The following is a 71,454-nucleotide window of genomic DNA, read 5'->3' on the forward strand; positions in this document are numbered from 1 at the left end:
AAGCATACGCAAATAAATTAGGCCCAAATTCCATTGCCAGAACTCAAAGAGAAGTTGTTTCTGGGTTAGCCATGCTTCAGCCCCACCACACCAGCAAGGCCAAGGCTTTTCAAGTGTTTAGGAGCTGCTGCTATGTCAGGCTGATGTTTTGCCGTGATACCTCCATGTGAGGGAAGCTCTCCTTCTGTCGGAAGAGGCACAGCGGGGCAGTCTGCTCCAAACCGTGCCTGGACTTGCTGGGGGACAAGAGGAAACTTCCCTTCAGCTGATCTCCCAGTTCCCACATCCATCAAGCGAGCGCTGCCGTTGCCATTTCCTTTGCAAAATGCATCAAGCGGGAAAAAAAAATAGTGTTAGAACAAAGTACGAGAAAACCAGAGTTTTCTTTGGCCCTGTTAAAACTACTATGAGAAAAAGCAGCTATGAAGGAGCATTTAACAAATTACATTCTTTGCAAAACCTCACCTTTTTGTACCAACCAATATTCATTTTCCACCCTCTGCTAATGGCAACTCACAGACACCCTCGTTACCACCACTGGCACATTAGCATGGTCCTTAGCCCAAACCAAGCACCTTTCCTTTGGGTGAAGGCTCCTGGGGGTACGGGGACAATGCCACACTCTTACACTGAGGCCGTTTTGGGGTCCAGGTTGGCATCTGAGGGTATGGGGGCAATGCCACACTCTTGCACTAAGGCCTTTTTGGGGTCTGGGTTGGCATCCCTGCGCTCTGCCATCCTGTGCTGTGCTGACATAACTCTGCATCACGCTCCATAGGTGAACCCCCAGAGATCAGACCTTTCCTCCCCTGTGATTTTCAGGATGCCAAACATTTCGGCGGACGCTCAAGCGTCCTGGTTTCATTCAGGTCTGGAGGAAGCTGTGTTGTCCTCGCACAAAAGAAGCACCAGGGCATGGATTAAACCCTCTCGAGAGACGGGAGTTTTCCAAACTGCCTCGTAAAGGGAGCAAGGCGTTGTGAGAAGAGAAAGCTCCTTTGTCTTGGATAGCAGCTGTAATCTCCACATCAAGCACATGTTGGAATTCGTAAGTGGCCATTTAGCCATATTCTGACAGCAGAACGAGCAACCTCGGGGCGGCAGCCAGGACTATTTATAGAGAGGAGGTTTGAGGCAATATCCTTACCTTGGATGCACTGTCTCCACTTAAGAGCCCAGCTTATGAGAGAAAGTGATGCCAGACAGGCAGACGGCGAGGAAGGAAAAGAGTCACAGCTCACTCTGCCTGGCTTGCTTTGCATCAGAGTAAATTAAGTTTTACAACAACAATAGAAACCTCTGAAAACTCAGTTTCTTCCCAAGTCTAACAAGAAAAAGAACGGCAGAAGATAAATAGCCGTAGAGGTTCCTCAGGCCAAACCTGCAGAAGCATATGAAGTTAATGTGTCACTGTTGCCGCAGTACGAGAGCATTGGGAAATCGTGATCTACCCAGGAGGTCAGAGCTTAGCCCACAAAGTTTGCTGACCTTTTTGTTGACGTTACTGATGACACTCAATGGCTTAGAAGAGCTCTTGGACACTCGTTGAGTGTTATCATGAATCGGAGGCTGTCACCCCGTATTGCGTCAAATGTCGATGCTTTGAGTCTGCTAAGGCCAAGGGATTTGGTAAAACTCAAGCAGTGTCATCTTAGGTGTCTTATATAGATGGGCTGGGATCCAAGTCCAGCTGAAATCAGAGGGGTTTGGAGCTGGTCTGGAACACCTGAGAAATGTGGATTTTTCCAAAATAAACAGGAGTTGGGACCCCATGGAGAGCATGAGAAGTGGGGAGGACATCAAGGTGGTGGTGAGACCCCTTCGGTTAGCAGAGTTCTTTGAAGGGTTGTACTCAGAATAACAGGGTGTCTTGACCATGGCCTGTAGAGACGATAGTCCAAGGGTAAACTGTGGTTTGGAACAAGGCGTGGTGGGATGAGATTTATCTCACAGCCAAAAAAATCTAAATTTAGCCATTTCATTTAAATTTATTGTCTACACTACACGTAGGTCAGCTCTAATTGCCACCTTGAGAGGGATTACATTGGCCTAACATGGGTGGTTACCTTCAGGTATGTTGAACAGATAAGGTCTTTATTCTAGAGCTTGGTTGAATAGCCCCAGGCTGGTGCCTTCACCAGAAGGTCCCTTCCTCTTGCTGTAAGGAAGAGGGACTATGTATGACTGCTCCTGGATGGCCCAAGCCAAGAAGTAAGAGCACTCAGAGTGCTTTTAACAGCAGCTGAAGGTTAGGGTTCAGAGCAGGGCTTTTCATCATCTTGGCTCACTCATCCTTCTCAGAGAGGACCTCATACTGCTTCTGTTTTTTGGCTAGTACAGCTGGCTTCATAATCTGTGTACCAAAATCTGCGTACCAAAATCTGCTTAGCACCAAGAACCATGAGACACATCTCAGGTACCATATGGACCAGAGGAGACACTCATGCACGCAACCTAAGAGCCCCACGCTGGCCACCCCAACACTGATTCTTCCAAAGGAAAGCTGTTCCCTTACACCAAATGTTGATTTGGGTTTACCTCTTGGGTGTGAGAAACCATGCCAATGCACCCCGAGCCTTTAGATCATACCTATAATTAACCTGGTCGTCTTCTGAAGTTCCTCCTCCATGCTCTTTGAGTTAGAGGACAAGTATTTTATTTGTCAGGTAAGAAAAGGAGTACTTACAGGAATCTCACTTCTAACACTGAAGCTGTTTTGAGAAGCTTCCCCATAGTTCCCACCGGCGTATGGGAGTGGGGGAAATACCTCTCTGAGATACCTCTGAGCAGTTCTCCTCTTCTCCGAGTTAAAGTTGCTACCGCTGTTGCTGCAGGGACAGCTGAAAGAATCCTGGTGCGGGAGGGAAGGAGAAGCTGGCAGGTATCCAGCATCAGCTTCTGCCGTGGGGGGAGAGTCCTGCTTTCCAACAGATGCTTGGCTTTTACAGGTCCCGAAGCCCCGTTCCCTTATCTTCCAAAGACATCTCTAGCTACTTCTTTACCGACCGAATTAAACAGAAGCAGGGATTGAACTGGGAATATGTGTATTTTCTAATATGCACACAAAAATCAGCAGATTGAGACAAAAATCTCTATGTATGTACACATACACATGTACACATATGGCATGGATGTTGAGCTGCTTAAAACAACCAGTGTCCTAAGGCTGATATCAGCTACAAGACAAAAAAGTTGAAAGAAGTAATTTGAGTAAAAATATAACTGATAATTGCAAATTTGGTGGAGCATATTTTGCTCTTGCCCCAAAACCCCACAGCTGCGGCAGTGACCCAGGCTGAGGAGTGAACGTGCACTTACCTATAGGGTAACCTATAGGGTGTCCATGCAGAGTCAAAGATGACACCTTCAGAGGAAAGAGAAAGCTGATTTTAGCAATAAGTATAAATGAGAAGTCAGAAATTGCAGGATATTGATAAGGGAAGCAAAAGGACAGAGGGAAGAATTGTTCGGGAAATATCTCTGTACTGTATTGGTGAAAACCCGCCGTGATAGAGTTTGATTATGTGTTGAAAATTAAATACCTCCGCTCCGCTAATACTTGTGGTGGTCATTAAGCAGCGAGTGACTAAAGCTAAATGGATAACTCGAACCCCAGGATTTTCACCAAGCCGCCCCAGGGCTATTAGTATTGAATTTCATTATTTCCAGGGTGTCTGTGAGTTAGGGTTGGAGTCCGTATCAATCCTGGCACAATAATAAACCGCCGATAATTACATCAGTTCAAATTTACTAGATTAATAAAGACACTAATGTAGTCAATACCAATCAGCACCGGCTCACGGAAAGAAGATCCTGTCAAAGTAAACTTACCTTTTCGCTGTTGATAGGGACAACAGTGTTAATAGAGTTGGCACTTTATAAAGGTATCGGTAGCACAAGGTATTTTAAGCTGATTAAATCCACTTGGCATACGTGAAATCTGTTAAGAACTGGACATTTGATAGATCTCAAACCCTAATTGCAACAGGAGACAGTTCATTGAGCTCCTGTGCTTCTAGTGGTACTTTGCAGAGCTCAGTATTTGGCCTTGCACTTTAACCTTTTTTACCAATATTCGGGAGAGATACACATCACTGATGTTTGCAAATGACGGGGAAAGCTGGGAACTGCCAAAGAAAGACGAGGTCGGGGTAGCGGCTACCCTTGACTGCTTGCTATGTTCGTTGCAGGCAAACTGTATTCAATATATATTGTACGTTTATCCTCAAAGAATGAAGACTTTCTCTGCACATTTGCTGTGTAGGACAGTGCCCCAGGAAGCGGGGACTTTGGAGAACATCTTCCAGGGGTTTAGAGGGATCCTGAAGGTAAAAACCAGACCACTGTGCAGAAGCTTCTGGCACAGATCTGACAGGTGCAAGATTTGACTCAGTTGTGTTTCTGCATTTGAAGAAATATTAATAAATTGGAGTGAGTCACAGGACTTATAAAGGGATTTGAATATATATGGCCTACACTGAAAGTCTAAAGTGCCCTCAAAATGGCTAGAAAAGCAAGGAAACAGCTAAGGAGTGACTTTCCTCTATTCTGCTTACCTGATATGGGCATCATAAAATCAGACATTGAAAAATCTAAGCTGGAAAAGTTCATATTAGAAACAAGATATGTGTTTTTCAGCAATGAGAACATCAGGAACCATTTTCCGAAGTTTGTATTTGATTTTCCACCCGTGGATATTTTTTTAAAAACAGATGGCTTTTTTTTTCTAAAACATATACATTTGAATGATAAAAACAAGAATAACTTCTTCCAGGCCTTGCAATTAATAAATCTAAATAAAACATAAATCTATTAGCTTTATATTTTTCCAGGATCTTGGAGACACCTAAAGGACCATGAAGCAACCTCCTCTGCCTCCTAGACTTGGGACAGAAGGCGGGATCAAAGCAATCAGCTGCTTGATAATTCACAGCTAAATCAGTTTTTCTCCAGGTCAGTCTTTATTTTCCAGGTCATGGAAATTGTCTCCACTGTGTTTTGTTATTTTGCCTTTCAGGTTCCTGCTGGAATCAGCCGGATTCTGTGCTGTGCCCGAATCCCCAGATGGGCTCATCCAAACGGAATAGTTAAAAAGAACAGAGAAAATAAATCTGGAGTAATTCTGTGGTGTCCTCTCATCTGGCTCTTCTGAATCATCATTTAATGACATACTTAATCACATTAATGTTTTCTCTAGTCCTGATGAGACTTGCTTGTGTGCTTAACTTTATACCTTACTATGTTGACCCACTATTTAATGTAAACCAGGTATACACGAACTTCCCACTGAGCTCAGATAAATTTATCTACCAATGCGCTAATGGTTACTGTGTCACAAGCGAGAGTAGAAACTGATAGCTAGATTTTTTTAATTAATTAGTCTGTCAAGCTTATTTTAAAAAGGAGAAACTTGAGCCTAAGTTTGCTTGTCCAGCAAAAAAATACTATGGCGAGATAGATTTTCCAAAGCATGAAATTCAAGAGGAGTTAGGTTTCCCTTTGTGCCTTTGAAGAGCTCTCCCTCGTGTCCAAGTGCTTCATCTTGGCTGAGGTGCGCTAGGTACTTACCCACAGCCGGTCCTGGGACATTTTGCTCTGTTTCCAGGAGGCACTGTACCCGAAGGACTCCTGTGCTGCCAAAAAGGCACCGGCCAGCCAGTGGTAAATGCAGCATCTCTAAGGTTCATCCCCCTCCCCCTTTTTTTCACGTATTTAAAGACTCAGTCACAAAAATGCCTTTGGCTGCGCACTGAAAATCAGACCACAGCGTGATGGCTCTGACCTATTTCTCTATCGCGGCACACATGCCCAGTTGACAGCGCTTTCTGAAAAGCCCTGGAGTTTTCCAGCCAGCTGGGTTCAGAGCAAGGAGGGTGGATATCCGACGGTGGACCTGCCTTTCCAGACTCTTCAGTCAGGCCCAAGCAAGCTTTGAATATGAGCTGCTGTGTTTTTGATTAGGTAAGCAGGACCTAGGTGGGTTGCACGTGATATCTGTGTAAAATACCTTATTTTCTCATTCTCAACACTGATTCCAACGGAGCTGCTTTGCTTTGGAAGAAAAAGGAAATTCTCCATGTCACTAGGCCATTGCAGGATGCAAAGAAGGAGGGGGAAACCTCTTGTAACGCAATCCCAGGTGTTTTTGTAGTGGATTTCAGCTGAATGGAAGAAAATTTAGATATTTGGATTTATTGGTAAAATGAACTTTGTTAAATGGGTGGCTGACTGTGGGCAAATCATGGAAGCAAACTTATGTGAAAATGTTAAATCAAAGTCTGGAAGCATCTTGTAAGAGACTTGTACTTCACCTTTCTTAGTTTTAGGTTCTTCTACTGGGGAGGACTCTTATTTGCTTTGCAATCTCAATAAGTTTTGCCTTGTATACGTGTCTTAAAACCTTCAATGTCCTTCTGCAAGGACGTTTCCAATGTGAGTCCTCCTTATACAGTGAGAGTTAACCTTCAAAACAGCCTGTGCCTACAAGATGAATCCAGATCCTCATCAAGTAGCACATCCTCCCTGATGTGCCCACCCTTAACGTTTCTTCTCCCTTTTCCTAGCATCCTTTCCCTACCATCCTTTCTCCTTATGAAAATTGAAGTGCAGAATCACTGCAGAAGCCTTGAAGACAGGAACCACTTTTTGCCATCTTGCTTAAATTAAATCGCCTTTCCCTCTGCAGAGAGCCCAGCCAGCTTCAACGGAGCCATGTGAGGACCAAGACATACCCACAGCCTGGGCCTTCCAGAGCATCCTTCAAATATTAAGGACTCAGGGGCACAGTCCATGTCCTAAGGAGTTTCTAGCCAGGACAGAGAGAGAGCAAGAAGTGAGATGGAGTGCAGCAAAGGCTAACACGTTCAGTGAACACTGATGCATCATGCATATTTTATTATTCCCGCTTTGTAGGATCCTCACAGGATTTCCTGGGGAAAAACAAAAATGCAGTACATGAATATCCTGGGCTTGTCAGACTTCTGAAAATGTGCTATATGGATGGGCTGAGCACATGGAACAGATGTGCCTGGGGCAGGCTGAAGTCCCAGGCAAATGTCTGCTGTCCCAAACTCACATAGCCATGATCTCCACTCAGAGACGCAAGGGCTGGCTGAGTAAAACCTGGGGAAATATTAACCTCTCCCATTTCTCTCTCTTTTTTTTTTTTTTTTCCTTAGCTTGAGTTTTTATAGGGAACCACGACATTGGTACGAAGAAGGACTTTCTTTTAGGTGAGGAAAGGAGTTTGATGTGACTGGCCATAGTTCAAGGAAGGCTCTAGGCATTAGGAGCTATATCTAAACATGATGGTTACCATTTAGCTGCCCATTTTCCTTTTAATATGGCTCTTTAATGCTTAGGGGTCATCTCTGACTCCAGTCAGAGGGCTTGGCAGCCCATCCTGGCTTGGCTGCAGCAGCAAATGAAGCAGGTCCAGCTTGCCCTTGCCTTTTTTCTGCCCCTAAGGATGAGTAGCAGGACATGGCTCATACCCATAAGGTTACCCACCACACAGCTCATATCCATACGGTTACCTCCTTCCTGCCCCCTTCCGCAAACCTCACATAGTGGTCCTGCCTATACGGTCACATACCCTGGCCCATGCAATGCCCCCGAACCGTGCCCAGGTGGGAGCCTGGTAGTTTGCACGGGCCAAAAATCATACCAGGGAACGAGCCAACTGCTTGGTGAACATGGGAGAGTGTTTGATCCAGTGCCCAGGTTCTGGTTAGTTATTAGAGCATTCAGACCACCTACTACCGAGCCTAATTCAAGTGTTGCCATCACCTTCCTCCACGGGGTCTACGAGGAAGCAGGAACCAGTCTGCCAGCCCGGGGTAGCAGGCAGCCGCTTTGATCTCTGCAGCAAAGGTGCCCCAGTGATGATACGTGTAGGCAGCCTGAATGTGACCCGAGTTCATCTACCGCCAACCTCTCCTGATAAGCCGTGTCTGGGACAGGGAAGTGTTCTTGCCTTGTTTATGCCAGACGGGGATCACAGGGGAAGGCGGGCAAAGCCATCCCACACGTCTCTCCAGCTCCCTACCACCCTTGTGCTGCACCAGGTCGGTTCAGTCCCTCTCTGCTCCTCTTTGCAGTTTAATCTGGGGTTGCACATCAGTGACTTTTCCCTGCCAAGATGATGGAAATACTCTGCTTTGAGGCTCAGCCGACTATTTCTTCATTATTTTTTCGAGTGAGAATATTTATTAATACGCCACCACTGTCTCTATTGTCTTTTGGAGCGGGGAGACGGATGTTGTGTTTTAATTTTAAGTTAGACATGAAGAATCAGCATGAAAAGCTTCAAACTTCTTGTCTTTGATGTCAGAGGAGCATGGAGGGGTGTTTTTCAGAGCCAGGCTGGCTAGGGAGCCTTGGGAATATATGAAGTTATTTCGCTCCTCAGCCAAGCAACTTTCAGATATTAAAGAGAATTTCTTCACCAGATCTTAAACTGTGTTTTCCATCTGACCTCTACCTCTCAAGAAAACCGCACCTTTTATTTTTAGTAGGTACGTGCAGTGTAGAAACAGCTCGCACAGCTTCTAATATGCCAGTGCTATATGCTGTGTTTTAGGGGCCTTCTTTTATTTCACGACAAAAGAGGGGTTCCAGCTGCAGCTGCAGTCACACTTACTGCGCTCATTTGCACCCTGCTACAGCAGCAGAGTGTGGTGGCTGATCTGTTAACGTGGTACCGGCAATTTGGGGGATTTCTGTGCTTTTATTGCTTTTTTTGTGCTTCCCGAGGTCCTGGGAACTTTATGTTTTATTGATGATTTTTTTGCCTTTCTGGCTGTGGAGGAAAGCTCACTAACCTAGCAGGGAGCGATCTGCCGACTCAAAAACCAGAAGGCAAGAGGAGAACTTAAAAGTGGATTATTCTCCTTGCAAGCCTTGTGATTCTTAAGTCAATCTTTTCCTTTCCAGCTCAGGAGGCTGAGGTCTGACACAATCGCAGGTGGATTTTGCTTTCAGCGAAGATATAAAGCATAAACTGAGTCCCTGCAAAGGGGTGATCTGCTCCCAGGTCTCCCAGCCACGCTGCCGGGGAGAGGGACAGGATAACTCCCAGTTCTGGCTCATTATGGACTTGATGGTATCTCCCTTGTAAGTTACTAAACCCATTTTGTTCAGTTTGCAACACATCAATTTTATGGCTGAGGTTGAAGTATTTACTCGTCCTTGGGGTTTGCAGTTGTTGAGATACAGGGTGGAAAAGCTTGCATGTAAAATGTGGCTGAACTCCGCTATCCATTCAACGGAGAGTCAATAGTTCAGGAGTTAATTCATGAGAAGAAGGGAGTAAAAACACACTAAGGTCAGGATCTCATGACCCACAGTCTGTCTATAACTCTATCCGAAAGACCTTGTAATAGATAGGTATGTGGCTTGGAAAACGCATAATATTGTGGTTAAGCGAGGCATTTCACAAGTTTTGTAACATCACACCACTGGCAAACTTTCTTGAGTGCGTATCATATTCAGATCAGAGTTCTCTGTGGGATGGAAAACGTTAGGGTGATGAAGGTTTTAAATCTCACGACACACAAATTGATATGCCAAAAAAATATTTACAAGCTGGTGAGCGTCCCATAAACTCCCTCCAAAGATTTTTCTCTTCAGGCACCACAGGAGCTGTGCTGATTTACACCAGAGCTCTGGTCCTCTCCATACCATCTCCCAGCCAAAGGAGCTGTGCTGATTTACACCAGAGCTCTGGTCCTCTCCACACCATCTCCCAGCAGCCAGGAAATGCCAAGCCCGGGTAGTCTCTCCCCATTACCCACTTGCTGTTCCTCCTCACAACACCATGAGATTTGTGTAGTGTCAGCGCTGACAGCCAATTTCCTGGCTTTCCGACAGTTCAGCGCTGGTGCGATGCAGATAAGATTCAGGTTTCCAGCTCTGCAAATCTCCGGGTGTGGGAGGCCCACCTTGAAGTATGATTTCAAGGCATCCTCCTTTTGGCTTCGCCTCTAAAATGCCAAACCGCCCAGCCCCAGAAGAAAGGCTGAAGAAAGCCACCACCTCTCTAGTGAAACATGGATCTGGTGAGGCATGAGAGCAAAGCTAAGCTCGTGAGGGCTCACGGGCTGCGTGCTTTCCATCCGTCCAGCTGACCCTGGTGACCAGAGCTTGGGATCCCACACACCGACCTTGCTCCAGGCCACCGCATGAGGGCTGAAAGGGGCTTGACATGGTCTAGGAGCTGGAGAACCTTTGCAGCCTTGCAGCTTTGCAGTGTGGACAGTGGGTTTGATCTTTAAAGGCTGTGGTGATGGCATCCAAGGGGTTGGTGGCATGGTGGCACTCGGCCAGATGCTCTCTATCTGCACCAAAGCCATTCTCCTAAGTGAAGCCATGACATGAGCCAGCTTGAAAAAAAGAAAGGGAGGGGAAGAGATATGGGTTTTCCTAAACCTGGACAAGGTGCCTGAGAAAGATGGTAGGACAGGCTGCTGTGGCGGGGAACAGGGAGGATGGGGCAGAGGGCTGCTCTCAGCCACCGCTGCCTCAAGCACTTGTCTCATGATTCCTGAGGCTGCTGCCAGCTTCTTGTGCGAACTGGGGTAAAATCACAGACTTTCTCTTCCTCATCTGCAAAGCGAGACTCTTTATACTTCCCCTCTGACCTGTCCTCTTTGTTTACGGCGTGGGACGGTTGTGACGGAGCGTGTCTCTTGTTGGGTGCAAGCGCGCAGCTCCGAGCGCTGCAAGCTGATCAACTCAGCGGCATATTTGCACCCCAACCCTCAAGGTAGCCTTTGCCCATGGAGGGCCACCCCTCCTCTTTCACTTGCAGGTTTTTCTTGCAGCAATTTGAAAAATAAGGGGCAGGAGGAGGGAGGGAGAAAGCATTAATGGAACAAATGCTCCAAACACAGTTCCAAAAACATTTCCATCTTCCGGCAGAATCGCAGCTGCGGCATGTCCAACGCTGTGTTCGGCGTAATGGTCACCAGCTGCGAGGAACCGCTTTTTTATTGACCAGAGCATTTCCTCGGGGCTGCAATAGATACCGAACACCTCCAGCTCCAAGTTTCGCAGGTGCCCGGAGCTGGCTGTGCCTCCAACCGATGGCTTTGCCGTGGAAATCCTGAGGCTGAATTTCCCCCACGCCAGCCCTCTCCCCGCGCTGCCCTCCAGCCTCCGAACAGCAGCAACCTCGCTCGGGACGGGGGAGTCGGCGCTCAGCTCTCCTTGCCCAATGCTCCTTCGAGCCCTGTGCACACCAGTCCTAAAGCCACGGTAATTAAAGGACATTTGAAGAGGTAATAGCAAAAAAAAATCACGTAGCAAGAATGATTAAAAAAATAATAAAAGCTAAGACTTTTATTTCAGGAAGATCTTTTGAGGAGGGGGGCTGGATATAATCTTTTTGAGTGCTCTATTATAAGCTCTGAGTTATAAATAAATCCATATTTTAACATCTGGGATTCATAACATCTTGCTGACAGTCAAATCTCATAAAAGATGTGGTGAGTTCTACAGATGTGGGAAACCTCATTCAATGAGCTGCATAACAAAGGAAATCTAGTTCTTTTTCATTATTTATTGTTAACTCCGTGTCTCTCTTGGCGACCGGTAAAAGTGGCTGGTTACGGTGAGCCTGGCTCCAGAGAGGGAGCAGAGCTGCAGGGTCACCCGTGCCTAAACGCACCCTTGCTCGGAAACCCACAGCAGCATCATTGCCTTAAAAGAGGGGTGAAATGAGTACTCTGTACATCGCGGGCTGCCTGGCAGAGTACGGGATTTTGATCCCTCCTTGATGCTCAAGGCTGGATGTTCATGCGATAACAAGCAGTCCCTGCCGGGGAAAGCTTACAAATAGCGGGGGACGAGAAGGAAAGCACCGCCCGGGGCATAAAGAAGACTCAGGGCTAAGGGATGTGCCTAAGCTTTGCGTGACTCTCCCTTCAATCCCAGCACGGCATTTTAGCAAGGTGAAACAGGGGGAAGGCGGGGAAGAGAAAGGGCAGGGCACCCTATCTCCTCATCTCACAAACCCTCTTGAGCCTCCACCGTTCCTCCCACGAGGATGTAGCTAATCGAGGCTACAGCCCCTACTAACATTATACAATTAGCAGTTTTGCTTTCCCAAAGGAAGGAGGGGAAAGTATTGAAGTACTTTCTAGCAAAACTTAATAACAGCGACCATATTACCGCAAACTAGACCCAACACTTGTCCTGTCGCAGGCGTTACAGCAAACTGGAATCTCCTTTCGACTGGGTAAACCCAAGGAAAGTAAACAGTTTATTATGGTTGCGTTTAATTTGGGCTTATACAAAGTTGGAGCACTGAAGCCTGTGTTTAATGCGTTTGTGGTGGTTTGGGATTTTTTTTCCTCCCCAAATAGCTTACCATTGATTTTCCCCTTAACAAGTGCTCTTGTTCTGACAGTCCGTCTCACTCTCCGTGTTCGGACTAAGAGGTTGTAATCTTCCCGTCGGTGATATCTGAATCCTCTAGCCGTGGGCATGGTTATGTTTTCGCTAAAAGAGGATTATGACCTATTAATCAATAAAGGTGAAGTGGGCTAGTAGAGCCGTGACAAAGACGTGGTTATTTTGCACAGCCCTGGAGAAACAGGCAGGTGCAACTGCATGAAAGAAAACAGCATCTCAGCGGCGTTGTCCTCAGCCATGGGTTTTCTGTGTCCAACAGAAACGGGCGGTGTAGACAAAGGTCACACAAAGAGCTGCTGTCGCCCCTTGAACGATCAGTCTGCTGTTTCGTCGGGACCTGTGCAGGAGGGATGCTGAGCCACACGAGAGAGGAGACCAAAATGCTCCTCTGGTCCTCACAGCGCCGAATGTCAAAGCGCTTTATGGCAGAGGACAGAATTGCCTGCATTTGACAAAGGGGGAAACTGAGGCACGCAAAGGCGTTGGGATTTGTTAATGAGCCTGCAGGAAATGGGAGCCAGGGCTGGATGACAGAAAATAGGCTTCGCGAATTTAGCGAGTCCAGCCCAGCTGGCTGCATTGCGTGACTTACACTAAGAGGCTGGCAGGACTCTAGAGCTGAGCTAAAGCACTGGAACTATGAATTTCCAAGCTTTCAAATATTTGGATAGCCTATAAATATAATTTTAAGCTCCTAATCCCTCCCTGTCAAACGGTGTAATTTTTATTTTTTTTTCTTCTTTTTGGTTTCGACCTTCCTTCGTTTTTGGTTTTGCTAAAGCAGCCTCACCTCTGACGTCAACTGAGAATTTCATTTAACAAAATGTTTTGAATCATTTGCGCCGGTACATTTGACTCTGCCAATGGAAACAGCCCCTGCAGCAAGTGCGATTTTAAACCTTGAATCTGCATTTTTTTTTTCCCCCTCCTGTAGTTACATTCAGAGTAAATCTCTTCCCTTGACTCCTGGCCAACCGTCCCAGAGGAAAGGGTCACTCGGGGATGCCAGGAGAACATGGCTTGGACAACCATGGAGAGTCCATCTGGAGACAGAGCAGCTTCCTCACGTGTACCTGTCCCCCATCAGCCCCCCCGGGTGGGTAAGAAGAGGAGGAGGATGAGCTGAGGGACTGTTGCACACCTGGGGCTCGGAACCTGGTGCAGTGGCTGCGTCACCAAAGCGATGGTGAAACTCACCCACTGGTAAAGGGAGAGGACACCGTTGGGGATAAAAACTGTGACCAAACCACACTTGACACTTACCAACATATTTTTTTATTATATGACAGTGTTTGCACCTACTGCTACCCAACACTGCTCTGGAAATTGATGTCCTTGTATCAGGGTCTCATTTACCCTCGTTTTAATGGTTGCATGGAAGAAGGAACATCATGTCCTGAAGCCAAACAAGGCAGAGACACAAGGATCACAGCCCTTGAAGTCCCATTTAATACTCAGCAGCCTTCAGCTATCAAAACCGAGCAAACAAACAAGGTGGCCCTCAGATACCACCGATGCACTACTGCCAGATGTCCTCCTTGTCACGATGTGCAAGCACATGGATAACAGTAGCCAGTGTTTGAGGTTGCCTTTAAGAAGCAGGAATGTCCTTTGCAAATCCTTGACCCTCAGCGATGTGTCTCTGACCTACCAAACCCCAAAGACATGCATTAAGAACCTCTTCATAAGGGTCAGGACTGGGGAAATGAAGTTATAGGCTATATCCAAACAAAACGCTCCCTGAGTTGCACTGCACATCAGAACCAGCCCATGAAACCACACTGAGACACCTCTCTTCCAACAGCAAAAGAGACTCCAAAATGGGAAGCATGAGATTTTATGGCACTATTATGGCTGTATTGATACTCTTTGAAGCAAACGCAAACACACTGAGGCTTATAATAAGAGGGTGTAGTAGATAGTAAGTGCAAATGAGTCATTCACCCAGATTTTCCAGGATTAGACGGCAGCAGAAGGGCAACGGCTGTGTAAAATGGACTTTAAAAAATAATCTTCTAATAAGATTTTAATAAACCTGTTAGTAAATTATAATGCTTGACTTCAAGAACTATTTCTCCCCTGCAGTGATTTTCTGTGGAGTTAGAGCTGTGATGCTCTCCAACGTGCATGATACAACCTCGACCGCACCGTGGGCAGAGCCGGGCAGGGAAGGGATTCCTCAGGTTGATGGCTGAGCAGAAAATCACACCTGTGGGGAGCAGTTGAGTTCTAAAAAGCTGTTTCAGGCCTCCTGCAATATTCACATTCTGAATTAAACTCAACCTCCTCTTTTATACTATTCATGCCGGGTTTTTTTCTTTCTGTTTTCTTGAGTAGATTAATTTCAAAAATAAAATAAATGATGGGGGGTTTTTTTTGAAACAAAAAGCCTCCTCTTTTCATTGCCCTCCAGACTGCATGTAGCAAATGCTGGCTTACCACAGCCTTCCCCTAAATCCCATGTCTGGACACGCATGTGCATATTGCCGATGCAGGGAAACTGCCACATTTTTGGTACTTTTCTTAGAAGCCTGTCTCCTTGGGGTCAAGTCATTACATGGTAATCTTGGCTTTCTTTTGGAGGAGAGAACTCATTTTTGCAGCTGCCACAGTTGAGGAGAAAAGCTTGCACGTGTAAATGTTTAGGAGCTCAGAAACCAGAATGGAAACCAAAAGGACGCAGGTTTATTGCCTTTCCTGAATCCTCTCTGAACTGCAGCACGGTTGTGTTTAAGCTGGAACTGGCCAAGCTGCTCTTATTTCCTCTGAGTTTGTGGGCATTTCGGCCCCATCAGGACAATGTTCGTCTCCCTTTTTCCCTCTCTGCCTCTTGTTAAATGGGGTTATTTATCAGTGTTGTCTTATAGATGTTTCTCCCACCCACAGATGTCACCACCATCTATATATTACGTTATTATGTATATCTGTAAGTGTATATTTCATATCTCTTACATTTTCCTTTTCACTCTTTGGGGAAAGTAAAGGGGCAAAAGCACAAATGCAGCCCCTCGGTTTTACCGGATGATTGGGGAAAATAACCTTCAGATGGGGTGAGATACATCAAAGCCCAAATCACTCTCCCTGGGTAAGCCGGGGGAGGGGTTATTTGCAGGGCTGTCTGGATCCCTGACACCTTTGCACAGTTAATAGGGCGCTGTGTGAGTCAGAAGGTTTTGTCCTCCGGACCCGTTAGTACTGCAGACTTTAGGAGACACATACTTTTAACGGTGAGCGTCCCAGAAAAGCAAGATGTCCCCTCATGCAGGAACAGGAGGGCAGATCAGCACACCATTGCTCCCCAGACCATGCCTGAGCCACGCTGCCGCCACCACGTTCATTAAGATTTCCCATTATTTTTAATGTATAGCGAGGAGGTTATGGCTCAGAGCAGCCCCCAGCGAGGCAGGAGGTCTGCCTCTGCCCCAACCTCTGCCCTTCCCAGCCCACACGAGGTGGGGTGGGTGCCAAGATGGTGTGGGCACAGTCTCCGTCCGTGATGACTCTGCAGCAGGAATGGCCTCCCGCAGACTCCGAAGCAGACAGCCGAGGGCTGCGTAACCTTTTTAAAGGACGGCAGCTCCATGAACAGGAGCATTTCGGGATGAGCGCGGCACGCTGGGGCGCCAGCGGCTGCAGGGAAGGCGAGGAGGAAAAGCCCAGAGGGGTCACACGTTACCTGAGCAAAACCTGGTGCGCTTGGCTCCTCGCTGTAGATCGTAGGAGAGGTGGACGCTCCCAGGTCCTCTGGGGTCAGGCCTCCAATTTTGGGAGGCCACCTCTTTTGGCTGGCAAAGAAATGACCGAAGGATCAATATTTTGCCACAAATTACTAAATGGTAGTTTTTCCATGCCACTTCCACCGTGCGGGGTAGCGCTTGCCCCGCCAAAGGACGTGTGTTCAGTAGGTGCCTGCACTGAGGGTTTAGGATTCCTGTAGAAACACCCGAGCTCCTGGGGAGTTGGACTAGATGATCTCTAGAGGTCCCTTCCAACTCTGATGATTCTGTGATTCTGTGATTCTGTGATTCACGGGGTAACTCAGAGTCCCCTTTGTGGGAGCTTTCCCACTGCACCAACGCCAGAGGAGGTTTTGAGGCTCAGCCTCAAAATCTCCTGCCCTGTGCCCATCCTCCTCCAAAAGGACAGCCCCAGCTTGGTGCCTCAGTTTCCCACTGGTCAAACTGGGGGCAAGAGCCAGGTGCTGCTCCCCAGGGCACAACCGAGGGTGGCACAGTCACCCTGGGGAGCACCGAGACGCCCGGACACGGCAGCTATGTCGGCGGCCTTGCTGGGACCTAAACAGCTTTACAGCAGACATGAATTTGGCTCGGAAGCCCCAGCGTCGATCACAAGCACTACAGGAGCGTGACCTGTCACCAAGCCCATAAAGCACCAGCAAAGACAAATAATAATTAACTCTCCATACCTAATTCCACACGCTTACCCTTTTCAGAGCAAATCTTCCGCGCCGCCAGAATCTGACGCTAAAACCCGGTGGCCCCGGACACCCTGCAAGTGTCAGAAGGATAGTGACGGCTCGCAGATGGAGACCTGATGCCCTTTTCCCTAACTTCCATTTTTAAACAAGCGCCGTTATCTGGAGCTCTGGCACCGAGAAGAAAGCACTGAAGTGTCACCCGCGGCTGCCGTGGCCACCAAATGCTGCTTCAGCTCTTGGTGACACCGGAGCAGTATGTTTTGCTGTGAGATTTGCTGTCAGTCTAGTTAAATACATAGAGATGCGCATACATCCGCTAGTATATATATAATTTACGCGCGGATTTTACTGCTGTTTCCATCCAGCTCAAGTATCATAAAAGCTGCCCAGGGGAAGCAATGCCCCTGCCCCATACTGTGGGGTTGCGAAAACCTTCTTTAGGGGAGAAAATTGAGCTTTAGCCATATCGTTATTTTTAATGGCTTTGGATCCTGGCTTCTCTGCTCCGAAACGACCACTTGCAGTGACTTTAAGGAGACGCCGCAGCCCTCCAGGACGCCACCAGCCCTCTCCCGGGCTGGAGCCTTCGCCCCTGGCAGTCGCGGGGACCAGGTGTGCAGCGCCCCAGATGTTCCCGTTCCCAGTCCAGCCCATTTGCTCAAAATTTGCATCAAAATAGGTTCGTGCCGAGGTGCCGGAGTCTGAACTGATCGGCCTGTGCTGGAGGCAGGGGGGCAGTAAGTTTTTCAGACAGCTCAGGTATTTCCTCCAGAGCTCGTCTGTCACGTCACTGCAAATACATTTGCTCCGGATGGTGTTTCGCTGGTTAAGAAGAAGGTGAGATGAAGGCTTTAGGATGCTTCTTGCGAGGAGGGCAGGAGCTGGCGGGGGCCCTGCAGGCAAAGCCCCGTCCCCAGCCTGCAGCCAGGCAAAGCAAGCGAGACCGGAGGTGTGATGTCCCCAGCGTGAGCCACCAGAGTGACAGGGCAGTGGCTTTCCAAAGCTCACAGGGAGAGACGGTGGCACGGGCAGGGAAGGAACCCCGAGCGGTGCCTGGCCAAACCCACCGCCCTACCCAGGTCCGGGTCGAGAGCGGCTTCACTGCAAAGTGACAAACAGGCAACAAAAATTGCTTTTTCCTCTCTAAAAGCTGCCACCAGCCAACCCCACGGAAGGGAAACAACCCTCTCCCCCAGTATCCCTCGTAGTTTGCGATAAAGAGCCTTTTGTTACATTTTCGTTTGCAAACCTTCTCTTCTGCCGTTCTCATGTACCACCGTTCCGGAGACTCACGTAATTATTTTTACAAGAAACGCTTTACAGACAAATAAGTCTGGGGAGGTTTGTAATTTCTATTACCTCATGGCGACTCTATTGACAGACAGCAGCACACCTTGGGAGAATTAGAGAGCGTAAAGTAATGGAGGTTTTTGTCCGCTCAAGACAGAGCTGCGAGCGCTGCCTGGCTCCCGGCCAACACCACCAATTACCGACCTGGAGCAGGAGACAGGTCCTCGCGCTGAAAAATGACCATTTTCCAACGAGCCTGGTAATGATGGAGCTGCACTGTAAGCTACCATTTCCTTCAGGGCCCGTCAGGCATCCAGGGCTGCGACGCTATTTTGGGCCGCCTCGGTGGTCAGGGACAGTTGTTGTCCCTACTTGGGGGGAAGGATGGAGTTTGCATCGCTGCTTCTTGCCTTTGCTGCCGCTCACAACTCTTCCCCGGCTTCTTTATTTTTCCGGAAGCTCTTTCTGCCGGGAGACAGAACGGTCGAGCATAAAAAGCAACTTTGGAGGCACTGTTGTTGGCAATTACGCTTAAAAGCCAGGGATTTAATTATTGTGTGAGAGCGATACCCTTGAAAGAGAAATTGCAACGGTCCCATCACTTGAGACGTTTCAGCGCTAAAACAGACGACTCACGAAATGTCAAGGAGCGAAAAACACAGCACTCGTGTACTTCCCACCTCCAAATCCGGGTGCGAGGGTTTCTGTTGACACCAAAATTAACTATTAGCTGGGTTAATTGAGGACACAGGTGCCCCACTTGAATTCAGCTGTCTGGATAACACGTTGGTTTTTTTTGTTACACTTGCTTTCCTTGCCGCTAACCACTGCTAGCGAGTGGCTGAAACCACACGGCACTTTCACAATTCCCATTTCGCGCCTGCATTTTAAATTAACGCTTATTGGCTCAGGTTGATGATTTTTGCGTGTTTGTTGGGAACCTAACAATTATATCAGCGCTCCCCAGCAAACAGGTCATGTTCTCCATCTCTCTCAGGCGTACAGGGTGCCTGTACAGTAGGGGAGCACCGTGTCACGGCGTCCCTACCTCTATCAAGGATTGACAGCATAGCAAAATGCATGAAGAAAGCTCGTTTCAGTAAATACATAAATAATTACCCAGCAGGTATACAACAGCACAGCATATAGGGCCTTAAATGCCATAGAGCCAACTGCATTCCAGCATCAGCTCAAAGCAGGAGCAGCTTCCAGAAGCTGATGGAGTTGTGCGGGTGTAAAATCAATGAGGAAGCCACAGGCCACCTTCTATCGCATCTTCATGGCCAGGCTCACTCGCCCAAGGCTGGCCCAGCACAGCCGCATCCCTCCCACAGTTCCCAGTGCCGGTGAATTGCCCAGAGCGCGGCTGATGCAAAGTCTTTGATTTGCCACTTTCATATCCATCTTTCAAGGGAAAAAAAAAAAAAAAAACAACCAAAAACCAAAACCAAAACCCAAAACAACTCAATGCCTTTGTTCACCTTGTGTTTCAGATAGGTGGGGTGGGAAGGTGCCCCGGCACCAAGACAGGCAGCCGCGGCTGTTCACCGCGATTGCACAACGCGTTGTAGAATCGACACGTTCGTTTCATCTGAATGCGAAACAGACCGAGTCAGGGCCACGGGGGTGGCTGGGGGTGACGCTGGACATGTGATTGCTCAAGTGGGGTTGGTTCAGCGGTGGTTTCTCTTCCCATGTCCCCCTATCTTCATTCTCAGATGGGATGCTATAGTACCCAGCAACACATCCACAGCCAGAAACAGCCGATAAGCTCTTCCGGAACCGCGCTCAGGATGTGCACGTAAAAGTAGGAAAATTCGTATCTCCAAGCCCATATATTCCTGAGTTATCCATCCCTAAGGACCAAGAGGCTTTTAACCCCAGGGAAAGCGCTTCTCCCGCTGCAGGGCCGGCAGAAAGCAGCCAGCAAGGAGCTTGACATCCAGAGCTTGTCCAGCTCGCACCTCTTATCTCACTGCCCCGTGTATCACGCAAGCATCCTCCTCCGGTCCTTTCCCGCCGGGCTCCCCGCTCCCCGCGCTTGGCCTGCGGCTGCTGCTCTCTGCCAGACCACTTATCCCTGCCGCAGCCGGTCAGCAGGGAATTTCCTCCCGCCGGAGCAGCGCTCGCATGGCGCCCGGCCAGGGAAACCAGCTCCGGGCCGGTGCTGCCAGCAGCCTTTGCCAAGGGAGCGAGGGCTTTCCTGGGCGCGGGGAGAGGAGGATGCTCCCGGGGAGGTGAAAAAGCCGCATTAAAAAAATCAAACCAACCTGGCTCAGGTTTAAAGAGAAACGAATTTATCTTTTTTTTTTTTCTTTTCTTTTTTTTTCTTCTCTCAAATTCATTTGTTGGGGGAAGGAGGCTCAGAGACGCGACAACAAAATACATGTTGAGTCAGACTGAGATACTTCTTTCAACCTACACAGGAAAACGTCTTATGTTGGTTGAGGGGTATTTATCCTTCCGTGTAAGCCTCCACTTATTTATGTAGCGGTGGTTTTAGGTTGATTTTAAAACACACCCAAAAAAAATAAAATAAAATGCTGCTTCAAAAAGAAGAGCCAGAAAGTTTTGTTTCAAACCTCCCCTTCTCTATCACATGCACAAATTTGGGCAGTTTGTCCATCGCCTGATTGAATCGCTAAATAGTTTCTGCCCTACGTGGGGACTCCATCGCACAGTGGCTTTAACGTTTGTTAAAACTAATAAAAGCAAGAGAGAAAATGTGTAACCCGGAGGTCGCCGGCAGCTTTTCCGAGCGTTTTTCAGGATATCCCCTTTCCCCCGTTCCCTGGGTTTCACGCCAAACTCAACTCAGGGATGGTGACAAATGACCCCCCTCTTCACCTCACAGACACGGTATATAGATAGGCGATATTATGTCCCTGTCCCATCATATCGAAGCTCTCCAGGTCCCCAGGGGCTGTGCGGTGAGACCTCACCAGCGCCGGGACCCGTTTTGGGCTCAGCGATGGGCGGCTGGCGTCTGCTGGGCTGGGGGGGACGGCAGGGGCTGGCCAGGGTGTAGTCTCCGAGGTGGAGGAAGTGAGGAGCCAGCGTACAACCTGAACTTGGTCACCCTCGACCCAAACCCTGAAGAGGAAAGCCTGCACGCATGACGTCTTCCTGTTAGGAAATATTAATCACGGCCATGTCCAAACATGGTAAAAGAAACCTCAGGAAAACCGCCTCTTTGGCGATGGAGCGCTGTACGCCGGCATATTCAGGAAGGCCCTCGTGCCTCAAAGACAGGACCCACCCGTCATCAGGGCACCATCTAGAATTACGTATTGCCTCCACGACATTTGCATATTTGAAGCAAAATCTCAACTCATCCCTCCCGTGCTTCCGTACGGCTGGGATCTGTCACCGTCGTTTCATGGGCTGGGGACAGAGAGAGACACAGCGACGCGAGGAAGGTACTGGGCCAAAGCGCCTGGAGATGAGAAGTGTGGGGCAACCACGGGGTTATGGGGTTACACCAAGTACAGCAGCAAAATCGGCTTGAGGATGTTCTCAATCCACCCTGGCTGCTCACCCTCACGCACCGCTACGGTTTGCTGCCCTTCCAGTCGTGCCATTATGGTGACTGGTGGGGCTGCCCAGTCCATGGGAACCACTGACACACACGGGGTAAGACCAGAAGCAACAATCCTGGTGGCACCATTTCACATGGTGGTATCAAACATGCTGTGACTTTGGTGCTAGGGAGGACCTTTTTCAGCATCAGATTTATTTTTTTTTTCCCAACATTTTAGCCTGAGAGTTCAAAAGCTTTCACTGGTGAAAGGACTAAGGGTGAGACTTTCACAGCGGTCTGCTCTAAAAGAGCCATACCGCATTGAAGATCTCACCTTGTCTCTACTCTTCATGGTCAGACCAGGCACCTTCCAAATGAGACACCTGTGTTGCAAAAAAAAAAAAAAAGAAAAAGAGGTTTACAAGTAAAATATTCCTGGAAAGAGGTGCCAGCACCCCAGCTCGCAGTAATGTGTGGGAACCATCTTGGAGCTAAGGGGCTCACAATGGAGCACAGAGGTACATGTGCTTGAGGAAATCACCCCACACCCCAATCCAACCTCGTCCACCTTCTTGGTCAAGGCAAATCCAACCCTACTCCACCTGATTTTGAGTTGAAGCTATAGCAAGCAAAGGATCAAAGTGGGACCTTGGCATAGGAGTGGAGTGACCAGCCCCTTAAAGGGGTGGAGGTGGAGTTGAGGAGACCCTGGTATGGCCATCTTGCAGGCTCCTCCGCGGAGCTGGAGGAGACAAGTCCTCCCACTTCTATGGACTTGGTCCTACACAGGAACTCCAGCAGTGTGGCTGTACCCAAACCCCATGGGGCACAGCTGGGCTACATTTTAAAGAGCTGTGCTGAGAGCAGGCAGCTTCATAGCCTGGGGACACCAGCCAAGTGACAAAACCAGGCAATGCTGGGTCAGTCTGCACCTCCCCTACTGCTGCAAGGGGTTTCATCTCAGCCGTGAAGCTCTCTGAAAGCTCCTGGTGCTCAATGGGAAGCATGTGGAGATCCTCAGCTGAACGCTGCAGGGGCCAGAGCTGGGTGGTGACCAGGTGCAGGCTTGCGGACGTCCCTCCAATCGCAGCTGTTTTGGGAAATGAACTCCCCAAAACGTCGTGTCTCTTGCCTGTGGGGCCTTAAATCCCTCTGGGGACCAAGCCTGGCTCATAGGGCCAAAGTCTCTTTCAGAGACCCTCCCTAGGTGGGACAACTTTTGCTCGTGGGGCTCAAACCCATTATGGTGGTCAACTCTTGCCCATGGGGCCCAAGTTCTTTTGGGGTGTTCAAATCCCCTTGAGGGATCAACGTGTAGGGCCCAAACACCTTTTGGGGATCAAGTGCCTGTGGGTCCAAAATTCCCTCCAGGGGCCAGGCCTCGCTGCTATGCCCCAAGCATCTTCAAGTGTGCCCAAATCCCTTCAAGAGGACAAACCTTGCTTGTGCATCCCAAAAGCCTCATAGGACCAAAACCCTTTTTGGGGTCCAAGCCTTACTTGTGGGGCCCAAAACCCTTATGGAGCCCAAATCCCTTTTGGGGACCAAGCTTTTTGTGTAGGTGCCAAATCCCCATGGGAGTCCAGAAACCCTTCTGAAGGCCAAACCTTGCTTCTGGATCCTGACAACCTTTTGGGGCCAAAACTCCCTTGGGGGCCAAATCTTGCTTGTGGATCCCAAATCCCTGTGGCCCAAACTCCCCATGTGCCCAAATCTGTTTCAGGGTCCAAGCTTTGCCTGTGGGTCACCAACCCCTCGTGGGATTTGAATGCCTTGAAGCACTCAACACCCTTTTGGGGTCCATGTTTGCTTGGAGGTCACCAACCCCCTGTGGTACCCAAATCTGTTTTGGGGTCCAAACCTTCCCTGTGGTTCCCCAGCCCCTTGTGGGACACAAACCCCCTGTGCGACACAAATCCATTTTGCCTGTGGGTCCCCAACCCCTTGTGAGTCCCAAACCCCCCGTGGGACCCACATCTATTTTGGGGCACAAGCCTGCTTGTGGGTCCCTAAGTCCTCGTGGGGTCCAAATACCCTGAGGCACCCACATCCATTCTGGGGTCAAAGTTGTGCCTGGGGTTCCCAAACCCCATGTAGGGACCTAAACCCTTTGCGGGGTCCAAATCCCTTACAGAGGCCAAGCCTACTTGTGGGTCCCCAACCCCTTGTGAGCTCTGAACCCCTTGAAGCACCCAAACGCCTTTTGGGGTCCACACCTGCTTGTGGGTCTCCAACCCCGTGTGATACTCAAACCCATTTGGGGATCCAAGCTGTACCTGTGGGGTCCCCAACCCCCTGTGGGACACAAAACCCCCTGCGGGACCCACATCCATTTTGAGGTCCATGGTCTGCCTGTGGGTTCCCAAACCCTCATGGGCTCCAAACCCCTTGAAGCACCCAAACTCCTTTCAGGGTCCCCACCTGTTCAGGGTTCCCCTACCTCTTGTGATACCCATACCTGTTTTGGGGTCCAAGCCTTGCCTGTGGGTCCCAAACCCCTTATGGATCCCCAACCCCTTGTGCGACCCACATCCATTTTGGGGTCCAAGCCTTGCTGTGGGGTCCCCAAAACATGTGGGTCCCAACCCCCCCTGTGGGACCCACATCCATTTTGGGGTCCAATCCTTGCCTGTGGATTCCCCACACCCCTGTGGGTCCCAAACCCCCCATGGGACACACATCCATTTGGGGGTCTGTGCCTGTATGTTGGTCCCCATCCCCTTGTGGGACACAAACTCCCCCTGTGGGACCCACAGCCATTTTGGGATCCAGGCTCTGCCTGTGGGGTCCCAAACTCCTCGTGGGACCCACATCCATTTTGGGTCCATGCCTGCTTGTTGGTCCCCAACCTCCTGTGGGACATAAACCCCCCGTGGGACCCACATCTATTTTGGGGTCCCATCCTTGCCTTTGGGGTCCCCAACTCCCGGTGGTTCCCCACCCTCTCCGGTGGGATCCCCCATCCATTTTGGAGTCCACGCCTTTCCCGTGGGGTCCCCAACCTGCTGTGAGTCCCAAACCACTTGTGGGACACACATCCAATTTGGGGTCCATGCCTGCTTGTTGGTCCCCAACCCCCTGTGGGACACAACCTCCCCCTGTAGGACCCACAGCCATTTTGGGGTCCGGGCTGTGCCTGTGGGGTCCCAAACCCCCGTAAGGCCCCAAACCCCTGTGGGACCCACATCCATTTTGGGGTCCATGCCTGCTTGTTGGTCTCCAACCCCCTGTAGGTTCCAAGCACCCCATGGGACCCACATCCATTTTGGGGTCTGGGCTGTGCCTGTGAGGTCCCAAACCCCTTGAGTGACACAAATCCTCCCGTGGGACCCACATTGATTTTGGGGTCCAAGCTGTGCCTGTGGGGTCCCAAACCCCCATGGGCCCCAAACTCCCTGCGGGACTCACATACATTTTGGGGTCCCATCCTTGCCTTTGGAGTCCCCAACTCCCGGTGGTTCCCCACCCTCTCCAGTGGGATCCCCATCCATTTTGGAGTCCACACCTTTCCCATGGGGTCCCCAATCTGCTGTGAGTCCCAAACCGCTCATGGGACCCACATCTATTTTGGGGTCTGTGCCTGCTTGTTGGTCTCCAACCCCCTGTAGGTCCCAAACACCCCGTGTGACCCCCATCCATTTTGGGGTCCACCCCTTTCCCGTGGGGTCCCCAACCTGCCGTGGGTCCCAAACTGCTCGTGGCACCCCCATCCATTTTGGGGTCCGTGCCTGCTTGTTGATCCACAACCCCTCGGTGGGACCCCCCCCTCGATGGGACCCCCATCCATTTTGGGGTCCACCCCTTTCCCGTGAGACCCCCCCCCACCTCTCCCCGTGTCTCCCCCCACGCCCTCCCCGCTGTGTCCCGATCCCTTTCCACGTTCCCGGTCTCACCGCGGGGGGGGGGGGGGGGGGGGGGGGGCGGAGCGTCCCGCCGTTCCTGACTCAGCGCCCCGCCCGTGACGTTGGGGGGGGGCGGGGGGGAGGGGGGGAAGGGGGCAGGAAACCGGGCGGGCCGGGCGCGCGCCGGCCCCGCGCCTGTCACCGCCTGCGTCAGAGCCCGGAGTTTTCCACTGACGAAAAAGGGCAGCGCGCGGCGCGGCGCAGCCCCGGCAGCGGCAGAGCGGGAGGCGCCGCCACAGGCACCGCCGCCGCCGCCGGACCCGCCGCCGTCACCTCAGGTAAGGGGGCTCCGCCGGCGCCGGTATGGGCGGGACACACACCCACACACCCCCCGAAGGACGGGGCACATACACCGCCTCGCTGCTCCGCCGCCCGCCACTGCGGCTGGAGGGGTCCGCTGCAGCGTCCGGCGCGGTGCTCGGGGGTCCGGTTGAAGAGCCAGCTCGGTGCTCGCCCATCGCGGGGTGCGGCGCGGTGCTGGGCCGTCGCGGGGGAGGGAGGGAGGGAGGGAGGGGGGGTTGACCCGTTCGGAACCCGTCGTGGTGCCCAGTCGTCGGGGGAGGGGGGTCCCGCTCGGAGCCCGTCCGGGGGGTCCCGCTCGGAGCCCGTCGTGGTCCCTCGGGCTGTGTGTGTGGGGGGGGTCCGTCTGGGTTCGCCGCCGTCCGGAGCCGGGCGGGCGCGGCGCAGCGGCGCCGTCTGGCCGGTCCGGTCCTCCCCCCCCCCCCCCCCCGGGGGGGGCGAGGGGAGCGCGGCGGGAGGCTGCGGGGACACCCCGTCCCCGGGGGGCAGCGGTGGGGTCGGGGGGTGGTGTTGGCGCTGGGGGGGGGGGAGGGTGTCTACTCCCCCGATCTTTCCCGTCGCTGTGCTATACATACATACAGACACTTATATATGAATTTGGAGTGGGGCTGAGTTTTCCCCCCATGGAGGCTCTGCTCCGTCTTGACGGTTCTAATTTTCTGATGTTGAAAGAAAAAGCGGGGGGGGGGGTGGGGGTGGGAGCTTTGCCGGCTGGCGCTTCCCCGAATCAGCCGGGCCGGGGATGCTTTTCCCGTCGCTACAGCAACACCTACCGACGGCCGCACGGAGGGACCGGCGGGGCCCCCCCCACCCCGACCGACCGCCACCTCGCGAAATAAAAACTCGGGGCTTATCCTGCACACCTGAGAAAAAGAAACAAAAAGGAATAAAAAAAAAAAAAAGAAAAAAAAAAAACAGAAAAAAAACCAAAACCACTAAGTTTTCTCAGTGTGGGGTTTGGGTTTTTTTGTTTTTTTTTTTTTTTGGGCCCCTGGCATCCTCCAAAGTGTCTGTCACCTCCGAGTTACATAACGTCGCTGTAGGAAGAGGGTGGCACACAGGGGACAGCCGTTTCCTAAAGCAGATCCCAGCCTTACCAACCCCTGTGCTGACATCGCCTCGGTGGGATGGAGAGAACCCCCCCTCCCCCCCGGCCATTTACTACCCTCAAAGTCTTGTCATTTGTTACAGCGAACTCATCAGCATTTGTTATTATTTTATTTTATTATTCTTTTTTTCCCTGCTATATTATTTTTTATTTTTCCTCCGCCTCCCAGTTTGCAGTTGAGGCGCGTCGGGAGGGGGTGGTGTGTGTGTGTGGGGGTGTGTGTGTGTGTGTGTGTGTGCGTGTTATTTTTTGGGATGAGGCGTTTGTGTTCTCTGTGGAGAGACTCTGCAGCTCCCGGCAAGGCTTTAATAATTCAGCGCAGGAAACGCGTGCGTATATATAGCAGGCAAGGTAATGCACAGCCTGTACCTACAGGAGGACAAATATGGAAACCTGGTGTGAATTATTCATGAGGTGTAATCAAATAGAGGATTTTCCTAGACAAAGCGCACTTCGCTGTTTTCATATTTATTACAGCACAATCTGCGCTGAGTACATTTGAACCTCGTTGCATTCGGGCCGGGTCAGATAACCTTTAATGTGTTTGCTAATGTTTCTTATTTACTTTTCAAGCTGTCAGAGAGAAATAAGGGCTGGATAGAAAAATCTGAAACGCCTTTTTTCTTTGTGGCCTTCTGAAAATTAGTAGATGGAGTAAATGCTTCTGATGCTCTTCCCGGGGAAGGCGTTTTGGCCGTTCAGTCTCTGGCAGGAGAATAAACTCGCGGTGCTACAAATGGGTTTGTGCTCCTGCTCCGCAGCGCGGGGTGCTTTGGGTTTTGCTGTTGCATAGTAGGCAGAGGCTATTTTTAACCGGAGCAAGGTTATGAAACCTTAGACCCAGCTGGGTGAAAATAATCTGGTCTGAACTGGAAAGCACAGCTTGCCTGGCTGGGAACACGCACGGGACCGTCCCCCAGATAGTCCCGATGGGATGATCCCGCTCGCCTTGGCCCTGCTCAGCCCCGAAATTGGGAAGTGCTGTCATCGTGGAGGCTGTCACAGCGGCGCTGGGGAAACCACTTAAGTAAATATGCAAAGAATTAAAATAGTTAAATGAACAAGCAATGAATCAGTGTTGATAGTGCGGCGATTATTAAGTGACCCAGAGGCGTTACTGGGATCACTGCTGCTGTTCAGCATCAGATATCTGGGATAGATAAATGGGAAGCTCAGCTCCATACCAGTTTTTGGCCATACTTGCACCAAAGTTGCCTGACCCGCAAGAAACAGCGGCGTGCAAATAAACGTTGACCCCGAAAACTCCCCCAGGTTTCCTCTGCCAGTCGCCTTCTGAGCCGTACCTGGCTAAAATATGCAGTGGTGTTTTTTAAACTAATATTTACTCCTGCTAGACCTGCACAGCCACTGCGGCTCTGGGGGAGGGAGCGGGAGCTGCTCTGACTCACGGCTCGGCACAGTTGTTAACCGGCTCCCAGCACACCGGGACGAGTCCACCTTGGCTTCCCGGGCTGCAGGCAGACGGCTCTGCTTGTAAAGTCACCAAACTGGCTCAAAAAGTCACTGGAAAATAAATACCTTTAGCGCATTGCACTGAGGTTTGGGGTTGGTTGTTTGTTGTTTGGTTTTTTGTTTTTTTTTTTTTTTTTTTTTTGCTTTTACCCAAATTGCTTTGCAGAAGAAGAAAGTTTGCTTTCAACAGCTCACGCACAGATTTAGGATCCTTCCATTCTTTAGGATGCTCCACTGACGGAACCCCCAAAATTTAAAATACCCTTGCTCGTCAGTGCTCTGCGCTCCCATGGGAGCTGTGGCCTGAGCAAACACAGCCGCTGGACTCGCTGGGAGAAGTTCCCTTTGCCTCGCCTGCGCTGCTGCGGTCGCCTGCCTGGCGTAAAGCACATACACATGCCCAAAATCGTAGCGCCGGAACATCTTCTCCGCATACTTCTGCACAAAGCCAGGATGCCTCTTTGTGCGGTCTCTCATAACTAGACTGACTGGACACTGGTTAGGGGTTTTAGTTGCCTTCCTCTGCGCTTGGCTAAACAAATGCCAAACCTTCTTAAATCTAAATTACTCGAAATATTTACTGTTGAGACGTCGTCCAAGAGGAGGATAGTTAAAACATTAATTCCTCGCATTCCAGTGTATTAAGGCTTTACCCTGCGACTTGCTGAGCACCAGAAATGGGACTTTGCAGATTCGATTCCCTTCCCCCCGAGGCAGCCACCCCACTGCCCCCACCCAAACTTTAATGCTTTTTTTTTTTTTAAAAAAAAAAAAAAAAAAAAGGAGGGAGAGAAAAAGAAAGGAATGCACATCTGGGCTAAATATTTGTTAGAAAGTATTCCCAGGATAGTGGGAGTTCTGGTGCCAGAGAGGAATTCCTGCGGGTTTGATCCATTGCATTATGTACTTGTTCCAAAAGCTGTTTTCAGTAAAATAGATGAGTAAGAAGTCTTAGCCAAGAACAGAATGTCTTTTTTGGCAACTAAAAGGAAGATAGGATTATTTTATTTCAGGTTATGTAAAAAAAAAAAAAAAAAAAGAGAGAGAAGAAGAAGGTGGCAAAATCCTGCACTTGGTGCTGGCTGCAGTGATTTGCAATGGCAAGCACCATATATATGTGCATATATAGTGCTGCTGTGCACATTTTTGGGACTTCTTTGTAAGACATCAATGTGGATATAAGATGGCTTGTGGAATTACTGCAATTAAAATATTCTCACTGTGTCTGAATTGGCCTCTGGGGTTTTTTTGGCTGAGTGGCCAGTGATTTCGGCAACATGGCTTTCAAGGCAGTGTCCAAATCGCTGGTGTGAATTCTGCTCCCAGGTGCCAGGGCAAAGAGGGGAGGAGAGGACCGTCTCTGCTCTGACAGTGAAACCCTCTCCTGGAGGATTTTTTGGGGGTGGATACAAGTAGACGCTGATGGGCGCAGCCCCGCTACATTGCATATAGCTCCTGCGAAGGATTTGGAAACTTGACCTGGAAAACATCGCAGCCATAAATCGGCAAAAGAGGGGGAAGGTGTTACAGGGGAAAATTAATGTGTTTTGGCTGGTGGGCAACAGGTTCACCAGCTTTTTCCCATTAATTGAAAATCCGGTTTGCATGACACCTACTTTGCATTAGCAAAAAAATAGGTGTTTTGAATAAGACAGCATGCCAGAGGTGTCTTTTTTTCTATGCATTTGGCTTATTCTCATAGATGGGAGATGCACACACCTCCCTTCATCCTTCTGCCAGACATGGCTAATCAGCAATGATAGTATTTAAAAAAAAAAAAAAAAAAAAAATAATCAAACTGCACCATCTTATTACACAGCTTGCCTTGGCTCTGGCTTGGTGTTTGTGTTAATTCAGTTAGCTCGCTTGAGGAAAACGTTTTGGGTTTTTTCTTCTTGCTGTGTGGTTTGGGGTGAGGCGGCGCGGCTCGTGATGGGCGCCACTGGGTTTGCAGGCGACCTGAGCCTCAGGGCTGCATTGCTCTGCTGCATCGGGATGTCCACCTTCTCGCTTCTCTGGGAGTCCTGCAGACCAGGTAAATCCCAGTAGAAATGAATGCCACCTATGTTGGGTTTTTTTTTTGGTCCGGACCGGGGAGTTATCCCTGTTTCAGCGGTGTGATCTTGGCTGCTCCACCACCCTCTGGTGTCTCCCACGAAGCTTAGATGTGGTCAGCATCGCATCGTGTTCCCTACGGGGCTTTTCGGGGAGCTTGTTTCTTCCTCCCTTGGCTGGACATTGGCATCCTTCACCGGCAACATCAGAGGTGTCCTTTGGAGCAGTGAGAGGTTGTTCTGTGGCATGAACGGATGCTCTTTCAAGCCCTGTGCGGGATTTTTTTTGCAAAGGTTTTGGCCGCTCCGGGTGGACGATGGGGGGTCAATTAGGATGAGCAAACCTCTGGCTGCAGCCCAGGCTTTGGTTCGGACCCCTGCCATAGATTTGGAGGGTTTCTTTGCTCCTAGTCATTTCTTAAAGCAGGTGTGAAAGAACAGAAGGCACAGGAAAAATAAATAAATAAATAAAAGGTTTGTAAATGCAGCCAGGTAGCTGGTTTGGAGGTCGTGGCTGCCTGCGAGCTTCCTTTTGCCGGGGCGCAGGCAGGGAAGGGGTTAATCCAGGTGTCAGGTAGGACATGTGCTGCTGGGGCTGGAGGGTGGCCAAATCCACCTTCTCCCCATCTGTTCTGGGTTAAGGCCAAAAGAACCAACAAGCCCCTCCCTGGCAAAACCACCTGCGGCTCTGGGGCTGCCGAGGAAGAGGAGGATGGATGGGGGGGATGACCTCGCCCTGGGGCACGCGTTGCAGTGAATGATTTTCTTCAGGCCGAGGACCTGCTTCATCCAGGGATTATTTTTTTTTTTTTTTTTGACCTTTTAGGGGACCGTTGTCTCCTGGGAAGCTGTTGGTAAACATAATTAACAAGGGCAGGCGCAGGGCTTTGAAGGCCCCGCATGTGCTCCTGTCCTGGTACGCGTTACTGTGCGGCGCTGTCGAGATACTGAAAACCCCATCGTCAGGGGGTTCTGAAGGCACTGTGGTTTCTGTGCCACCTGCTCAGGGCTGTCAGGAGGGTGGGTTTAGTGGTTTGTTTCTTTTCTTTTTCAGATGCTTAAATTAACTTCAGACATGCAAAAGAAGGTGGGAAAGTGCTACGGTTACCAAGAACACATTTGGCTGGTGGAGGAGTTTCAGCTGGTGGGAGGGGATGGGGACCGGGCGTCTGGCACCCCACGTACCTGCGCTGTCACCGTCCAGGGGCTGTATGTGTCTGTCCCAGCGTCACATGAGTTTTAGGGCTGCTTTAGGTTTTGCGTATTCCCTCTGGGGTGGCTGGTGGCATCCCCCCATGGCTGCGGCTCTCCCCTCCTTGCTGGAGGGAGTTTCTGGGCTGGGGCTGCATCTCCCACTCCCCCGGCCGCAGCCTGGTTCTCAGCTCTGGGTATGGCCCACTGGCTTCAGGATAAGCTGGCAGTGACTTCTGCAGGAGTGGTGTCACCAACATCTAAGAGGAGAAACAGTCTATCATCTCTGCAAGAGCATCCCAGGTTAGGTGGGCTAGGGTACCCGTTAGCCTGTTGTAGGCGGTGTGTAGCTTTAGTCCACTTCCAGGAGACAAAACCCCCCCAAACTTTATAAAAGCAAAGGTTAAAAGATGCAACAAAGTTATTTCTGTGGGGTTTTTTGTTTTTTTTTTTTTTTTTTTTCTCCTCTCTTTTCTTTAAGATGAGCAGGGGTAAAGCATGCAGGAAATTTAGGAATGTAGGCAAGTACAGAGCTCCTTTGTTTTTAATTAGCTGCGTTGTTTTTAATTGCTACTATGCTTGATACATAACCCAGCCTAAACAAGAATAGCTTATTGAATGGGGGACTGACTATGAAAGGCACCGTGAGGAGAAGGGCTGTTCTTCACAGTTGATATATTTGTATTTCAGTGCTTCATTTAATAAGTCTGTTTCCCCAGGGGGCTGTAGCAAGTAAATCATGCCAACAGATTGTTCTCTGCAAACTGGCTTATTTTTGTAATTAGCAAGACGTTAAAGCTGTAACTGCATAGAAAGCGATCTGGGGAAGGAGTTAACATAAAAGAATTAGTAAGCAAAATGTAATACTTATTGTTTGATAACATTTGTGTTGATTGAATTGGTTTTTGGACAGTTTGTTGTCTGCAATAGTTGTTTTTTTCTGCAGCATCATAAAACGGGAGAGAAACTCAGCAGGTGTGCACAGTAAGGGTAGTAAGGTGTGTGTTTTTGGGGGGAGCAGCGCTTTTTGGGAATCACATCTGCATGGCCAGGTGGACCTGATGGAGAAGTCTTGCTGGGACTAAAGCCATCCTGCTCATCACCAGAAACTGCCAGTATTTCCCTTGCTTTATTTTGCTTTTCTCCTTTGTTTTCCAGTTATATGAAAATTACGGCGTCACCATGAGCGGAGTATTGAAAAGGAAGTACGAAGAGCTGGGGGATGACTGTACCTACTGCTCCTCCTCCTCCTGCTCCCCCCTCTCCTCCTCGGCATCCTCGGGCTGGGAGTCGGACGAGGAGAGCTCCCACGGAGATCCCAAGCCCAGCTCTGCCTTAACGCCCAGCTTCACCCGTGAGTATCTCTGGCAGCCCCTTTCCCGGGATCAGACATGTCTCTGTGTGGTTTTTTTGTAGCATGGTGGTGGGGCACGACCTTGCAGAGACCCCCTCGGAGCACACCTTTACAGGTGGAAGCGACCGTAATGTCAGCTCCCTGTCATTATACCAATTTATCTTGTTTTTATAATTGGCCAGCGTCTTCAGGGTAGTCTTCCTCAGCCCTTCCTTCCAGAATTTATCATTTCTTTATAAGGATTTTGCCGAAGTCAAAAGAAACCCAAAGACCTGTGTTTGCAGAGGCATGCAGGTCCCTCCAAACCAGTGCTGTAGGACCATCCCACCATCCCTCATTGCCCTATCAAGTTATTCCATAGGCAAAAACTAAACAGGCAGCAAAGGCCCATAGCACTGGTTTTTAAAAATGATTAACCAGTAGCGTAATTACCATTTCAGAACTCATTTCCTACGTAAGTTGGGTGCTTTGCCAAAGAACATGACACGTTTGACATTGCCTCCGCTGTTGGTAACGATAAATGCTGTTTTGTTTTCTGCAGCAATATCAGTTTTGAGAGCTTTTAGGAAAACATATAGAAGACAAGGCTGTAAAATCCTTTATCTGCCATGCGAAGGGAGAAATAAAAAATACAATAGGGGAGCATCTTCGCGGAGGAGAAATAGTCCAACCTAGTAAATTATACTGAACACCCACTGTATATAGCAGTTAAGGTCCACTTAGCAGACATACACAAACACGCAGCGGTCTGAAAAGGCTTTAGAAGTCTTGTAATAATAAAGAGTCTCATTCTTGCTTGTCTTCCCAGGTTTTGTGACAAAACAATGAACTTTTTGTATTCTCTGGCTCAATTGGAAAAGGGTCAGGAATGGGAAAACAATTTCAGAGGGGGGGAGGAGGGGTGCAGGGAGGGAGAAGCAAATGCCAAAGTGCAGCAGCTCAGCCCATAGATGAGCGCGGTGGTTAACTTGCCTTTTGATAAAGAGCTAATGTTTTAGAAGACTGAGTCAAGGTTATTATGAAAACGTGACGCGCAGTGCAAAGATATCATCAAAGCGACTGCAGAGCCCGGTGTGAAACCCTCAGCTATTTAGCAGAAGCTGCTGACACAGCTGGGTGAACCCTTTTCTTTTCTTTTTTTTTTTTTTTTTTTTTTTTTTCCATGTGAAACTGAAATGCTATATTTTGGCAAGTGAAACGTGGGTGCAGCTGACCCACGTCTTGCACTTTCCCAGCCGAACCAGCCGAGCCCCTCGGGTTTTCGGCACTCCTAGCGGTGGGCTCCCCGCGGCCGGGCTGCATGCAGCTCTGCCGTCCGACGAGCGGGGCTCAGACCTCAGCTCTGCCGGAGTCACCCATCCTTTCTGGGTTGGTTTTTTTTTTTTTTTTTTCCCCCCCATGTTCTCCATGGTGTGGCAACCAAGACATCCACGCACCAGCTGAGAATGGGACCAAAAATACCGCCACCACCGAATCTGTGCGTAGCTGACTCTCGTTGCTGACACGCTCACGCAGCAGAAAAAGCAGCTCTGTAACCCATCACCGCTGCGTCGCGCTTTGCTTTCTGTGGCCAGAGACGTTCGTGGAAACTCGTTGACTCTGAAACTGCCCTGGCTAATTAGGCTACCTCCGTCTGCTTCATTTGCACGTGCAAATGTGCAGAACCAGGTATCTCTGGAGAGGCTCCACTCTAAGTGGTGTGTAGCGTGGTTCAGCAGCTTAAGATAAACCGGAGTCATGTTATTGCCATGTTTACCCTGGGATCACCTGCGTAAAGATTAACATCTTTGCAGCTGCTCTCAAACGAGTCTCTTGAGAATAAACTTATAGATTCATAGTTCCTCCCAGTGGATGGTGAAAGGAAGTACCAGAAAAACAGCCGTTTTGGTTATTTTCTGCCCTGCCACAAAAGCTGGAGGCCACATAGCGCTGGAGTGTCGGTGCTGTGGCATCCCAGGAGTGGGCCACGAGCTCCTGAACGTGGGGCAGGGTGCTTGGGTTTAGAGCAAGACAGGCTTGTAGGATGGTTTGTCGCTTGTTCGTTATGCTCTGCTGCACGTGAAGGGTAAGCAAATGTATGTTTCCTCGAGGAAGTCAGGCAGGAAGGAGAAGCAGCAGCTTTTCTTTGGGTGAATTTGATCAGTGACTCCGACGCGTCGGGTCTTGGCTTAGTTCCCTCGCCATCCTCATCCCACCTTTCCAGCGTTGGATCCTAAAACACCAGAAGCCATCAAGCGATGTTGTAACCTTGTCCCACCATGTCCCCGTTGAGAGAGTAATTGCAAGTCCTGCCTGTTTGTAATATTTACAGTGTGTTTGCAATGTTTCTATCCTGCCTGCAGGATGGCAGTACTGACTTTGTGCTTTTTTCTTCTTTCTTCCCCCCCCCGTTTTTAGCCACGTCTATCCTGAAGAAATCCAAGCGACTAAAGAAGAACAATGTGGAGTTTGACCGGGTCACTGTGTTTTACTTCCCACGCTGCCAGGGGTTCACGAGCGTGCCTAGTCGCGGGGGCTGTACCCTGGGGATGGTGAGCAAACACAGCTCCTCCCGGCAGTTCACGCTAGCGGAGTTTTCAAAGGAGCAGGAAAACGTTCGTCGGGAGAAACTCGAAGAGAAATTAAAAGAGGAGAAGTTGGAAGCGCTGAAATGGAAAGTGAGTAGGAGCGTGGGGTGGTGAGGAGCTGGTGGATGTCCATAGTTAACAGTCAGTTTTTAGTAGGAGCCTCTGTGAGACCTGGGGGGCATCATTCCGTAACCCTGTTTGGATCTCCAGAAAACACAAGCTCTGCTGCGGGATTTTCAGCTCAGTTCTCCACTTTTGAGAGGTGGTGGAAAAGATGCTGAATTCTACATGTTGGGTGTCTGTCAAGTGTTTGGGGGCTTTGACGTAGATTTTGGTCCTGGGGTTGGCCACCGTGGGGAAGAGATCTATCTTTTCTTCTTCATCCTGACCCGGAGGTGCTGATGGCTCTGTGTCCCCAACAGTTCCCTAATTCTTTACCCATTTTTTTTTTTGCCCTCAGCTGACCATGAATGGCACTAAGGAGTCAGAGGAGGCCAACCAGCTCACTATTGAAGACATCTCCGATGACGACATCGACGTCAGCAACATGGACCTGGAGGACGGCTTCTTCCTCCAGCCCTACCCCGCTAAGAAGAGACGCGCGCTGCTGAAAGCCGTGGGGGTGAAGAAGATCGACAAGGAGGAGAAGCGGGAGCTGCACAACATCCGCCTGTCCCGGGAGGACTGCGGCTGCGACTGCCGGGAGGTCTGCGACCCGGAGACATGCAGCTGCAGCTTGGCAGGCATTAAATGTCAGGTACTGCCCTCGCCTCTGCGCACGGGGGAAAAGCCATCCCTCTGGCTGATGTGTACGTTAAAGCGGGGGGGGGTTTGAGCAAACAGGACAGAGCAGCCTGCAAAACGCATCTATTCCCACCTGCGATGGGAGTAAAGCAGGCGAGAAAAGCTCTTGGAGAAGATCCCCAGGCTGCGAGGCAGGCAGACGCTGCTGGAAAGCCTCCGCTTCCCAAATCCCACCTGCAGCCGTCCCTGCGCTGCTGCTGCAGCCGTGGGGACGTGCCTGCGCTCGCAGCGGGAAGGCGCCCACCCCCTCCGTCCCTGCCAGACTCACACCCGCTTGGTGCGGCAGGCGGAGGGAGATGGGCCGCGTGGGGGTGTCTTGGCCAACAAAGGCTTTGTGCTCCTCGCGCGAGGCTGTGATTTCTCCTCCTTCCTCTGATTTTATTTTTTTTTTTTTTTTTTTTTTTCCCCTTGGTGTGTATCACAACTCCCACCACGCTCAGGCGAAGGTGGGAGTGTCAGCTGAGCGTCAGCCCACAGCCAGCTCTGCAGACCACCTGCAAAGTGGGATAATCCCTCGGTATTCAATTAGCGTGCTATAGTTTTCATTTTATTTTTCACGGGTGCCTGCCCAGCTGTGTTTGGGGAGCCATATTCCCTATTTGAGGTGCCGCTGGCGCCCTCCATGCCGTGGTTGCAGGCTGGGGGTGTTGTAGGGTGGGTGTGCACAGACGGACGGGCGCACACAAGCGGACGGGTGCTCCGTGTGCCTGTCACATCCCCCCCTTCGAGCAGCTGCTGCTAAGAGGGACATAAAGGTGCCGCAGGTGCCCGTTGAGCAACTCATCCTTATCTTGGCGAGGGGCAGAAGCTCACGATGTGGATCAGGTATTAAACATCCTGATGCAACATGTGAAAACTCACGTTTGCCCCCTTGTGTCTCCTTTTTGGGGCATATTTTCGTTCTTTTGGAACCTTTTTAACTTTCTTCGGTTGTACTGAAATCCAACTTTTTTATCACAACCCTTCAAAAGAGCAGGGTGTCTTTTATTATTTTCTTTTTTCTTTTTTTTAAGTGTGCTTTTAAACCCTTCAGCTGTTACTTGGTTTCTGGGGGCGGGTGAGTCGCGGGCGGTTTCAATTTTTGCGCCGCCAGCTTCGGTCCTAACCCTCTGCCTCTGCTTCTCGCCGTGCCAGATGGATCACACCTCCTTCCCCTGCGGCTGCACCAAGGACGGCTGCGGCAACACCGAGGGCAGGATCGAGTTCAACCAGGCCCGTGTGCAGACCCACTTTATCCACACCATCATGAAGCTGGAGCTGGAGAAGCAGCAGCAGAGCAACGAGAAGGCGGCAGAGGCCGAGCCCCCTTTTCGGGAGCGGCTCCCACCGTTGGGATGCGCGGCGGGGAAGGGCTCCTTGGAGGAGCGTGCGGTGCCACTGGCACCCGCCTTCCAGTTCAGCCCCGACCTCGAGGCCCTGGGGGAAAACAGCTGCAGCAGCGACATGACGGACTCCTCCATCTCCTCCCACCCCAGCGAGGACCTGGAGGAGCCCTACGAGAGCCTCCCCTCCGACAAATCCCAGTCAGACGTGGACGACGACGGCTTGGCACGCATCCTCCACTTCAACGACTCGGATGCCGAGGAAGAGAGTGGCCGTGGCCAAGATGACCTGAGCTGTTTCCACCCCGCTGACTTCTTCATCGAGGACCACGGCAGCGAGGCCAAGCCTGTCCCCGGCCACTTGTCCCACCTCTCCGAGTGCCTGGACGAGAATGCCAACCAGGATGGCGGGGGTTTGCTGGAGGATGCTGCCCACGCGCGGTGCGATGGGCTGTCCTGCTGCGCCTCATCCCCGGCCGAGCCCTGCTCCAAGAGCTACGCCGACCTCAGCCTTTCCTCTGACTCCTTGGATTTCTTCCAGTCCTTCTCGGACTATAACTTGGGACCTCTTTACAACTCCTTAAAGGAGTACGAGAACCTCGATAACTTCTCAGCGTTACAGTTTCAGTTGCCTAATTTCCCTGGCTTCCCGCAAGCCGGAGATCAGGGCTCCTGTTTATTGGAGTCCCTCATCGGTTTGTCCGAATCTGTCCCCGAAACCCCGGCCCCTTTCACAGACAATCAACTTTTGGAGGATGCCATCAAATCATCGCTGATGGAGACGGTGAAAGTGTGAAATGCCCGTTTGGCTCGGGCGGCAAGGACCAGCTCTGAAAGGAAAACCGAAGAACTGTTGGACGGGCAAACTTTCACCAAAAGGATGATGTGCTACTCAAAGATAAGGAGGAAAAAACAAAAAACCCCCAACTTTCTAAGCAAACAAACTATTTTTGGTCTTTATAGAACGTGGACGTTTTGACATACTGCACCTACAATCAGTTCTCTTGCTGTTTGTGCAAAAATTTCTAAACTTTCATGGTGGGGTGGGGAGGGGAGGGAGGGAAAAAGACTTTCACGCGTGAATTTCCTTGTGTTTTGTATGAAAAGACCTGTCAAGAAGTACTCCTCGCTAACGTTGCCAGTCGTACACACAGCCCCTTCTAGAAACGTTTCCGTGTTGCAGGAACTTTTTATGACAACTTTTTGAAGCTGTATTTATTGTGAAAATTTGTGGTTTGCGTAAGAGTTAGCCCAACACACTCTTATGTTTAAATCGGACAAGGTTTACAGAAGAGATCCGTACACTATATACATAATCATTCTTCATCTATTTATTGCAAATTCCAGAATTTAACTAGCCACCGAAGCTTGAACTAGCATGAAACCTTATTTAAATTGGTAATACCTCAGATGTATTATGTGTACAATCATTATTATTTTTTTTTTGCATAATATATCTGTATTTATTTATTTGCTACCTGTAGTACATGAATAGCACTGTGGTTTATCGATGACCTGGAAGGGCAATAAGGTCTTCAGCAGCACCCATCCTAAAGATGCCTCTGGTTTCTCTGAGTCTGAAAGGTGGTGGCTTGTTTGGCCATCACTTTGCATTTCTAGAAGAGCCGAATTGCAAGCGGGTGGGAGGGGAGGGACGGGGGGGGCTGTTGGTGCAACATCCTTTGGTCGCTGCCAGCCCTCTAGTAGACACGATGGTGGTGTCTCATCTCCGTGATACTGCTGAAGAGAGGAAAACAAGCAAAGCCCTCAACTATTCATGAAATAACACGAACTAGCTCTATTTAAACAACAAAAAAACCCAACCCAACCCCTTTTCATAAGTTATTTTGTAATTTATTTAATTTCCTAAGGATTTGGCCATGAGATCTTTGACGATCAATTATGGTGCCTGACTATGCAGAGGAACCGGTGGCGGGGGGAGCCTGTAATGGGAAGGATCTTTGCAGCCCTTGGGGGGGGCTTTGGGAGAGCAAACGCTGTGCTCACACTCCCCATCGAGCGCTCCTCAGGGCTCCCCGATGTCAAGGGTATCGCAGCTCCAAAATCTAGTGGGTCAGACTGTTTATACTTTTTTTTTTTTTTTTTAAAATATACGTAAATCAGGTGAATCTAGTAAAACAGATGGATATGAAGGTTATTAGGTTATTTATCCTTTGAGTACAGTTTTAGAGGGAAGAAAAGGTAACACCTGAAAACAAAGCTGAAAAACTTGAAGCCTTTTTGTTTTCTAAAATGAGAGAAATCATTGTGTTTAGGGAGGATATTGGGGGCCTTCTTGGCCTGTTCCTATTTAAATCAGTCTGAGAACATGACACTATTTGGCCACGCGATGTAACTGGACATCAAATCTGTATGTCAGTGATACACTAAGTGCCTATGCCAGCGGTATGAAGGAAAAAAATAATATATATTAAAAAAAAAAAAAAGGACTTTAAAACCTACCAGCTTTAAATTCCCCCTTGGAAAATGTGAGATTTGGTGATAGGAGTGATTCCTGGCATTGCTGGCACTGGGGGGAGGCTGTGGGAGCTCCCAAGGGGTGCAGAGACACCCGGATGGGGGGGGGGGGGGAATACCCCAAAATGTGGATTTGAGGATTCTTCCGTTGGCTGAACTGTTTACATCCCCCATGATACGGACGGTGCTCTTTGGTACCTGCTGTCCCACAGGCGCCTCGTGCAAACCTGCTGGCAATTTAGGAAACTTCTGGCGTACGAATATGGCAAAGTCTGGGTTTTTGATTGGTTGGTTTGTTTTTTTTTTTTAGTCATTATTGTTACTATTTAATTGTACGTCTTCTCTCGTATTGAGCCGGTCAACTTAGAAGCGGAGCTGACCTGCCGCGGCCGTGAGCGGGTGCTCGCCCCGCGCTCGCCGCCGCATCCTCCCGCAAAGCATCATCCTGGGGTCCTCCCCGCCGGGCAGGAGGGCGACTGGAGGAATACTACTGGCAGATGGAGGATTTCCTGGATTTTTATATATATATATATATATATTTTATTTTTTTTTTATTGTTGTCCTCGTTTCTTTAGACTGAAAAATCCCCTTCAGTTATTTCCTAGGTGGTAGTTTCTATCCTTCAGACTGCATCAAAAATACTGACAGTTGGAAGTCTGGTACTGTTCTGTATTTATTGGCACTAATATATTTTATAACATTCCTAGGTGTCTCTGCATATATATATTTATATATATAAAATATATACTTATATTTTATATATATACACACTTTTTTTTAATGAATGACGGGGATGGACTCCTGCCTTTGTGGATTTTTTTTTCTATAATTTATTCTTATTTGTGTTGGTGCCAAAAAAAAAAAAAAAGATTTTTTCTCTTTTTTTTTTTTTTCCCCAGGGCACTGAATTGTAAATATATAATTTTTTTTCTTCTTGGTATCTGTGTAAAAAGTTGCCTGTTAAACAGTTTAAAAACTGGGTATTTATTGACACAATCTGTAATTATCTAATGTATTGATTGAAACACTTTGGTTTCAACATAGCTTTATTTTAGCTTTCTTTGTGTATATATTGTGATTATGTTGCTTAAAGGTACAAGTTAAAAAAATGCTTTATTTTTACCTTATCCATTTGCATTTGTTTATAAAAAAGCATATTTGTCTACAGCTGCTGTCTCTCATTTCATCAAAGCAATATGAAGAAATTTCCATTACACTTTCAATAAAAGAATTTTGTTTGAATTCGGCAGTGCCTTTGCCCTGTTTGTCCTTTACCGTGGCTCAAAAATTTGGATGATAGTTGTGCACGCTGCATTGTATATCCTAGCTGTCCTTTTGTTTGTTTGGTTTTGGCTTTTTTGACCCCTTTTTGAAGCTAATGGGTGCCCTGGGTTCCCACCCCAAGTGTTAAGATGGGAGCATCCTACCAGGGCAGCCCTTGTCCCAGCCTGGTGTCCTCCAAGAGGCTTCTCCTGAGCTTGGGAACCCTCATTGCTTTTCTCCCCACTCCCAAAAGCAGCTCAGGGAAGAGCATCCCCGTGCCTTCGTGTGGGGGAAAGGCATGGAGGGACCCTGGGGGACTGAGCACCAGCATGGGGCTGGTCCCATAGTAGGAAACCAGCCACAGTGTCAGTCCCCAGAGTGAAGGGGACATCCGGAGTAGACATGAACCTGAGGCAGCTTGTCCATCCCTGCAAAGCCCTCCTCCGTGCGTGGCAGCTGGGTATGCCAAGAGGGGGGGACTTCCCAAAATAGCCTCCAAGGCGTCCCCAGGTCCATCACAGCCTCAGTGTCACCTGAACACTGAAACGAAGTGAGGAACACTACCAAAGCCTTGGGACGTCACATGGGAGAAGCTCTTGGGGCAGCTGGAGATGCACGAGGGGTGCCCCAAAGTCCTTCTGAGTTCATCCAGGGATGGGTCTCCTCGCAGAAGGGCACCCAGTGGCAGCCCCTGCTTTCAAATTTTAAGCTAAACCAACATGTTTTAGCTGGGAGAGAGTCTGGGCTGGCAAGAGCAGGTTCTCCCAGGGCTGGGACTAGAAGGGACCTTCATGGCAATTTGCTTAATTAATTTGAGGGCAGAAGTGTGATGCAACCTCCTGCTTAGCAGAACAAGACCCGCGTCCTAGAGAGCATCTCCTGAGCCTCCCAAGGTGTCTCCAGCCACTCAGCCATGCTATTGCAATGTCCCCGGCGCATCGCCTTGTGGTGCCATGTGACAATCGTCCTCTTCACGTTGCTTCCTTCTCCTCCAGTGTCACTCTGTGCCAAAGTGCTATATTTTTGTTGTTGTTTTCCTTAAAAAATGTGCATGGGGCTGGGACACAGCTGGTGTTTCCCAAGCTGCTTTGCCTTGCGGATGGTGGCTGCGCCTCTCCACAGGACGATGGGAAAGACAGTGGTGGGGGCAGCATCCCCATCAACAGGAAGCATTTAGGAGAAATGGAAAACCCTCAGGAATCTCTGGAAAACCCTTTTCCCCACGGGCTACAAACCATTTCTCATCGCCCGGCGGCACCCCTGGGACCTGGAAGGGTGCAGCCACAAAGAAGCATCGCCACGATCCTGCGCCCCAGGGGGAAAGCAGAGAAAATACTCTCGGTCTTGGCAACAGCAGGGAAATCAGAAAGGGGGGAGAGGCTGCGAGCCGGCCCACGGGGCAAGGGAAAAGCTGATTAAATCCCAGAAACCTGCATGGGGAAACACACACCTACCTCACGGGCTGGTGCACGGCCGCGCGGGCGTAAATCTCAGCGTTGACCTGAGATCAAGGGGAATGGGCCCAGGAATGCCATTGTCCAGTTTTCCGTGGGGAGCCCATCTCTGAAGGTCACCCTCTGCCCCCCAGAGCAGAGAAGCTCAATTAATTGAATAAACTATTTGTTACTAATTATTTGCTTGGCTGCAAAAGCAGCAATATTGAATAGAGGCCCATTTTTTTGTTTGTTCGTTTTATTTTATAGGGTTTATGGCTATAATTCCCTCTTATGTTAGTTACTCTCTGACTGAGAGGAGAAGACCCCCCCAGCACATGGCTCCAGCTGCCACACTGGTGGCTTTTCAGCTCATGGCAATGGCTTTGTGCCATGCCCTGGCGAAGGGCATCACTGCCGGGGGTCCTGCCACCCCCCCAAAGAGACAGTGCCGAAACTGCCCCGAGGTGTCGCATCCCATCGGGCATGCCTGCGGGGAAAGCGGCAGAGTTTCTAACAGCCTCTTTGTGCCAAGAGGAGTTCATGTTTGCCTTGAAGAGTGAGGCAGGAGACGCCCTGGAGGAGCTTCCCTGGCTGGTTGGGGACTGTCCCTCTGCAAGGCGCTGATGTTCAGCCCACGGCCACTCCGCTTTTTTTACAGGGCTGCATCTTCAAAGGGGTGACACCAGCTGCCACCCCCAATTTGCACCCTGGCCATGGAAGGGTTGAGGCCAGCTGATTTTCCGCACGCACGGGGATGGACATGCCCCAACCCGGTGACACAGAGCCGCAACTCACACCCCGTTTGACAGCGGGCGGTGGTGCTCCTTCCCATTCCTGGGAATCGGTGATCCAATGACCCCAATTAAACCCGTCTGTGCACTCCCCACCTTGTTTAGGTCTTCATCACCCTCTTTATTTTCATTTATTTTCTTTTTTTCCCTCCATAAGGCCACCCTGTACGCCTCGCCTGTAACACCCAGAGGCACACAGTTACTCATCGCCTGCTTTCGTTTCATTTTTAGGTGCCTACAGGAGTTGAACCGTGCGTGTAGCCACCAGACTAGAAAGCATTTCTCCCCGGGTGGCGGAGCAGCCTCCGGTAAAGGGATGAGTCATTTGGTGACCGGCGACCGGCGGGGACAGGGACGAGCTGAGACACGAGACTTGGCTCCTCCAGACCTGGCGCCACACGGGAATAAGACACCCGAGGACATTTCTTGGCAGGAACAGCTATAAAATGACGGGTAGAATGGACTTTTATCTCCAGCAGGGAAAAAAAAAAACGACCTAGGAGCTCCAGGGCAAGGTGAGGGCAGGGGTGGTGGCTCTGCGGCACTGGGGACATTTCTGTAGGGTCAGATCCTGCACGCAAAGGGCTTGTGTCCACTTGGGAGGTGGGAGCGTTGGGAAAAAAAAACACCTTTTCTCATAATTTTTCCAGCTGAGAGAGGAAAAAGGCAGGTTTGCAGCGCACGGCTGAGCAGGAGGTTGCCGCAGGACTTCTGCAAAGGCAATAAAAAGTGACCTCGGTGGTGCCTCTGCGTCCCCGCTGGCCCCAAGACCTCTGTCACTGCAAACAGACGCTTTTTCCGCTCCTGCGCGGGCATCTTCCACGGGGCTGAGCAGACGTCTGTGGGTGCTGAGGTTCTAACTCGGACCTGGCGATCGGCTTGGCTTTCCTGTAAAAAAAAAAATCGGCAATCGTTGACGCGTTCCTGCGGACTGTTTGAGTTTATTCTGTCAATGCTATGGGATGGGGGAGAAAGAAGTTCCGCTGTCATTCCTCATTCTTCGGGGTAATGGTGTTCAACATCACAGAAAACCTCATCACGCTGTAAAGAAGTGTCCTCTCCGCCAAATCGAGCCAAATTACCCATCAAGATAAAAGCGGTTTGACTTCTGCACCGTGTGAGGGCCCCTCTGCGGTCACCCACCTCTGGAGGAGCTGTGAGTCCTCAGCGTCTGGGGAAACGGGGGGTGCTAAATGTACCGAATAAATGTCAGTATTCCAGTTTCAGTGTTGTCCTTCCATAAACCAGCAAAAAATTCCTGTTTTGCCAGGGCCATGGCTAAAGTGAGGATTCAGATAAGTAGTTAATAGAGAGAACCGAGTTTTCTCCTTCACAGCTATGACCATGAGGAGTTTTCAATGCTGCTTAATCCCCTCATTGCCACCAGCTTGTTTCGTACCTCCAAGCTGGCTGCCGAGTGGCAGTATTGCCACCTACCGGCATTTTGCCTCAGTCGGCTAAGTTGCTCTTGGGCAACGCTTGTCCTCCTCCGTGGGACCAGAGACGCCATGTATCTCACTGAGATATCATATAGACACAAAATAAAATAAGGCTTAAATGGCCCGCTGGGGTCTGGAAGAGAGGTGGGGATGTCTTGGGGCTTGGCTGCGTTTCCATGCCTGGCTGGAGGAAACCATCTCCAGAAGGTAAATGGTCAAAAAAAACCCCCATGGATGCACCAACATTTTGGCCAGGGAAGCTGAGTGAGGGACCAAACCACCTCTGGCAGGACATGCCCTGACTCCATCACATCCGTAGGTGCATGAAACCCACCAATGGGGCAATATCTGTGAACAGCAGTGCTGAAATATTTGGGCATGAGCGCGGAGGCTGTGAAGACTTTCAGGTCAGTCCAACCGAGGAGGCTGAAAGGGTCAAGATGCAGTGGGGACCCAATTCCTTGGGTTCCACATGAGCCACACACCAGGGTAAAACTTTCCAGGAGAACCCTGTCACCAGGATGAATAACATAAAAAGATCTCCCTCCAACATAAACCTGCTCCGCTGAGATACCCAGTGTAGGAAACTATTATCTATTACACTTCCCTGGAAATAAATACTTGGATACTACTTTGGAGTAAATAGAGATGAGAACTTAATGGTCCTTAAGTGCTTTTCATAGCCAAAGCATCCCAAAGTGCTTTCCGGTAATTAAGGCTGAATAACTGTCAGGAGGAGAGGGAGCCTGTTGTAGTCATACTCCCAAATACCCATCATTTTTGCCTTCAAGTGAGTGAGCAAGGGAACGGTTGGCTGAAGGAGTGGTACAAATTCGACTAGAGATTTTGGGGGTTATTCTGATAAAGAGAAGCAACCCCAGGGTAGGATTCGGATGAGGAGATGTCCATAACCAGAACATCTCTATTCAGCTGTGGTGTGATTGAGGGTCCCATCACTGAGCGTATCCCTGTGTGACTCTCACGCTCCCCAGCTCTGTTGTGTTTTGGGCCAGCTGAGATGCTCAGGTGTATAAAGACATCCCCATGGGGCTAGTGGAGATGACATGGGACCTCAGGAGAGCTGTTTGAAGCAGCAGCAGGACGGAATGGGATATCCTCAGATATCCCTGATGGCACTGGCCACTGTGTTTGATCCTTATACCCCCAAAACTGTGTTTCTCAGCATCTGCAGCCTTACCTCCCTCACGTAGCTCAAGGTGTTGTGGCCAGTCGTACACCTTATCGGAGCACCCTACTCCTGGTGGGACCAGCCCCAGGAGATAAGGCTCCTGTTGCCACCGTTGTCTCCTTTTTCTGCTCCCCATAAAGACATGAGGAGCACCAGTTTTCCAAAATCTACATTTTTCCCTGGTTTAGCTGCATCCCCACCACCCAGCTTCGGAGAAAAGGACGGGAACACGGGAACATTATATATGAGCATCACAGTGCTGTGCCCAGCTGTGTTCTCCCAATACGGTTGGATATTATATCGCCGTGACACCTATTATCTTCACACAGTAACACCGGCGTGCGGCACTGCGTTTTCCGTGGGCTTCCCGAGGTGTGCTCCTGGGAGCACAGCTTTGCCCGGCGGCGCCGGGGAACAAGTAGCTGTGGAAAGGCTCTCGGATAGCGAGAGGCAAACGAGGCTCAGGGGGAGCGCACGCACCCTGTCCGTGTGCTGCCAGGCTATCGCCTTCCTCTCATCCTACGCAATAAATCACGGCTGAGCAGCACAAGCTGTTCCTGTCATCGAAACACGGAAAGAAACGCTCCTTCTTGGCACCGAGGAGGTGATAATGACCCTGAATTAGAGCTGTACGTCTCCAGCACCTGATTCTCCTGCTCCTGCGGGCGCAGCCTGATGTTCCTCCTCCTGGCTGTTGCAGGAACGGGTCCAGGTCTTGCTCACGCAGAGGGAGGATTTAAAGGAGCCATGTCCAGCCTGGCTTTCGGAGCAGCGTGGGACAAGAGGTTTCGAGCACCCGATGGCCACGGCTGCCCCGTGGAGACCAGGGGCAGCTGCAGAGCCGCGGGCAGAAGCAGGGACAGCCTGTCACCATGTCAGGGGACGAACAGGGGATGGCTGTGGCATTTTGGGTGGTGGCAAGGCACGTGCGTACTTGTGTAAATTGCTAACGCGGTCCTGGGAGTGCTTTTGGCCCAGGGAACAGCAACGTCCCCGACGGTTCCCAGCTCTGCTCAGCCCAGGCCAGGGATGGAGGCTGATGAGTTTGGGACGGGGTGTGACATCCTCAAATCCCCCCACGACCCATGCACTGAGCACACAGGGTTTGACCCCCCCAGCCCAGCCAGCAGGCACCGCAACGCCACCAGCCGCCCTAACACTGCTCTTCGCAGCAGCTGAGTAGTGTTTGGGAGTGGTGCTGGGGGGGTCCCTTTAAAAATCTCATTTCCCAAAGCCTTTGATGTGTGTCTTTTTAATTCCTTTTGAAACTCAAAGGGAAACGCTTGAATACAGTCTGGCCAAGATCTCAGGTGCCAGCGTGCTCCTGCCACTTGGCTCCTAAGGGGACCTTTTAGGGGCGTCACTCCATCGCTGAGCCGAACAGATCCAGGCTCCTCCACGTGAAGTTAAATATTTGAACTTGATGTTGCAGCAGAAACCACATGTGCTGTCTTAAAAGGAGCAAGAACCATTCAGTAATATTACAGGGCAGGAAAGCTGAGATGTGGGGGGGTTTAACTTGTCAGGAAAGGAGAATTGCCAAACTACAGAGCGCCCAGGAGACATCACCAAGTGCGGTCCCGTACAGCAGAGAGCTAAAAATACAGCTGGGGCTCCTCCACTCCTTTACAAACCTTAAAGAAAGCGCCACTGGTTTTGTTTTCGTTTGTGCTTGCCGTAATAAGGAAGATTTATGTGTGTGCAAATCGGACTTCTGGATAAGGGCGGCGAAAAGCATCTCCTGTGTGTCATTGCTTATCTGTGTGCCTGCAAGCAACCACGAAGGACAGAGTGCAAGGCTGCGTGCGAGCCATTTTAACACTCACCGCCCACAAAACTCCTTTAGCAGTGGGTGATAACTGTGTCGGATATTCCTTCGGTTTGGCAATGCCCTCTAGTGGCTTTTGGAGAGAAGAAACGTGCGTTTGCCCCTCCCAAAAAAGAAGATTTTGCAAAAATACTGCTGTGCTCTCGGTGTGTGGTGAGGAGAGATGGGACATAGGTAGTTTAAAATGGAAAAAGAGCTAAATCAAAATCCTTCACTCATAAATGCTCACCCAGCGAAAGGGAAGAGGGAAGGCTGTGAGATTCCTCACGTGTTCCTTGAAGATGGCATTGTAGTTCATCAAAAGAGATCTCGCTTTATTGTGCACGTACATCTCCCTGTCTTCCTCCTTTCCTCCTTCCCTCCCTTTACTGACCCCGCTGTGTGTCTAACAGGAACATGGCTTTTATTTGGAAATATGTGCTGCAGATCGGCTTGCCCAGCTGGCTACACTAGGGGCTCCGGCGTGTCCAACAGCGCAGGGGATTGTTTTACACTGAATTTATTCTTCCTCAGTAGGAAAGCACCCTCCAGAAATACCTTTTTCTATGCACTGAGTCTTAGAAAATGAATTAAAAAAATACTCATCCTGCACAGAGAGAGTTTAAGAATAAGTTAGATGGATCATGGTTTCTATGGGTTGAGTTTGCCAACACACCTGAGGCAGATATCCTCTGTATGAGCAGCGATGTATTGAAGCTGTTTGTTTAGGAATATAAAGAGAACCCAGTTCTGCAAGCAAAACCTCTGCTGGTTGATGTGAATAGGATAGGATAGGATAGGATAGGATAGGATAGGATAGGATAGGATAGGATAGGATAGATGAGAACAGCATAGAACAGAACAAAACAGTTGGAAGGGACCTACAACAATCACTTAGTCCAACTGCCTGACCAATTCAGGGCTGACCAAAAGTTAAAGCGTGTTATTAAGGGCATTGTCCAAATGTCTCTTAAACACTGACAGGCTTGGGGCATTGACCACCTCTCCAGGAAGCCTATTCCAGTGTTTGACCACCCTCTTGATATAGAAGTGCTTCCCAATGTCCACTCTAAACCCCCCGATGCATCTTTGAACCATTTCCATGTGTCATAAAATCACAGAATCACAGAATCGTTTAAGTTGGAAAAGACCTGTAAGATCATTGAGTCCAACCATGAACCTAGTGCTGCCAAGTCCACCACAAAACCACGTCCCTCAGCACCACATCTACCTGTATTTTAAAAACCTCCAGGGACGGTGACTCCACCACTTCCCTGGGCATCCTGTTCTAGTGCTTGACAACCCTTTCTGTGAAGAAATTTTTCCTAATACCCATCCTAAATCTTCGCTGGTGCAACTTGAGGCCATTTCCTCTTGTCCTGTCGCCTGTTACTTAGGAGAAGAGATTGACCCCCACCTCTCTACAACCTCCTTGCAGGGAGCTGTAGAGAGTGATAAGGTCTCCCCTCAGCCTCCTTTTCTCCAAACAGGACAAGCCCAAAGTCCTCAGCTGCTCCTCACAGGACATTCTTCCCAGCCCCGTCACCAGCTTTGTTACCCTCCTTGGGACACATTCAAGGACCTGAACATCCTTAAATTGTGGGGCCCAGAACTGCACACAGCACTCTAGCTGAGGCTGCACCAACGCTGAACACAGCGGGATGATCGCCTCTCTTGACGGGCTGGTCATGCCGTGTTTGATGCACCCCGGGATGCGGTTTGCCCTCTTGGCTGCCAGGGCCCTCTGCTGACTCCTGTTGAGCCTGCTCCCACCAGCTACCACAGACCCCTTTCTGCAGGGCTGCTCTCCAGCCACCCCTCTCCCAATTTATACCTGTGCTGGGCACTGTCACACCATTGCTCTGCTCCCACTGAGCTGACCAACTTCGCCGCTGGTGGGGTTATCCCTAAGGAATCCCTCAGTGTGGAAAAACCCATCATGGTCATTTTCTGCAAGGTGGCTTTGGTGCCAAAATGACAGCCCTGATGAGCCATGCTTGGCTGCCCACAGCCCAGCTCCAAATTTAGGACACTCGTCGGCTGATGTTGTCGTTACAAGCTGCGGCGTCTGCTGGAGCCTCCTGCCCCGCTGACCGGGTCTGCGCCGGTGCCTAAGGCTGAGCAAACGCAGCAACAGGTCACTGGTTACTATCACTGAGACTTTATTATACTCTTAGCGAAACCTTGCTATTAATAGCCCAAAGAGGTGTAGAAGGGCTGAGAGGAGGGTTAATGAGCAGAGAGACTTCGTTCCAGCTCTTCTCCTATACATGCACCAGTCGATCCTTCTCTAGAAACCCCCGTTATTCATTGTAGTCTGGAAAACAAAAAAGAGGTGATCTCAGTAGAGAGCCAGAGTAACGCATGTCTCCATCCATCCGAAGTTCTCAGAAGAAGGGCTCGTTCCCAGCTGGGCCAGGGGACTGGTCTAACAATCTCTTCCCACCCAGAAAGGTTTATGGACCACGGTAGCCTCCCTCTTCCTTGCAGTGATTTAAAATACCTCTCCCCACCTTTCTTTCCAGCAGGCCCCGGGGTTTACAGCGGTATTTCCACAAAGCCACCCCCCCATGCTTGGGAAACGGCCACTCCTTGTGCCAGACATTGTTTCTGGAGGCGCAGAGCCCGTGGCTCATTCCCAAACGCCAGGCTGAGAGCGCCTGGTGCGGCACTGCAGGACTCGCGCCAGCAGAGATGCTCTACATTCGCCGCATTTCCCATTCACTGCACAGCTCATTCCTTCAGTGGTTTCCTGCAGTAAGGTTTTGTCTGGGTGAATGGTGAGGGTCATTTTTTTGGACATCGAGCCCAGCTCCTGCTTGGCTTGGATTTTGTCCGTGGTGCTCAGCGGGACGTTTCAGCTCCAAGGCAGCAGCTCCTTCCTTACAATTTTTTGACTACACCCAAAATAGCGCCAAATATCCTAATTTTAGACCTTCCCAGATCTCCCAGCTCAACTCCTAATGGTTTAATAAACGAAAGGATTCAGTTCCTCTGGCACTCCCTTGCCCTCATGGGAGATGCATCAGGTTCCCTCGTGGACAACTAAGCAACTTACACTGTAGATCCAGTCCACGTAGGCTGACACACGTGTGAAGACTGTCGGCTTCTTGTAGGTGTTACAGTAAGGAACTAGCCCAAAACTGACAATTCCATGGACTTGCCAGCGGCCGTCTTTGTAACAGTTGAGAGGGCCCCCGGAGTCCCCCTGCATCAGAGGAAGGAGAGGAACATATTAATCCGAGCAACTGAGGAATGACTGGACTTGACTAAGGAGCACCAGTTAGTTAACCACTGTCCTGAACGCCAAAATAAAGATTTGTGCTGCTTTCTTTGCAAAGGGCTGAGCGCTCCCCAGTGGCGTGGGAGCAGAGTCTGCCAAGCACCTCCCAAGATGTTGCAAACATCAGACCCGCTATTTATTATCCCAGTCTACGTGCACATCCACAACCCACCCCACCGCCCCCAGGAAGAGCTAAAACCCTAAATTCCCACCACCACCGCAAACACAGTGACTGGGATCAAACAGTCCAGGGCACGTTGCATCACACACAATCCTGACCAGCAAGGTCCACCCGCACAGCATCTCTGTTAAAATACCAGTGCGCCCTCCAGCTACAGGGAACCAGGCAGAAGGGAAACGCTGGTCCTCTTGTCCTTTGCAAACAAGTGTATTCAAAGGGTCCCGGGATGTTAAGGTGGCGAAAAGGAAAGCAACTCGGGTTGAAATATATGAAAAGATAAAGGCTGTTGCTCGGCTCAGAACCCAGTTTGTCACAAGGTCCTGCCATAATTAAACCACACCAAGAATACACTAAATATCTAGAGACCTATAATTATACTATACCGATAATTGTACTATGTATAATTGTATAACCTGTTTTATTTATATACGTTTCTCTATAATATCCATATATTTACATAATCAAATACGTTAGGTATTTGTCTGGTATTTTTTAAGGGCCCTACACGGTTGCTTTCACCAGAAGCCATCCCTGTAGAGAAGGGAATACAGGCAGAGGTAACAGGTATCCCCCCCAAACCTCCTTGCCTTGATGCTGGGGCCAGCTGGAGCCCCTGGGATAAAGAGGACCTCACAGCATCTTCCTTTTCCACCTAAACCTGGGCCAGATGGTGCTGTTGGACATCACCAAAACTTGCATCAACCTCAGGTGTCCCTGTGAGCAGAGCGGCTGGGGAGGAGAAGGGTGACAAGCAGGGGGGAGCACTGCCTGGCTCAGGGTGCAACATGACAGCAGCATCGAAGGAGCGGTAAGACTTCCCCGCAGCTTCATCCTTTGGATGAGCGCAGAAAGGACTGCCAAAGCCTCAACCTCGTCCCCAGGATCTGGTCAACGGGACACGCTGGTAGAAGAAAGGGCAAAATCTCCCCTCCAAAGTCAGAGGGGAGAGGTGGACCCTGAGGATTTGGAGGTTTTCTCTCTGCTGGCTGCTCTGTAGGGACATGGCGGAACGTGGAGCAGTCTGGTTTAGAAGATATTCAGCAGAAAGCAGCAAAGGGGGCAGGATTTGCAGGAGAGCTGTTGCAGGTGGAGAAATGGCAAAACCAGGCGCCAGCTGAAGGAACAGCAAGGTCAGATAGGGAGGAAAGACAAAGAGGGGAGCTTGAAAATCCTCTGATAATAATAGATCTTACACTGCATCCCGACCTCACGCCATCTCCACCTGCGCAGATCATTGTGGCTTTGTCTTGAGATCCCCACCAGTCGTCCTGGGAGCAGATCTCGTGGTCGACCACCGGCAGCATCACCTCCTGCAGTCTGACTGCACTGTTGCCACCCGCTAGCAGAGAAAGGGTGAGATTTTGGTCCAGCAGCTCCAGCAGTTGAGGAAGGAAGCCCACACACTCCCTCAGGCAGCCTTACTCGCACGGTGGTCCCTCTGAAACCAGGAGGGACCCTCGACACTCCTCCTTCCCTCTTACTTACCACTAACCACCCCCCATCCGGTAATATAGCAGGGATAGTTATTGGGCAAAATTTCTCCTTCAGGTGGAAGCATTCCCAGCTCAACGAACCCATTGTCATAAGCAGGAAAATCCAGGCGCAGTAGGGCAATGTCGTAGCTGAAACAGGTAAAAGACACTTTACTGAAAATCCTGAATTAGTCATAAACCAGATGTGATGCCCTCACTCGTATTTCGTCACTTATCCAGGTCTAGTCTCTGGCGTGGTGATAACCAAGCACCCTGCAAACATCATGAGTATGATGTTGGCCTTATAGTTGTCACAGGTGACAGAAAATCACAGAATCATAGAATGGTTTAGGTTGGAAAGGACCTTGAAGATCATCGAGTTCCAACACCCCTGCCATAGGCAGGGACACCTCCCACTAGAGCAGGTTGCCCAAGGCCACGTCCAGCCTGGCCCTGAACATCTCCAGGGATGGGGCCTCAACAACCTCTCTGGGCAACCTGGGCCAGTGCCTCACCACCCTCACAGTGAAAAACTTCTTCCTAATGTTCAATCTGAACCTGCCCTCTTCCAGTTTAAAGCCATTCCCCTTCATCCTATCGCTACATGCCCGAGTAAAAAGTCCTTCCCCAGCTCTCCTGTAGGCCCCCTTTAGGGACTGGAAGGTCGCAATAAGATCTCCCTGGAGCCTTCTCTTCTGCAGGCTGAACAGCCCCAACTCTTTCAGCCTCTCCTCATAGGAGAGGTGCTCCAGCCCTGGGATCATCCTCATGGCTCTCCTCTGGACACGCTCCAGCAGGTCCATGTCCTTCTTATGTTGGGGACTCCAGAGCTGGATGCCGTACTCCAGGTGGGGTCTCACGAGAGTGGAGTAGAGGGGCAGAAGCACCTCCTTTGACCTGCTGGACATACTTCTTCTGATGCAGCCCAGGATATGGTTGGCCTTCTGGGCTGTGATCGCACATTGCTGTCTCATGTTGAGCTTCTTATCAATCAGCACCCCCAGGTCCTTCTCTTCAGGGCTGCTCTCCAGACATTCCCCGCCCAGCCTGTATTTGTGCTTGGGATTGCCCTGACCCAGATGTAAGACCTTGCCCTTGGCCTTGTTGAACTGCATGAGGTTGGCTTGGGCCCACCTCTGCACCCTGTCCAGGTCCCTCTGGATGGCATCCTTCCCCTCCAGTGTGTCTATCTCGCCAAACAGCTTGGTATCATTGGCAAACTTGCTGAGGGTGCACTCGACCCCACTGTCCATGTCGCCGACAAAGATGTTGAACAGTACAGGTCCCAGTACCGACCCCTGAGGAATGCCACTCGTCACCAGTCTTCACTTGGACATCGAGCTGTTGACCGCAACTCTTTGAGTGCGACCGTCCAGCCAGTTCTTTATCCACCGAGTGGTCCATTTGTCGAATCCATGTCTCTTCAATTTAGAGACCAGGATATTGTGTGGGACAGTGTCAAACGCTTTGCATAAGTCCAAGTAGATGACATGGGTTGCTCTTCCCTTGTCCACTGCCACTGTAACCCCTTCATAGAAGGCCACCAAACTTGTCAGGCTTTGGTAAAGCCATGCTGGCTGTCACCAATCACCTCCTTGTTTTCTGTGTGCCTCAGCAGAGTTTCCAGGAGGATCTGTTCTATGATCTTGCCAGGCACAGAGCAAATACGAGCAAGTAAGAGAGAAGAGGCCACGGCACAGACTGATAAAGAACTAAGAGCACCCAAAAAGCTCCAACTCCTTCAGAAGTACCCAACCTCAGAATTAATTTCTCTGGACCCAGGGTGGACAGGCATGCCTCTCAGGGGGGACTTAAGATGGCCCCTCGGCACTTCCCCATTGGCTTTCCTTCATCAGATGCAAACAGTGGTGTGACTGCTGGAAAACCCCTGAATCTTCTCTACATCCTGCATCCCTCTGTGAGGCCCACCTTGTGCAAAACAGGACTAAGGACATCCACATAGACACCGTGTAACACCTCCAAGAGAGGAGGTCATTTTGGAAATCTCCATTGCATCATCTTCCAGTGCTTCCCACAAATCCAACCTCACTGGGAACTGGACTGAATACACACATACACGCTAGTGGGACAGGGTGCTAACAACCATTCAACAATCTGATGGTATTCAAAATAATTACCCATTGGCAATGTTGTTGGGGTTCCAGCCATTATGAATGAAGACTCTGTCCACGCCAATATAGTACTCGGTGCCATCCACCTCCAAGAGGTTGTGCTCACCCAGAGCCACTCGGTAGGTTGCTCCCTGTGGCCTGAAAACAAATCACAGAATAATTAATGTAAAAACTACTCCCCACCGCTGCATTTGCAGTGTGATTCCTGCACCACTCAGACCTTCCGCCAATGTAATCATTTCTAAAGCACCTTCCACCGGAGGATTTTCAATGGACTGTAGTGAAACGGCCTTAGGAATGCGGTAAATGCCGCCTGCGGTTTGCTGGCGAAGCGAGTGAAGGTGCAGCATCAGCTAATACAGTGCTGAGCCCGTTCTTAAACGAGAATGTTCATTGTGCATCTCTGCCTCTGTCTGAAACAGTGTGAAGGATCAGCTCGTTACACTTTATTGTAAGTACATTCACTGGAGGCATGAGTAATTAAAGAGGAGCGTTCGCGTGTTGGCGTCACGCTGTATCGTTTAGGCGGTGCACATTAGACATACTGCAGAGCACATCGTACAACACGGCCCGTGAGCTACGAAACATGCCTTCCGTCCCATCTCCCCGGCCCTGTGCAGGTTCCTCAGGATGCAAACCCATTTGAAACGCTCTCATTCATGAAAATGCCCCTCCTCTCATGCAAATCAGCAATCAGCTTGATTACCGCTCCCAGGAAGTCAGCAATTAATGCACAAAATCAAGGCTAAAGCAAACAAGAGTTTTACAGTTCCCCTGATTAAGTGCGCGGCGAGATGTCCAGCTGTGCACGGAAGGGCACCAGTGGGGAGCTCAGAGGGTGTGAAGGGTCCGGCTCCCATCTGCAGCAAGAATGAGGAGTGGAACAAGAGTTTTAACGCTTTTTACCCTACTCACATGCTGAGGCAATGGGCCGCGGTCATGACCCATTTGCTGCTGATAAGGGTTCCACCGCAGATGTGAGAGTAATACCCCGGGGAGTCAGCATAGGCAATCTGAAGCGACACCTGGATGAAACGACAACATATTTTACACCCAAGCCACGCCATGCCTCTGCAGAAATGGTGTGTGTGGCTTTGGACAGTGAAAGCTGTCCTTTATCTCACTGTTATTTCAAGTATAAGGCTTATTTTTCCAAGTAGAAGGCATTACCTGCCACTTCCAGCTGTTTGGTTGGGCCTCGTGGCCTCCAATTACTCGCCCGGTCAGCACATCCTCCTGAAGAGCATCCCTTAGGGGACTTCCAGAGATTGCCCCTAACCACACAAAAAAAGGAGTGCGATTTGCGATGTGGATTCCTAACCAGCTACTGCCAGCAACAAGCCCGTGCTGTGCAGGGCAGCCAGCGAAGCGAGTCTGAAAGATCAAGTGATTGAGGCTTCCACATGGTGCCACTGTGACCGCTCTCCATCCTGGAGGCTGTCTTTAAAGCCTCCGTGGTTGAAAAATACCATAAACAGGCTTCAAGGTGCAAAGCTCTCCTATAAGTTGACTTCTGTTCCCCATAGTCCCTACAACCCCACCGTGACTGCCAGGTGGTTGTGCACCAACCTAAATCCCCTTTTTTGGGGGGTGTAGGTTCCCCTCCCTCAGAGCACCACCAGGTCTTTCTCATGGAGATCTTCTTACCTCAATAGAGAAAATCCCTTCCAGCCAGAATAATTGTGTCCACATTAGGTTCTGCCCTAGCACAGTAACTGCTGCGAGAAAAATTTATATGCCCCTATTCTGCACCACTTAGAGATTGAGAGGTTCACCCTTTCCCAGTCAAATACTGCAATTGCAACTTACTCAGGCAACAAAGAAGCAGCAGATACTGGAGCATCTTTAATGGAGTAGTAGCATTTTTCCAGGAAAAAATTCTTTTTATACTAAAATATCTGATAAGAAGCTGTGTCTAAAATGGTGATTAATACAATGTATCTTGTGATTAATACAATTTATCTATACTCATAACTGATTAAGCTGATCAAGAGTGTTCTCTAAGTGGAAAAAAAAAAAAGGGGGAACAGCAACCTGCGCAAGGTAGAGCCCAAGGTTATGCAAACACCTCCGCACTGCTTCGTTCCCACAGGGCCGTGAAGCAGGAAAAAAAACTGATATATTTGGAGCGCTCTGGGATCAAGTGAAAAACAAAACGATGCAAACCCAGGCTCAAGAAGCCAACACTTCAGACTAGTAATTGTTGATGCACATGATGTATTCCCTTGCAAGGAATTTATCTGTCAGCCCAGCTGTCTTCTGCTCCATGTAACAGCAACTGTGTTTTGTCAACTAGATATAAAGAGCAACAGCAAACGGGAAGAAGTGTAACCACTGAGAGTGGTTCAACCTTGGCTGGACATGTTAAACTGACCTTGGTTGGACACACCAGTCCTTTTTTAGGATCTTTTTCTGCTCCCTCCTCCATGCTGAATGAGTTTTCCTCTGCTTGCCCCAAAACGTTGGCTCACAGTGGCAGAAGGGGAAGGAGAGAGCTGGGTTATAGCCAAAGGGGATGCTGCAGCTGGAAGAGACCTGGGCTGCCTCTGAGGAATGGAAAAAGTCCCATAAACACAGAATGGTTAAGGTTGGAGGCCTGGAGGTCACCTGGTCCAACCCACCTGCTCAAGCAGGGCCACTGAGACCTGGTTGCCCAGGACCATGTCCAGACAGCTTTTGACTGTCTCCAAGGATGGAGACTCCACAACCACCCTGGACAACTTGTGTCAGTGCTTTGTTGCCCCCTCAGTAGAAAAGGGTTTCCGGATGTTCAGAGGGAACCTCCTGTGTTTCAGTTTGTGCCCATGGCCTCTGGTCCCATCACTGGGCACCATTGTCTGGCTCCATCCTCTGTGCACCCTCCTTTCAGGTATTTATATACATCAATGAGATCCTTCCTGAGCCTTCTCTTCTCCAGGCTGAACAGTCCCAGCTCACTCAGCTTTTCCTCATGGGAGAGGTGCTCCAGTCCCTTCAGCATCTTTGTGGCCCTTTGCTGGACTCTGCCCAGTATGTCCCCATGTTTTTTCTACTGGGGAGCTCAGAACTGGACCCAGTAATCCAGATGTCACCCCACCAGTGCTGAGTAGAGCGGAAAGATCATCTCCGTTGAACCTGCTGGTAATACTTTGCTTTATGCAGCCCAGGATACCATTTGCCTTCTTTGCAGCAAGGGTACGCTGCTGGCTTATGTTCAACTTGGTGTCCACCAGGACTCCCAGGTCCCACCACCTCCCATAAGTGTGGTGAAACAGTAGCTCAGGTTGCCCAGAGAGAGGTAGTAGACGCCCCATCCCTGGGAACATTCAAGGTCAGGTTGGACGGGGCTCTGAGCAACCTGATCTAGCTGAAGATGTCCCTGCTCATTGCAGGGGGGTTAGACTAGACCTTTAAAGGTCCCTTCCAACCCAAACTATTCCATGATCCTATGATTCTCTTCTGACACGCTGCTTTCCAGCAGCTTGGGACAGGCAGTAGGTAGGGGAGGCCCCAGGCAATATGGCCGAGACTTGCATCCCATCTTTGACAGTGGCCCTGATGTAGCACTGCAGAAAAAAAAAAAAAATATAGAAGCCTTTGTAATGGATAACTTTTTGCTGGGGGGAAGGATGTTTTGCCTTTTTATATCCCCATTAACTGCAATCCCCTAACCATTTTATACTTGAGGAGCATGATGATGTATATCCATTTAATGGTGTAAGGCATCTGTCTGGGAGCATAGCAGATGCAGTGGTTCTTCAGTTAAATGTAAAATACAGCCCTACTTCGCGTACCTAGTGATGAAGAAAACAAGAGATGCCTGTAGCTGGTGGAAACCCAGAGACTTGTTTCCATGATCAGGGGAAATCCCCTTGGGACACACTGGCCATCCATGGGTGGGCAGTAATACTCACCTTCAACTTCAAATGCAGCCAGAGACCAGCTGGCAAGTGAAAAAGGAAGAGTTAAGGAAACAAATTGGAGAAGATAGCAAGGCTCAACCACCCAGGTGTGCTAATGGGATCTACTGTCTGTGGAATGGATACGGTAGGACCAGGGCCTTTTCCATATCATCCCAACAGTCCTCTTTAACAAATCCTTCCTATTTTACTGGAAGCAATAAAAATTTCGGTGTGATATTTCAGCACTGAGACCTTCTTTAAGTCGTTGAACGCTTTTTCCCCCTTACATCATAGATCATTTTTAGCTTCCAGTTAGTTTTGGCTAGGAGGTCAGAAAGTGGCCTCCTAGCCAAACAGTCTCTTCACTCACTTTCACTACATTCATCATCCTTGTTAGACCTGGCAAACTCACTCATTTTTCTATCGCTAATTTATTTTTCCAAAGTCTTTATGTGTTCCTTACACACAATTTTGTTGAAGAACATTGTTGTTTGTTTATTCTCCTCTTGGACATCATGCCATTTAGCTTGAGTAATTGTTTGTCCATAATCTGTACTCTACAGCAATGCACACGGTATCGTACTCAATTTGCAGCTGAGTGGCTTTGATGTTGGGCTGTGTTGTAATGCCCAAAGGAGAAATAAATTACACTGAGGATGATGAATTACAGATGTTTTCAGAATTCCTCCACTTCAGACATTGTTTAGGCATAGAGCTCTTGAGGGACTGTCTGTGTTTTGCTCTGGGCTCTACATACGTAATTTGTGGAAGAGGTGAACCTATGGGACACGTGTGAATGGTGAGAGGGGAGTTCAGGCATTGGGACTCTGAAGCTGTCCCATGTACAAGCACTTGCCAGGGTGAAAAAAATTTGAATTTATGAGTTAGGGCTTTAATTGCAAGGGAAGGAAATGAAAAAACATGGAGATTGGCGTTAATGGCAATGAGAAGGCTGATTAGTTTTTGGCATCGCAGCATTACCATGAAGCTCCTATTGTGAAGTTTGGCTTGAGATGCCAAACTCCAGAGCTGCCGTCCAAAACACAACAGCTCACCCACTGCTCGATCTCAAGGGCCCACAACCCTCCAGGGGCTAGGAAATCTGTTTCAGAACATGCAGAGTCCAGGAATCGGCGTCCAGGACTCTTCCTTTCTGAAGGACGATCTCAAGCCAGGGCCTTCTCAGGGTTTCTCACACATGTAGGCAAAAATTAATTTCTGCACTTTGCCAGTCTTTACCAGTAAACAAAACGGGACATCTTTCCCACCACAAAGCCAGCTAAATGGCCCTGGTTGTGTCCACATGGCAAAACTCTTTTGTACTGTGAAGCAGAGGGGTCTCATCCATGCTGCCTACGGAGCATGGTCTCTTGTCCGTACTGACTTTCCAACCCATGCCTAAGAGTCGCTGTGGGGAGCATGGGCTGGGGGAAACCAGTGTTACGCTAGACTCTGCTAACATTTAACTGTACAGAAAAAAGCAGGACAATGTCTGGGTTGGTGCTCTAGCACTGTTTAGTTAACTGGTATTTTAATATTGTTTAGTTAATTAGTGATCTAGCACTATTTAGTTAATTTTTGTCCTTGTTCTCAGGGCACCAGAATTAAATATTTTGATGACAGCAGCATTTTTTGGGTGAGTAGATTATTTCAGGAGTAATGGGAAGGATAAAGGAGGTCCTGAAGCACCAACTGACTTTCAGACACTGGGAGGGCTTACTGTGCATGTTTATTGTGCGGCTCTATGTTTGCTCTGCTCTTACACGCTTTTTCTAAGCACCTGCTGTCACCCATTGCCACCAGGATACTGGCTGGATGGATCTTCGGCATGACACAGTTCAGCCTTAAGTATATCTTTATTTATTGACTATGGCTTTAGAAACGAAAGCCTCAGATTTATTTTTGCAGTGCAAACACCAAGCTTTCCTTTCTTCTTTACAGCAGCAATTCAACGTAACATCTCTATTCAGGACAGTATTAAGCACATGGTTAACTTAAATATGTGCTAATGTAAAGCACATGGTATCTCTTCTCAGCAGACATGGTTTTAAATGTATTAAGTCAGACTAGAAAAGATGCCTTCCAATGTACACAGGGTATTTAATTTTTCGTTATTTTTTTTCCTCCAAATTTCATGGAATCATAGAATGGTTTAGGTTGGAAAGGACCTTGAAGATCATCGAGTTCCAACACCCCTGCCATAGACAGGGACACCTCCCACTACATCAGGTTGCCCAAGGCCACATCCAGCCTGGCCTTGAACACCTCCAGGGATGGGGCCTCAACAACCTCTCTGGGCAACCTGTCCCAGTGCCTCACCACCCTCACAGTGAAAAACTTCTTCCTAATGTTTAATCTGAACCTGCCCTCTTCCAGTTTAAAGCCATTCCCCCTCCTCCTATCGCTACATGCCCTAGTAAAAAGTCCTTCCCCAGCTCTCCTGTAGGCCCCCTTTAGGGACTGGAAGGCCGCAATAAGATCTCCCCGGAGCCTTCTCTTCTGCAGACTGAACAGCCCCAACTCTTTCAGCCTCTCCTCATAGGAGAGGTGCTCCAGCCCTCGGATCATCCTCATGGCTCTCCTCTGGACACGCTCCAGCACGTCCATGTCCTTCTTATGTTGGGAACTCCAGAGCTGGATGCAGTACTCATTTCTCCTCTTTGAGTTTGCGTTGATCATCACGCTAATAAACCCAGAAATATTCCTAGCTTATCATCATTTGGCAACAAGTTAGGACAACACAAGCAGAAATGCTTTCGTTATGTAAGTCAAAAAGTCTATGGATGCGCTACCCTGAACACACTGACAAAACCTTGATATAATGTACTGTTCTTAATAAGTATACTGCAATGGCCTTGACCATCAATAAGTGACAATAAAGGGGCAAATGACTTCACTTTTTCCTCTTCTTTCTATCAGTATGAGATGAAGCCTTTATTTCAGTGTAAGTACAAAAAGGTAAGCTTGATATGAAACGGGTAATTTGTCAGACCACATCGCTTATCTCTGTATCCGGAAGCATACCGTTGATAAAGAGAGATATGTATCTGACTAAATATATAAAATATATCCGACTCAAAATAAATTCTTAGGAAGAAGGAAACATAAAACCAGTAAGAGAGAAAACCTCGCATTGCAATCCTGGAAATGTAAAATGAGGTGATGCCTGTATATTCACTTTAATGATAAAAGTTTTTATTTCATTTAAGGTCGGTCTCATGCAATACACACACTTAACCCACATTTACTGATGTTTCACATGATGGTGTTTGATGGAAAGCGCAAGGCACTAACACTGCAGTTAGTATGCACTGTGATGTACACATACATGAAAAATGCTGCCTGACAAATTTATTAGGCAGCTGAGGTGCAGGGAAGTTACAATGCACTCATAAACTCTACTCTGAAAGTGATTTTTAAAGAAGTTTGATACACAGGCTGTTGAGGGCATGTGGAATGTGAGAGCGCCTGCTTCATTAAAGTTATAAGATCAAAGACCTTTTCAGTTCAGATGGAATAACAAGTAAAAGGGAAAAGGATAACCAAAACACAGAGACACAAACCTGGCAGACAAGGGATAACTCAGATGAGGATGAAGACCAAAAGTCTCCAGACCATAAATGATGGGCCGTTAAGGAGCTACAGGCTGAGCTTTGGAGAGAGCTAACCTGGCCGGTGCTGCTGGTAAGAAAGGAAAGAGAAGATGAACTTCGGGATTTGGGGTATTCACGGGGGCTGTGCAGGACAAGCAAGCTGGACTGGCTGGCAGGTAGGAGGAGATCACAGATCAGGGACCAGTGTTCCCAATGAGGGAGCACCAGACTGGTTTCCAGCAGCTGGGCAGGAGAAACCTCGGGTGCTGCAGGCTGCTGGAGAAGGCAGGTCTTGTAATGTCCTTAACAGAGACTACTGCATAAGATGGTCCAACTGGTTTTATTTAAAATCTTTCTGCACCATCCGAGTGGGAAAGGATGTTTAAAATTATAAATCCAATTTACTGTCACTTTAGGGTTCTTTCAGTCGGATGAAATAACATCACTGGCTGCAAGACAAAGGGTCTGATATTCACTGTCTGTTAAACTGAATCATCTTTATAATACAGCTATGATAAATGCGATGGCTCCTGTCGGGGTATCTAAAGCTCTCCCTTGCTGAACACGCACAGACTATATTGTTCATGTCATCTTATTCTTTTCTTAAACAGTTGTCTTTCCATGTGATTCTTCTAAAAAATGAAAACTTTAATTTTATGTTAATTGAAAGTCTGAAATACATATTTACTTAACACAGGTTTTTTATTTCTAGTGTTTACTGACATCTCTACTAGCTAAATATTTTGTATTAAGACCTCATTTTTAGGGTTTAGGTGCTGCTTGTGCCTTTTCTAAAATCTTTGAGAATCTTTGGATAACTTGGAGAGAGTGTCAAAACCTAATTTAAAACCCCCCAGTGGTTAATAATAAATTAAAAACTATTTTTCTTACGGTGCAATTCAAAGTTTTGTGAATAAGTTACATCACAACAAAGTTGTGATCTATTGCCTCCACGTATCTCTTACCCTTTAGGTAACTAAAAGCAAGTTTGAAACCTTGAAGACATGCAGAAAAAATAGTTGTTTACCTCCTGCATAGCTTCTTGAGGTTAATCTGAGATTAAAACAGCACTTCCGAGCTGATACTACAACAGATTAAGAGTTAAAGCATATCCCAGAAAACATAAAGATAATGAACGTGTGACCTGTGGTACAATTATTTTCTATCTGGACAGTTCAAGTGGATTAATGTGTACATTGTGTTCGGGAACCCCCAAAAAGACAGCTTTGAGGAAAAGAATTTGCGAGGTAATAAGGTCTAATGCGCCTTGGATCCTGGTCCAGTTTGCAATCTGGCAATGTCCAGTTTATTTTTGCTAAATGGTTTAGTTGGATTCTGTCCTTGGCAGTCTGTTTTAAGCATCACATGGGCTTGGGACATTTTCAAAATAATTTGAACGCTTTCCTTCTAAGAAAATATAAATCATGTGAATTACAGCAATCTCCCTTCATATGTTGGTGATTGTGTCGTAAATTGCACTGTCGTATTACAAAAGGTTAATGCAAAACCAAACAGGTTCTTAACAGATTCTGAAATAAACCTCAGTACTTCTATTTATAGTAAACACCCGATTTAGCACAAAACCCCCACTGAACATAACCTGCACTTTAATTTTATTTCTTGCAGCTGAATTTCTATAGGCAGAATTTTAGGATCTGATAATATAGAGGAATTTATATGTGAAAACTTTACACTGGAGCAAAATATTATTGATAAACTAGATGGAATATATGGATCAAAAGTTCTTGTAATTGAAACACCTGTAAAAGCTTTTCAGCTCGTCTGAACATCGAGCACAGAAGATATGAAAGGAAAACCATCTCCTGTGCTGCAGGCACAGAAACAACTTCCAGGAATTACCTTTTACAGCTGGGTGCTCTCAACATGACAACATGTTTCCTCAGTGCAGTATGAAGAATTCGGATGATTCAACTACTAATTATTTAAAACACTGCTAATCAAATCAAGGTCAAAGGGCCTCTGTGAGTAGCAAAACAAGGTACCCACTTTAATACGTTTAATGATTGATGATTAGTTTTGAGCATTCACACAGCTCTATTAAAATCATTAAGTATACATATTCATGCAGGGAAGCATGTAATTAAATACTTTGCTGGATCAGGACTAGAGTGCTCAGCTAGTTGTAGTTTCACACTGCTATTTCATAGAATCATACAATCATAGACTCATTTAGGTTGGAAAAGACACTTAATATTGTCAAGTCCAACCATTAACACACCACTGCCAAAACCACCACTAAACCATGTCCCTCAGCACCACGTCTACCCATCTTTTAAATACCTCCAGGGATGGCGTTTCCACCACCTCCCTGGGCAGCCTGTTCCAATGCTTGACAACCCCTTCTGTGAAGAAATTTTTCCTACTATCCATCCTAAACCTCTCCTAGAGCAACTTGAGGCCATTTCCTCTTGTCCTGTCACTTGTTACTTGGGAGAAGAGACCAACCCCTCCTTGCTCCAACCTCCTTTCAGGGAGCTGTAGAGAGCCATAAGGTCTCCCCTCAGCCTCCTTTTCTCCAGGCTAAACCACCCCAGTTCCCTCAGCCGCTCCTCATAAGACTTGTGCTCCAGACCCCTCACCAGCTCTGTCGCCCTTCTCTGGACACGCTCCAACACCTCGATGTATTTCTTGTAGTGAGGGGCCCAAAACTGAACACAGTGCTCGAGGTGCAGTCTCAATATTTCCCAACATTGATTTGACTGTATTGAAAATCTTGGGAAAGGAGCTAAATGTCAGTAATTCAAGTTACTTATGCCCATCACAGAACTGAAAGAGTACGTCGTGAGGAATAATGTCCTATTTATTTACTATTAACGGCATAGTAGCTTGCTCTTGCCTCCAGATTCTGCAGAACATTCAGTACATAATTCAATCTCTTCTTTCAGTTTTTTAAGTAACTGTTGTGCTAGTAAGCAGTTTACTGAAATCCACAGTTTCGTAACTCTTAAGAGTTATGGGTGTGGTTTTCTATAAGCAAATAAACTGTATGCTTTAGAAAAGTTTGTCTATGAAGCATTATAAATACTGGTACTCCTAACTTCACTGAAATCAATGGAAAAGTTTAGTATTAATGACATCAGAATCTCATCCAGTGTGTTTACTGGAAAAGTTCATTTTGACCTTAAGTAAAGAGGAAAAAGTACAAAATAAATAGCCCACATTCTGACTTTTTTTAGTCTTTACTCAACATGGAAAAAAGTAGTAAAGACATTCATATAAGTATTTTAATATGTTTATTAATTTAATTTCAAAGCTTTTATTTTAAAATTAAGAGTAAAATTATATTCATTGTGGAGAACAGGTAAAAAAGCAAATCGAGGGTCTATTAGCAATTTCTAACAGGAAGGAATGTGTATGAAAAGACCTTAAGAATTCTTACCTCATTTTTTTGCCATTTTTATAAAAACATTGACAGCTTTTTCTACATTGCATATGCCTGGAGTAGCCATTAAACAGTAGTTCTGTAACGTCTTTAGCTGATTTTGGCCCTCTTGCCAACAAGGACAAAACGCCTTTAACAATTTTTCTGCTGTTCTTACCACATTGCGCCGCTTCCTTCTTCTCATCTAAATTACTGTAAATTCTATATGGTATTTCCTAGTTTATCAAATAGCGACTAATATATAGCAATATGCACCTTTGTCTATAAATTCTAACTACCCCACATGTAAATAGAGTGGTTACGTATTTGCTTTTCTAAGTATCTCATAAATCACACTGTTTCTCAGACTAAAAATGAGTCACTGTATTTGCATACCTAATTTGCAGCTAATTTCATCCTACTTCAGGTCTTCCATGCATGGACATTTTCAGAAGCGCTATATTGTCCTTTATTTTTAAAATGAAAAGACATTTAAAAAGAATGGCTAGATATAAATCTTCTATGTCTAGGCGTGTTGTTGACATGTACATTTGTGCTTTTGCTGTACATATATTCACGCACTCAAGACTAACCAATGTTTATCTCAGCAGTATGCACAGGAGATACATATAGGGCACCTTCCTCTATTCTCATGACTTCTTTCTCATGTCATTTATGCTGGTGTACGCGCACACCCTACAATATCTGTTTCTGTCAACACCAGAGTTCCTGGAAACATTCTTATGGCCTCAAAGCAAGAGATGTGGGAATATACATACAAAAACATCTCAAAGAATAGAATTTCAGCTAAGTTCAGGAAACTCAGCATAAAGAGCAGAAAAAGGCTGAGTGCCTCCACTTGTGGATGCTGAGATGGTGGCTAAGTATTCACAACTGGTTGGTGGAGATGCCCATCTAGTTTAGCTTCAGTTAACCATGTTTGTACTGCTGAGTATTTTGGTCAAACCGACAAAAGTATCTGAGACAACAAAAGTTGCAGAATGCTGTGTACTCGGATGCACAGCGGAGTGACTTTTGACAGAGGATCAGAATTTTCCTTGCTGAGAAGTTGGAGCTGTGCTCTCGTGCAGAAGGACAACCAACACAAGCACTGTTGAACAGGGAGGGCAGAGCCTGGGATGGCGATTCCAGCCTGAAACAACTAAAAGAAGATGAGGAGGGAAGGCCAGGGCTCTTGGACTCACTGGATACCCTCAAAAGAGAAGAAGGTCCTTGGCCAAAAGTAGGATCAGCTGAACCTCTACTGGAAAACTCCACTTGGCAAGGGTCCTGAGTGCACAAGCAGGTGCTGCAACCCTGTCCTACACCCCCTGGGTGTTCAGCTGCCTGTGTTCAGGGTCAACTCTGATATAGCAGAGCTGCAACCTTGGATCAGACTTATGTGGAAACTGCAACATTGTGAGAAAATGCTGAATGAGAAAAAAAAACACCCTGAGAAACCACATCTGGGGCCACACCTATTGGGCCTGCTGCTCACGCCTTTGCTCTTGGTCCGTGCTTGAGCTACGTTGCTTAGGACACAATTCCCCATTCCTTCTTCCCCCACTCCCCATTTCATGGTCATCGGCTTTAAACAGATTAGCACTTTCACTAGTGTGTTTGAAGCTCTTGGCAAGTCACTCACTGGTAAACTTGATGCTAAATGCTGCTTGCTGGTAAAGAAGATGGGAACCTTGCAGTTCCTTATTTATTGATATTATAGCAGTGATATTACCTGTTACTATACGCGATTGATGGATCTTCTTCATGCACGGCTTTGGAATATTCCCAAGCACAATAAATTGTGAACTTTCAGATAACTGGGATGAACCTTCTAACCAGGCAAGGAGGCAACCATGACAATGAACTAGGGTAGCAAAGATAATTTGAAAGGCATTCTGGCACATCCCTTCTCCATGTTTCTGTTGATAAAGAAAGCCCTGTACTTTCTACAGAAGTGACATATTCATAATGATCAACTGATGAAGTGACCAGGAGAGTTGGTACACTCACCAGCTCCATGCTCTGCATCTTCAATATCACCCAGCCCAAGTCAAAGCTGTAATTCCAGAGGTTTAGTTGGCTCAAAGGGAACTTTTCTGGATTTATCTTGAGACCCAGAGCTCCTCCTACACCAAGAACTAAAGTGCACCAGAGCTAAGGCTTGGCACTTCCTCCTGCCATCTATATTGTGAAACTGGTAGCACAGTTCCTGGTATAGTTTTGCCCCATGTCAGCCACCACAGTCTCAGACAATTCCTGGTCACATTTTAGTGCATTATGTAAGCTGCAGGAACAATTCCAACAGCCAATTGGGATGCACGCGCTCTGGCTTAGAGATGAAAGAGTTTAATCACAGAGATGTGAGAGGAGTCTTGCCAATCACACTCAGGAACAAAGAATAGGTCCCACCCATTTGATTTACTAATAGACTCAGAATGAATTTTTTGGTCATCTGAAACTCTGACGCCTCCTTTTTAAGCTTGCTGCTGAGGCAAAGTGAAGCAATTACTCTTTTCACCCTCAAGTACATGACAAGCACTGTCATAGAATCATAGAATGGTTTAGGTTGGAAAGGACCTTGAAGATCATCGAGTTCCAACACCCCTGCCATAGGCAGGGACACCTCCCACTACACCAAGTTGGCCAAGGCCATGTCCAGCCTGGCTTTGAACACCTCCAGGGATGGGGCCTCAACAACCTCTCTGGGCAACCTGTTCCAGTGCCTCACCACCCTCACAGTGAAAAACTTCTTCCTAATGTTCAATCTGAACCTCCCCTCTTCCAGTTTGAAGCCATTCCCCTTCGTCCTATCGCTACATGCCCGAGTAAAAAGTCCTTCCCCAGCTCTCCTGTAGGCCCCCTTTACGTACTGGAAGGCCACAATAAGATCTCCCTGGAGCCTTCTCTTGTCCAGGCTGAACAGCCCCAACTCTTTCAGCCTCTCCTCATAGGAGAGGTGCTCCAGCCCTTGGATCATCATCATGGCTGTCCTCTGGACACGCTCCAGCAGGTCCATGTCCTTCTTATGTTGGGGACTCCAGAGCTGGATGCAGTACTCCAGGTGGGGTCTCACGAGAGTGGAGTAGAGGGGCAGAAACACCTCCTTTGACCTGCTGGCCACACTTCTGATGCAGCCCAGGATACAGTTGGCCTTCTGGGCTGCGATCGCACACTGCTGGCTCATGTTGAGCTTCTCATCAATCAGCACCCCCAGGTCCTTCTCCTCAGGGCTGCTCTCCAGACATTCCCTGCCAAGCCTGTATTTGTGCTTGGAATTGCCCTGACCCAGATGTAGGAGCTTGCACTTGGCCTTGTTGAACTGCATGAGGTTGGCTTGGGCACACCTATGCAGCCTGTCCAGGTCCCTCTGGATGGCATCCCTCCCCTCCAGTGTGTCTATCTCGCCAAACAGCTTGGTATCATTGGCAAACTTGCTGAGGGTGCACTCGACACCACTGTCCATGTCGCCGACAAAGATGTTGAACAGTACAGGTCCCAGTACCGACCCCTGAGGAACGCCACTTGTCACTGCTCTCCACTTGGACATTGAGTAGTTGACCGCAAGTCTTTGGGTGTGACCGTCCAGCCAGTTCTTTATCCACCGAGTGGTCCATTTGTCGAATCCATGTCTCTTCAATTTAGAGACCAGGATATTGTGTGGGACAGTGTCAAACGCTTTGCGTAAGTCCAAGTAGATGACATGGGTTGCTCTTCCCTTGTCCACTGCCGCTGTAACCCCTTTGTAGAAGGCCACCAAATTTGTCAGGCATCACCTTCTGGAAAAGTCCGGACGCTGCAAAGAAATTGAGCAATAGAGCTCTCTACTGGACGTGGTTCTGACCCATGGAAAACAAATATAATTCAACCTGACTGAGACAAGAAGGTGGTAAGCCAATCTTCTTAATGAAGATTACCAATGACAAACTTTAGTGACAGTTTCTGTAGACCTGTGTTCAAGTTCATTAAATCCTCAGTGTTTTCCCAGCTTCCTCTGTTCTTTAATACTAGCAAATAGCTATTAGTAACTGTGGCTTTGAACTATTTTCAGGTGAGTTTTGATATTTCCAGGTAAGATGTTAGCCTGCAGCAGAAGCAGATTCTAATTGGAATCTCCTTTCTGCCCTTAGAAATTAAAGAAAAAGGACTTCAAGAGAAGAGAGTCTCAAACTGAACCTTGCAACTTCAGGATATGATGCTGAGTACCTACTTGTCTGGAGTAACAGACCTGATAGCTTTTCACTGAACATGTGCTGACACAGAAAGATAGGCATGGAAAAGAAAGAGAAGATGGCTTTCACATCTTGAACGAGAACTCAAAATGCTTGTCTTGATGCTAAAGGCTGTGACAAGGTCCTCAAGCACAAAGTACAGTGCTGCTGTCAGTACTGCTAGCTTCTAATAGGTTCATGCTGTTCTTGAAGAGTTTGCGGTGGCTGAAGGTATGATCACACTTTGAGCTTTAGAGGAGCTGAGGCAACGGTGGTACATTGTTCCCTCCCTGCAGGATAATGGGATAACTCATTGAAAGTGGTGAATCAAATGAGTCTTTTGCAGAATGTAAGAACTTGGTTTAGACATTGAAAAGGACTCTACAAAAGGTGCTGTACTTGACAATTAAATGAAAATGCACAGGAAAACCTCAAGCCAGCAGCCAACCTACCTTACAGACATACATACAGGTAGAAGTCTTGGCTTTGATAGAGACAAAGCATTGCTCAGGAATGTAGTCTTAACCCAAACAATGGAAAGAATGGCTAAGTTCACTGGAGCAGAAAAATCATTTCCATAAGTTATAAAAAGTCTGTCAGAAAAATTGTGGTCATGTGGCACATGAAGAGCCAAAGTCCAAGAGGATTTAGACAAATCTAAATCATATTGTTGACAGCTCTCTGGCTCCCGTCACTGTTTTTTCTACCTTTGTTAAAGTACCTAAGAGCTTGCTTAGATTGTCCCATGTGTCTACCTGAAAAGAATAGAGAGTGACCAATATTCCCAATATGAAGCTTCCATATTTACCTATACAAAGCACCGTGAAAAAGAAATTTTTTTGAAAAAAAAGAATTTTGAAATATTTGCAGAAAGCATACATCTGTATAAAAACCTATAAACAATAAGTGTATGAATTTCTTCAGATAGGTGTTTCATTTATTTTATAATGTGTCGATGGTTGTACAGGTTTTCTCATACATATGCCATCCTTTCATTTATAGCTTCACAGTTCTTACAGTTTTACAGATCATGTGCTTGCTAGTTCTGACCCACAGACTAATGCAAAATCAACCACGTAAAAAAGAGACAAATCAATCACCAACTCTGCCAAGGAAGCAGGAAGTTGACCCTGGAGGAGAATGACTTTGTTTACTTTTCCCCAAGTACCACAACTCTTC

General features: G+C 48.6%; 2 protein-coding genes across 2 annotated transcripts; one reads left to right on the top strand and one right to left on the bottom strand.

The window, feature by feature from the left end:
* Positions 1-32,872: 32,872 nt before the first annotated feature.
* Positions 32,873-38,732, top strand: CSRNP1 (cysteine and serine rich nuclear protein 1; the record flags this gene model as incomplete). The annotated part of the gene is made up of 4 exons (XM_082479369.1): positions 32,873-33,044; positions 35,442-35,701; positions 36,072-36,368; positions 37,550-38,732. 4 exons carry the CDS (start codon positions 32,873-32,875, stop codon positions 38,531-38,533), a joined length of 1,713 nt encoding a protein of 570 aa, XP_082335495.1. The 3' UTR covers positions 38,534-38,732.
* A 4,973-nt stretch (positions 38,733-43,705) lies between these two features.
* On the bottom strand, positions 43,706-57,051 carry LOC309669156 (elastase-1-like; the record flags this gene model as incomplete). Its single annotated transcript, XM_082479760.1, has 9 exons — positions 43,706-43,881; positions 44,440-44,593; positions 51,199-51,348; positions 52,798-52,943; positions 53,090-53,226; positions 55,215-55,346; positions 56,124-56,233; positions 56,379-56,482; positions 57,018-57,051. The coding sequence occupies 9 exons, from the start codon at positions 57,049-57,051 to the stop codon at positions 43,706-43,708; spliced, it is 1,143 nt and encodes a 380-aa protein (XP_082335886.1).
* Between the last annotated feature and the right edge of the window lie 14,403 nt (positions 57,052-71,454).

This window comes from Vanellus vanellus (genome assembly GCF_965231255.1).
Source record: "Vanellus vanellus genome assembly, chromosome: 2".
Classification (NCBI taxonomy): Eukaryota; Metazoa; Chordata; class Aves; order Charadriiformes; family Charadriidae; genus Vanellus; species Vanellus vanellus.